The following is a 72089-nucleotide window of genomic DNA, read 5'->3' as shown; positions in this document are numbered from 1 at the left end:
TAACCTAGCTCTTTCAATTTTTTTTCTGCCAAGACTAGATTGGAGGATTATTCCATCAGCCATCAGCTTGTGTCCAAGATACTCAGCTCTCTGCTTCATCGAGGTGCCCATTCTAGGGCATGCTTCAAGAAGTAAGGGCCACCACTGGGGCCCATCTATACAACATGGCATAAAACACAGACCACATGCCCAAGCAACTCATAATCTGGTGTGGACAGAAGAAGGAAACATAACATCTGTTAGTTATGAATTCTTATACCAGTACTTTAGGAAACTCAAGGTGAACTTTCTTTACTCACAACTTCTAAGATGTCCTCATTTTGTTACCTGTAAATAGAGCAACCTTGTTTTTGGTGCTGTATAGTATTCTATTGCAAATATCACAATCTATTCATCCATTCTCTGGTTATATGAGCATTAAGCTGCGATGAAGATTTTTGTACATGACCCCCAGTATACCACATGTAAGTTTTTCTAATTCTAGTGTATGCATGCAACTTTTTGTGGTCACTATTTCCAGAAGATTACAGGAAGAGAGTAGTAGCAGGACACAGTTTGCAGTACCTCATTAATAATATTTCTGGGTTATTAGAGTCAGCCCCTGACTTTCCCTTGGAATAAACTTACCTTTTCAAGAGTGAATTCTGACTGTCTACTCTTATTGGAGCTTCCTTTATTTTCTGACAGTAACCAAATAACCACATTCATCCTGTGGATAATTTCCCAAATAATGTCATCTTATGGGACTAATTATCATGGTATTCCTTAATAGAAATACTTGTTTCTGCATGACTCCTCCAATTCGAATTGCTTGAGGGAAAGGAATGAGTCTTGTTCAACTTGCTCTTTAATATACTTTGTAGAATGCAGTGACAATGAATGCAACTCCCTCAGTTATTCACATATAGATTATCTTCCTAGAGGTAACTATCTTGAGAAATCATGGCTTGCTTCTACTTTTTTGTGATATTAGCACAATTTATTTTAAGTGATACCATTCTCCATTATGCAGAGCAGTGAGAAGAAGGAAAGCAGTGATTTTACCTTGCTTTATAGAGTGCAAAAAATGCTCTCTTCAGGAAAAACCAGGTTCTTTGGGTTGGTGCTTTGTAAGAGTCTGAGAAAACCCCCAGTTGAGAGTAGCAGAACCAGAGACCAAGTTAAGCAAAATGGACAGGCTCTCACTGTCTCTGAAATGGCATCTTTGAGGTACAACTTCGGTGTTTTACTTGATGCGCAGAACCTTAACAGAATCATGGCCAAAAACCCACTCAAGCCTAATAAAATGAGATTTGGGTAAATTGACATTTAAGGTTTTCTACTCCACCTCTACTCATTTTGCTAATTGAAAACAAATTACTGATGATGAGTAGATACTAATATAATTTGATATGTTCTAAATAGGATCAATGTATGATTCAGTAGTAATGAGAATTTTGAACTTCGTAATTCTTAAGCTCATAATGGAAAACATAGACAAGAGCTACTCAACCAAATATCTGCAAAAGTCCTTCTCTTAGTTTGGTCTGTTTTGTTTTCTCAATCTTTTAATAAAAACCAAATATGAGTTTGAGTTCAGTTCTAAGTAGTGAAGTCTGGTTCATTTTAACAGAGCTCTGGTAAACCTGAGTATCTCTACAGTGCATCTGAACGTTCAATTGCTTAGACTTTGTCAATGAGGACATCTTTTGCAAAGTCTTCATGTGGGAAATCCATATTTTGTGACAGGCAAAGAATGCCACAAAGATTTTAAAAAATTATTGGGAAATTCCCCCTACACAGTTTAAGATATGCAGAAGAAATTGCTGCTACTTGATATTCTCTAATTTATCTCATCTTTCCCTTGAGTACCCACCCACTTAATAATGAGAAAATGAAGAAACAAATCTATGTAAATAGTTATTTTGGGGTATCTCAATCTTCTGGTAAAAGCTTAACATCTGGATTTCCTCTCCCTTGCCTTGTTCTTCTCCAATATGGTACATGGCAGTATGAAACACTGAGATTTTAGGGAGAAGAGATCTCAGAACCAGATTTTGTCCTCTGTGTCCTTGCTGAGGTCTTTGCTCTGAAGGGCATGATTCTTGGATTGATAACTGCTAGAATAACCGTCCATCCCGGTTTGCCCAGAACTGTTCCAGTTTTAGCATGGAAACTTCAGCTTCTCCATTCTATCCTGAGAAAACAGAATGGTTAGTCACCCAAAATTAACCTTTTAGGGCAACTGATCCTATGTAACTTTTTGGGACAATGAACTAGACCACGGGAGTCTGATTTCCTCACCAATTGCTTCTGACCATGATGTCCCTGTGTACTTAAGCCTCTTGGTCCTGACCTTAGGACTCTTCCAGTTCACTGACCCTCTTGGCACCTCCATTGAAATGTGATATGGAAATTCCTGCATTCCCCGCATAACGTTCCTGTTTTATAGGTCTCTAGAAGCATTGCTTGAAGCTTGAATGTTTAGCTGCCTCCCTCTACCACTGCTCTATGAATGTCTTTATCATCAGGTAGATAAGAGGCCTTCCGACAAGGTAGAAGGTGTCTGCCCTAGACTGTTAACATTTTTCACTCAGCCTTGTTTTTATGATTCACCCTTGCCACTCTGTGTATATAGCATATATGGTATGCCACTCTATTTCATTCTTTTAGGTATTATTCTGAACCTTTGCATAAATATTTAACCATATTTTTTCGAATAATGCCTACTGTTTTTCAGTATTTATATTCTCGTCTTGAACATGACAAGGATCTCAGTACTTTATTCATTGAGTACTGTTATGCCATCCTGTGATAATTTTTTTGGAGATTATTACAAGTAACCATTAAATAAATTCAGCAACATAACTGTGTATGTGTGTGTGCTTAGCTCTTTCTTCTGGATTTATCTTTCTTCTTGATTAATTTCATCTTTGTGTACTGTTCAGAGAAGGGTAGTCATTTAAACTTTATATGTCTTTACATACCTTTATTTGACCTTACTAATAAATAAAAATACCTGGGTATAAAATTCTAGTATGATAGTTATTTACCCTTAGGCTTTTTAAAGATATTACATTGCCTTCTGGAATCTATTGTTGCTAATGAAATTCTCCTGCTAGTTAAATTATTGTTCCTTGGTAACTAATCTCTCTTTTCCTTGTATTACATTTTAAGATTTTTTTATTTTCCCTCGTATTTCCCAAAGATGTGACTAGTTTTGGACTTAATTTATTTTGTTATGTACTCACAGTACACTTTCACCCTAAAAACACATGTCTCTCTTCAGTTACGAAAAATAATCAAATATTTCTTCATGAAGATTTGCTCCGTTTCTTCTATAAGAACATACTAGACAGATGTTGGAAACTCTCAACCTATTTGGCATATTTGTTTACTCTTTTAGTTTTAAAAATATCTTTACTTCCCTTTGCTTGTTTTTTGATGAATTCCTCAGTACTATCTTCTACTTCATTAAGTTTTACTTTAATTCTGTCTGATCTGGAGAATATTATGTCCCTTTTTATTTCAGTGAATATATTTTTCTATTTTTGAAAAATTTTTAATGGTCTTGATTGTTCATCTGTTTTTTGTTTCACTTCTTTCAGTTTTTGCTCAAAATATTTTAAAAATGCATGATATCCCAAAAATTGTTTCTTTAGGAAATAAAATTCTTATTTTAAAGTCTTTCTCTGACTGATAAGTGAATGGAAAATACTAAGAAAAAATGCTGGTTGATTTTATCTGGAGTGAATGAATGCTCAAATTCTCAATTTGTTTGACTATATTCTTTAGCCTTAGCTAACTTTATGTGTTTTAGAATTTTGGTAGGCTGCCTTATTTTTAAATATTCATATGCCATAAAATTCTCTCTTTTAAAATGTACAATAAGTAAATTTTAGTATTTTTACAGAGTTGTGTAACCATTATGCCTATATAATTCCAGAATGTTTTCATCACTCCAAAAAGAAACCCCATGCCCATTAGCAGTCACTTCCAATTTCCACCTGATCCCAGCCCCTGGCAACCACTAATCTACTTTCTGTCTTTATAGATTTGCCTATTCTGGACGTTTCATAGAAATGGAATCCTACAATATGTGGCTTTTGTATCTGGCTTCTTTCACTTAGCATAAGGTTTTCAAGGTTCAGCCACATTGTAGCATATATCAGTACTTCATTTCTTTTTGTATCTAAATAGTATTACATTGCATGGACATAGCACTATTGTTTATCGATCCATCACTTGATGAACATGTGGTTGTTTCCACTTTTTTGGAAGTAGGAATAATGCTCCTATGAACATTAGGAATAATGCTGATATGAACATTTGTGTCCAAGTTTTTGTGTGGACATATGTTTTCAATTCTCTTGGCTATACACCTAGGAGAGGAATTTCTAAGTCATAGAATAACACTGTGGCTAACTTTTTAAGGAGCTTACAAAATGTTTTCCAAAGTGGCTGCACCATTTTAAATTCCCACCAGCAATAAGTGTGGGGTCAACTTTCGCCACATCTTACAAAATGTTTTCCAAAGTGGCTGCACCATTTTAAATTCCCACCAGCAATAAGTGTGGGGTCAACTTTCGCCACATCTTCATCAACACTTGTTATTGTCTTTTTGATGATAGACATTCGACTGGTTGTGAAATGATATCTCATTATGGCTTTGCTTTGCATTTCCTTAATCATTAATTATACTGAGCATTTTTTTCTGTGTTCATTAGCCATTTGTATATCTTTGTCTATTCAGGTCCTTTGCCTATTTATTTATTGGGTTATTTGTATTGTTGAGTTGTTAGAGTTCTTTAGTTATTCTGGATACTTCAGATACAAGATTTGCAAATATTTTCTTCCATTCTATGGATTATCTTTTCACTTTCTTGATGATATCCTTTGAAATGCAAAAGTTTTTTTCTTTTTTTAAATTTTTATGAAGTCCATCCAATTTATCTATTTTTTTCTTTGGTTGCTTGTGTTTTCGGTCTCATGTCTAAGAAACTATTACCTGATCCAAAGTCACAAATATTTATGTCTATGTTATTATTATTATTTTAAATGAAATTCTTTTATCTTTAAAGATGTTTTAGATTACACAAATGTAACTTAAAAAATACAAGGGATTGCCATATGTCCCCTTCCTCCCCCTCCCACATTTTCTCACATCAACAATATCCTTCATTAGTGTGGTACATTCATTACAATTTTTTTTAAAAGATATTCAGATTACATAAATGTTACATAAAAAATGTAGGGGATTCCCATATGCCCCACTCCCTACCCCTTCTACTGTTATTTTTCTAAGAATTTATATTTTTATCTCTTATAGTTAGAGCTACAATGCATTTGTGAATAGAGTATGGCAGTGGTTCAAGTTCATTTTTTTGCTTGTAGATATCCAGTTGTCCCAGCACCATTTGTTCAAAGACTACTCTTTCCTTATTGAATAATCTTAGCAAACATTGAAAATTGATTGGCCATAAATGTAAGGTTTTATTTCTGTATTCTTAATTCTACCCCATCATCTATGTTTTTGTCAATGACATACTGTTTTGATTATTGCAGATTTACAGCAAGTTTTAAAATTGCAAGATGTGAATCAACAAACTTCATTCTTCCTTTTAAATAATGGTTTGTCTATTCTGGGTTATCTTGAAATTCTATATGGGTTTTAGGGTCAGTTTGTCAATTTATGCAAAAAAAAGCAGCTAGAATTTTTTTTTTAAAGATTTATTTATTTCTCTCCCCTCCCACCCCCCCGCCCACTGTCTGCTCTCTGTGTCCATTTGCTGTGTGTTCTTCTGTGTCCGCTTGCATTCTTGTCAGTGGCACTGGGAATCTATGTCTCTTTATGTTACATCATCTTGCTACATCAGTTCTCCAGGTGTGAGGCACCACTCTTGGGCAGGCAGCAATTTTTTCGAGCTGGGTGGCTCTTCTTACGGGGCACACTCCTTGTGCATGGGGCTCCCCTATGTGGGGGACACCCCTGTGTGGCATGGCACTCCTTGCATGCAACAGCACAGTGCATGGGCCAGCTTATCACATGGGTCTGGAGGCCCTGGGTTTGAACCCTGGACCTCCCATGTGGTAGGCGGACACTCTATCTTTTGAGCCAAATCTGCTTTCCTAGTAGCTAGAAATTATAATGATTTTATTGACTGTATACATCAATTTAGAGAGTGTTGTCATTTTAACAACATTTAATCTGCTCCATGACCATGGGATGTCCTTCCATTTATCTACATATTTTAAAATTTCATTCAATAATGGTTCATATGTCTTTTACCCCCTTAATTAACTCTATTCCTAAGGATTTCATTCCTTCAGATGCTATTGCAATTGGAATTTTGTTCTTAATGTCATTTGAAAATTGATCATTGCTGGAAATAAAAATAAACTGATTTTTTATATTGATCATTTTTCTTGCAACCATGCCGAACTCTCATTTTTATTAGCTCCAGTCATTTTTTTTTGTGTGTGGATTCCTTAGGATTTCTATACTCAAGAACATGTCATTGGAAAATAGAGAATTTTACTCCTTCTTTTCCAAACTGTATGCCTTTTAATTTGTTTTTGTTTTCTTGCCTAACTTCTCTGGCTTGAAACTCTGGTATAACGTTTAATAGAAGTTGGGAGAAAGGACATCCTTTTCATGATCCTGATATTAGAAGTAAGGCTTTCAGTCTCTCACGCTTAGGTATGATGTCAAATGCCCTTCCTCAGGTTGAGGACGATTCCCTCTATTCCTAGTTTTTACAAGATTTTATCATGTAAAAAAGGTTGGATTTTGTCAGATGCTTTTTCTATATTTATTAAAATGATCATGTGGTTTTTGTTCTTTATTTTACTAATATGTTATGACATATTGATTAAATTTTACATGTTGAATTAATCTTGAATTCCTGTGAAAAGCCCCAGTTGATCATAGAGTATTGACGGATTTTTGCCTTTATATTCATAAGGAATGTTGGCCCATAATTTTCTTTCCTTGTGATGTCTTAGCCTTGTTTTGGTGTTATTGAATGAGTTTGGTCTCATTGAACGAGTTTGTAAGTGTCTTTTCCTTTTCTATTTTTGTAAGAGATTGTAAATGGTTGATATTTGGTTTTTGCTTTGTGTGTGTGTTTTCTTTTCTTTTTCTCTTTTCTTACTCTCCTTCTTCTCTTTTCTTCTTTCTTTCTATGTAGCTTTTTATGGATGTATCCACCTGTCTTCCTAGCCAATTCACAGCTAGATCTTATAAAAACTTCAGGGTTTGTACCCTAGAGAGACAGTGGATAGATTGTGTATCCTTTCATTGAGCAAATAGTTCTATAGGTTGAGTTTCTGTTCGCAAAACTGGTTTCTGTCCCTATCTCTCCAGGCCACATCCTTCTCAAAATGACACTCAGTCACTTTTTTTCTTCTCCTTTCATGAATGGGAAAGCCTCACCCGAGGTCCTGGATTCAAGCACCAAAACTGGATGTAGTTCTCCATCTCCACTGCCTCCCAAGACCTGACCTAGCCATCATGCTGTTTGCTATTGAACCTGTAGTCCAACAGGCCCAATGCCCATCTCATTTCACCTCCCTGTATTTCTGGTCCAATGCTGGTCCTTGAATGTGTTCAAGCTGTCTTTTTTTTTTCTTTCTTTCTTTTTACATATTTGTTATCTGTTTGGAATAGAATAGATATGTCTAAGAGTGGCTTACCATCTTGATTTAAAAGCAACCCACTCCTCTCCTTCATTGCCCATTGCCTTAAAGGAAAATTTTCACTTCTGCCTCTCCCCACCAAGTTGTATTTCTTCCTTCTAAACGTGCCTTAGTGACATCACTTGAAGTCTCATTATATGGCACTACCATTGGAAATTTCTATACATAGTCTTTCCTCCTCAGGGATAATATAAATTCCTTGAGAAAAGTAACCCTAGATTTTTTTCTTAGTAACTGATCAGTAATTATTTGACCAGCAAAGAAAGGTGCTTTTTACATAGTAGTCTGTTTTTGGTGTCCTTTGCTCACAGTTCTCTAAGAAAGTTCCCTTTCCCTCTTATTTCTGATCCAACTTAGAATTCTCTTACAAAATTTTCATGTTTACTCTGACTCTGAATGTGTTGTTTTTGTTTCCATTCACACTGACATTCTTAAAGATATTTCCTTTTTTTTTTAATTTATTTTTTATTTCTCTCCCCTTCCCCCGCCCCCAGTTGTCTGCTCTCTGTGTCCATTTGCTGTGTGTTCTTCTGTGACCACTTCTATCCTTATCAGCGGCACTGGGTATCTGTGTTTCTTTTTGTTGCATCATCTTGTTATGTCAGCTCTCCATGTGTGCGGCACCATTCTTGTGCAGGCTGCACTTTCTTTCACGCTGGGCAGTTCTCCTTAAGGGATGCACTCCTTGCGCGTGGGACTCCCTTATGCGGGGGACACCCCTACATGGCACAGCACTCCTTGCGCGCATCAGCACTGCATATGGGCCAGCTCCACATGGGCCAAGAAGGCCTGGGGTTTGAACCATGCACCTCCCATGTGGTAGACGGATGCCTTATCCATTGGGCCAAGTCCTCTTCCCTTCAAGATATTTCTATCCACATCTAGAATACTGGAGCCATGAAGGATTTGCTTGAATTATTATTTTATTCATTAGATAATGTGTATGTGTTCCTTACTGGTTGTGAACAACCTCAGAGATAAGCATTTTCTATATGCAGGGAGCAATGCAGTTTTTGACAAAGGAAATTACACATATTTCTCTTCAAGAAGCTAAGAGAATTACTAATTCAAGAAATTGTTTTTAGTATGTAACTGTCCTAAACTCATAGGTCTTATTTTTTTAAAAAAAACACAAAATACTATTTGCAAGATTGTATAAGAGCTAAGCTTTTGCAGAAGCAACCTCAGTCATATTTGGGTTTGCTTATCTTTTCTTTTTAATCATTTAAACTAGTGTTAGAACTTTTTCTATCAATATCCAAGCCCTCGAGTGCATGGTTTCTTGGTGAGATCATGTAGAATAGTAACAGGATTGCCTGAGCTTTTATCCACCCATTAGGCATCAGAACATCCTTTTTCCCATTAGTCAGTGTAGCAGCTTGATATTATTGATGAACTCCAAAAAGAAATATTGGATCATGTTTGTGATCTGATCTCTACCTGGGCATGATTGAGTTATGATTAGGGCGTTGAGTTCTCACCCCTTGGTGGGTGAGGATTCACAGATAAAAGTCATGGCAAAGACCGGAGTTGGGGTTTTCTGATGTTGGAGCTTTTATGTTGGAGTTTGCTGCTGAAGACTTAAGCTGGAGCCCCGGGAAGTCAGCACACAGAGGAAAGAGAAGCCAGCCCCAGGAAGAAAGGAACCTTGAACCCAGGGGAAAGCAAGCCCCAAGAATACAGGAACCCAGGAAGCCTGAACCCTTGCAGACTTTGGCAGCCATCTTGCTCCAAATAGACTTTGGTGAGGGAAGTAACTTATGCTTTATGGCCTGGTATCTGTAAGCTCCTACCCTAAATAAATAAGCTTTATAAAAACCAACCAATTTCTGGTATCTTGCCTCAGCACCCCTTTGGCTGACTAATACAGTCAATGAAGCCTCCACTGCCATTCTGAAGACTGCAAACACTTGACTAATGTTCCCTTGTTCTGCGTTTGGCAAAACACAGGCCATATTCTTTGGCTAGTTTCCATCTACAAAGATGCCCCCTAATTGTGTCCAAGGTTCTCCTCCTGTCTTCATGTCCTGTGATGTTGCACAAGTGACCAAATGCCAAACAGAAAATGTTTTTTACAGTTTAATTTTCCATTTGTTCTAGTCATGCCATTCCTTGTTCACATGAAAATACCCAGCACTGCTCTCTCTTTAAAGAAATTGCCGCCCATGATTGTATTCCAAGGTAGTTGAAAGACAGATCATGAATGCAGCATTTAATGGGTGACTTTCTCCATCATTTCATGAGTCACATCATTTGCTCTGGAATGCAACCCACAAAACAATTTAGTGTCAAATCTGGCAAGAAACCTTTTCCCCCAGAAAGCTTTGATGCTACATTGCCCAATTGGTAGTGATGCCCATTAGCTCCTCAGTCCACTGAGAAGTGGGAAAAACAACTAACCCAAAAGGTCATAGCACCTCATTTGCACTCCCTTCTTCAAAGGTTGCTTCTCATACTGCTGTCTGCAATTTCTTTGTAAGCTGGAACTTCAAGTATATGGATCTTGTGTTCATGCCAGTCTTGTGTTCCCTCATGACTTTATTCTTTATTGCTTATGCAGTAGTCATGGTAGATAAATGACCTCAGTATTTACAAGGAGTACCATTAGAAAGCCCTCTCCACTTTGCTTTCAGGCCCAAACAATAACATTTGAAACCAGAGAAGACTTCTCACAATGCACAAGCATTCCAGATACTGTAAACACTTTCAAAATGCTCCATGCATCTAAAGGATATGACGCATCAAATGACCTGCATTGCAGTGGCACTCAAATATCTATTTCTAAAAAGAAACATTGCAAATATATAGCATATCCACTTGAGAAGTTTGAAGTGTCTTTTTCCATTTGTTGGTCTGCTGAACCTTTTCCAATCTTTCCCATGCCTGCAGATATTTTCTCCTTTTTAAAAAATAACATCTTCAGCATTATGTGTCATTTCTGGTTCTTTTAAGATGTTCTGGCATATCAACACTTCGCTTCTTTCCCAGGACTTTTATGCATCAGTCCCCACACATTACGCCTGCTTTAGTGTGGGTATATCAGCAATCAAATGCTTATACTGCTTGAGATATGGTAACTCATCTGAGTTGGCAGATACTACAATTCAGCATTAACTAACCACAAGGATTTTTGAAGTTTAATGTTTACTCTTGACAAATTTGAATAATCCCTTAAGAGGGAAAAAATACTATACCCGCATAATATTAGGAAGTAATGCCATCATGGTTTGCTGGAAATGGATGTGAATTTCCACCCCCATCTTCTCATCCCCCCAAAGCAGATCACTTCAAATTACATAGTAGATTCAAAATATTTAGAAATATGTGAAGAATATGAATGGCTTCAAGCTGCAGTAAAGTTTACCAATTACAACTGAACTCTTCCTTGGAGACTAAAGGTGTGAATCCACACATGGTCACACTCAGAGGAAAGCATCAGGAGCCAGACTGGTTCACAAGTGGCATAGCACCTTGCCCTCACATTGATATTCTCAAGACATTTCTAGCCACCCTGGGAAAGCAAGGAAGTGCTATCAAAAACTCCCTCACTGGGGTCCCCATGGTGCTTCTAGAACTCTGTGGTTTTCTCAGTCTCCTTTCATAGCAGTCTCCACATTTCACCCTGCCCTGGCATCTCCTATAATAGACTTCATCTCCCAACTATTATAGCTAAGGGGGTGGGGGAGGACTCCAAAAAACCACGCTCTTCTGCATTCACTTCAAATGAAAGCAAGGCCAAAGATAGAATGGAGGTAGGGAGCGTGCCGTACCCTTTGCCTCAAATGGGCAGTTGGTGTCTTTGGATCCTTCAGATTGAATCATGTCCAATTCAAAAGGTTATGCTCCCCTAGAATCACCAGCCCCTGCTATGAGCATTTGTTCTTCTGAAGACAAATTGCACACACAGAGTCATCTCAACAAACTCAGGGAAGTAGTGAGCTTTCCTTGGGCAGGCAGCACACTTGCTTTACTAGTGAGGAGTTCTAGGTTGAAAAAATCCATCACCAATGTCATGTAAACAATACGCATTTCAATGGGAAATAGGTGGGTGATTTTGCCCTTCCTGGACTGTTCACACAATGGCTCCAGGTTGACTTTTGATAAGGAACACAGCACTGTTCAATGTGCTTGTTAGATAGAAGAGACATGGCTCAGCTCCTGGAAATGTTTCTACCCCAATCTGCCCCAGCCTGTTTATTTTCAAGGCAGGTTTCCAGGTGGATCATTTGGAGACTCCCTTCCCTTCTACCAATGGCCAAGAAAAGGTTGACCAAACCAAAGGAATTGTGTTTTAAACATCAACTGCACCTTTTCTGGGGATTTCACAGAACAAAGAAACCTTATGGAGATGCCACAGCCATGCTTTCACAAGTTCTCTCTCCTTAGAGGCCTACCATTTTAAAGAATTTACCTAATTATGATCTATTTGAATTATTCCCCCATATATATATCATGTTGATTGCATTTTCAAGTATTTTATTTTTGTACCTAGAAAAATGTTCGATGTAAAGGGATTATTGGTTGCCCAAAATAGAGACTGTCACTGAGCTCCTCAGCTCACTCAACAAAAATGGGCCCCATCCCAATGTAGCTTCCTAACAAGAGGGAGATGTTCTTCATTGCTTTTTCCACTCTTCCCACCAACTAATGCATTGTCTGCTAGGGTGCTAGACTCCCACTAAATAGCTTTTAAACATCAATTTATTTGCTGCTTTTAGGAACGGTAATTGTCTCTGGAGACCTGAACAGCAAGATAAGCGTTCATGCTTACCTGCGGCCAATTTGTACTGGGAAGAATGTGTTTACATTTCTATCCTAAGGGGAGCTGTATTAAATTAAATGGAACACTCTTTTCCAAATTCATTTGCATACAAAACTTAATAATGTTAAATGGGACTTTGTGGGATAAATACAGGGAAATACTACTTATATGTATCAATATCCTAGTATGGCTCCTACTGGTATGCCATCATTAGTCTGTACTTGTTCTCCTCATTCTTTCAGGTAGGGAACACGATCAAGATGAGCTAGAAGCAGTTTCAAATCATCAAGGTAGGATTTATTTATTTATTTATTTATTTTTTTTAAAGATTTATTTATTTATTTAATTCCCCCCCTCCCCTGGTTGTCTGTTCTTGGTGTCTATTTGCTGCGTCTTGTTTCTTTGTCCGCTTCTGTTGTCGTCAGCGGCACAGGAAGTGTGGGCGGCGCCATTCCTGGGCAGGCTGCACTTTCTTTTCACGCTGGGCGGCTTTCCTCACGGGCACACTCCTTGCGCGTGGGGCTCCCCCACGCGGGGGACACCCTTGCGTGGCACGGCACTCCTTGCGCGCATCAGCGCTGCGCATGGCCAGCTCCACACGGGTCAAGGAGGCCCGGGGTTTGAACCGCGGACCTCCCATATGGTAGACGGACGCCCTAACCACTGGGCCAAAGTCCGTTTCCCATCAAGGTAGGATTTAAAAACAAGAGGGGTCAAACACAGTGGTGTGCCATGCCATTCTATGTTCTGATCCTCTGAAAAAATAGCAAATGCAGGTTTTGACTGAGGATTTCCATGGGCAGACTTGCTCATCCAATCTGATCAGGACCATCATCAGGAGGGATATCCTGGACTTGTTGAAAGCAACTGGTTTTCCTTCACTTTAGCCCTTGATGGGATGTCTCTCAGCCCACTGAACGTCAAATTGAACAAGTAGTATTATGATTTTTTCAGGAAGTCTTTCATAATCTACATATTATTTCTTGTTGTCTTGGAGATATCAAAATGTCTTATTACTACTCTCTTAAGAAGGACTTCACTCTTCATTTCCTATGAATGAATCATTCATAAATTGAAACAGATTTGTTTTGCCACGTTTGAATAAACACGGGCCCTGCCTATCTAGTTCTTTGTTGGGAAGGACTTTCTGGGTAGAAAGAGAGTCTCATTTAGGCCATAGAGACAGCATGCTAATGGAAACAGAAAGGAACTTGCTAAAATTTAAACTTAACTTTAGACATCTTATTACATCCTAAAAACAGAAGTTAGTACACTCAGTCCAGGGGTGAGGTCAATGTTGACTGACTAAGAGTTGGTTCTAAGATTCGAACTCTGAAAAGAGTTCAGGAAGGCATCGTCCTATGCTATACAAATGTAATAGCACTTTTCCATGCCCCCATGGAAAAGGCAGTATTAACCGGCCTAGTCTCCACCCCTAACAGAAGGGTTGTCTGTTCACGCCTCCACGCAAGCTAGAATCACAGGTGGCTTCGTACTTGGGCTCACAAATTTTCTCAACTAGTTTGTGTTTGAATGGTGCGCCCCTGGACTTTTAAGGAGGACTCTAGTTGAATGCACCCTGTATGACATCACTCAGTATTTCCCGAAGGAGGCTCTCCCAGCGGCATTTCCTTGAGATCTTAGTATAAGAAAAATAGGTTTGCTTCCCCTTGATGAACTATTGTGTTTCTTCTCATTTAACAATAAGAACTATGTAATTTACCATATCTCCCTTTTTTGGCTTTGCTGCCAGGGGTCTTAGAGCCAAATTTAATTATGTATGTATCTATGCAGGCCCAATGGGACTTTGTTTTTGCATAGTTTAACCCTCCCCCTTCTTTTTTCCCCTTTCTCATAAATTAATTTATTTTATTCTTTCTCCAGTCAATTACTTTAAGAAAAGAGGCAGAGTGTAAATAATAAAAAATAAAATGTTGGAAAATTTCGAAATAAAGATTGGTTCAGTTTAGCATGACCATTGGCCAATTTCTAATAAGAACTTTCTGAATCCATATTAATTGATTTGCATATGGTGTTTCTTGTAAAGTTTTATATCTTTACATTAAAACAAATTAAAAAATACCTCTGCACTTTGGTGGATTTATTATTATTTTTTTAAGATTTTTAAAATTTATTTCTCCCCCTCCCCCCAGTTGTCTGCTCTGTGTCCATTTGCTGTGTGTTCTTCTGTGACTGCTTCTATCCTTATCAGTGGCACCAGGAATCTGTTTCTTTTTGTTGTGTCATCTTGTTGTGTCAGCTCTCCATGTGTGCAGCGCCATTCTTGGGCAGACTGCTCTTTCTTTTGCGCTGGGCGGCTCTCCTTGAGGGGTGCACTCCTTGCATGTGGGGCTCCCCTATGTGGGGGAAACCCTTGCGTGGCATGGTACCCCTTGCATGCATCAGCACTGTGCATGGGCTAACTCCACACGGGTCAAGGAGGCCCGGGGTTTGAACCATGGACCTCCCATGTGGTAGGCAGATACCCTATCCATTGGGCCAAGTCCGCTTCCCTTTTGGTGGATTTAAGCATCAAGAATTTGTCAACTCTATTGCTGCAAAAGAAATCAGACCTGTTTGGAAAAATGGATATGGAATCAGACAATTAGCTAACCAATCAGACAAGTAAACAGTGATTGAATTCTTCATTTTAAGGTGGAAAATGAAAATGTAAGTTTTTCCATTATTTTCACCTCACTAATATGCAGAAACTATGACTGAAAGAAGACTGTTGGTTGAAACGCCAAAAAATTATAAAAGTTCGCTCATGATAATGGCCTCATTTCAAATACCACAGGACAAGGCTTTTTCCTTTGTCACTCCTTTCTTTTGTACCTCACTGTCCCCTTAATCTGGAATAGAGTTCCTATCTGCATCTACTATCAAGGTTATATGTGATAAGAAGTGGGCAATATTAGCAAAACAAAAGTTTATTTATCTTGTACATTTTAACTTTGAAGAGCCTAAAGCTAACTTGAAGGACAAACTAGACCCTGTAGATTCCACAGAGCTCCTGTAAGGGGTGAAACTAAATGGGACGATTTGTTTGGAGCCAAAACTCTGGGAGGAGGGAAGAATGACATGAAGACCTTGAAGGGCAACGGTGAGAGAGAGCACTCTTGAGGGGAATTCTACACTGATTTGTCCTTTATCCAAAAAGAGATTCTTGAGAATCCATGCAAAGTCATATTTCTTCCCTTCTTCCATCCTTTTGGAAAATTTAATGCCTACTGACACCTGACGCTGGATGGGACCAAGCACATTCTTCTCTAAGCTCAATGTCCTTAACTCACAGCTTGGGAGCTCCTCATATGTTCCCTTGTCTTGCCCAAACATGGTGAACGCTGACGCATCTTCTGCTCTTTCTCCCCTTACCACAGTCTTAAGCTTCCCAATACCTGCTTCTGCTGCACAGGCCAGAGTGCAAGTTCACGCCCATGGAAAAGATGCTGCCAGGTTCCCAGAGGCAGGGATGTTATCCTTGTCATAGCTGGAAAAGAGCAAGTTGAGATTGGATCATGAAGTGTTATTATAAGTTACCAAGTTCATGTGTAAGTAACGAGAGACTCACAGAATCTCCATTTAATGACTAAGACAAGCACTAAACCCCTCAACACTGAGCACATTTCGTAGGAAACTGATAACCAGATCCTCCCACACCCAAGCAATTAAAACAAAATAGCCTCCTCCCTGCTTCCCAATCTTACACACCCCATCCTCAATCAAATGCTAGTTAGAGATGTACTTGTATAAATCCTGGCTGGGTAACTTTGAATGCTCTTTCCAAAATTATGGAAATTTCTAGAAAAAAAACCCAGCGATTTCTCATACAGAAATGCGTGCAATAACCACAAGACCCCACACCTACTATTTCTTTCCTAATATAGAGCCTGGTGTGGGCACAGTAAATCACGATCAATTGATTAAGACACCCCTGTGGGTTAATTCGGTGTGTGGCTCTAGGGCTGGGGAATTGAGAAGCTGACCCAGTGTGGAATCCACGCATCCTTAGTGTCCAGCTTCTGATGTGACCACCTAGAGGTGCTGATGTTCTGAAGCCGGAGGAGACATCAAATAACAGAACAAGGTTCTCCAGAGCCTATGGGGAAGAAGCACTGCTGATCACAGAACAAAAAGGTGGGCTGGCTGAGAGTATAGAAAGGAGGCAAGGCCTGATGTTTAGTAAGCCAAAATGGAGTAGTCAAAAGCTGGGAGAGCTGAGGTGTTCTCTGAAGCAAACCTGCAGGCAAGGAGATGTATCTATGGAAGGCTGGGGAACTGCCCACCTGGCAGACCCTCTATAAGATATGGACCAACTCTTATTCCCTGTGCTACTGGAGTCGACAGACCTGAGAGAGTTCAAAAGCCCCTCCTGTGAGCCCTTGTGGTGTGAGGGACCCGAGGGCTCCCAGCTTCTGGCCATGTGGCTCCTGAGAAACCCCTTTTCCCACAGTCCCTCATTGATGCTTTCATAACAGCTGCTGCTCTAGCCAGGGAAAGGAGACCAGCTCAGGGCACTGTGGGTACCAGGCCAAGAAAGAGCGGTGAATGACAAAGGTAGTTTGCCTTGATCCTGGCTGTTAACTCTGTAAACTCGATGGTGGCCGGTTGTTTCAGAACCTTTCTTGGCAAAATTCTAAGTGTGAAAAATCGCTTATCAAGTCCCATCATGTCTCATGGTTTAACTTGACCTTCCAAACCCTTTCAGGAGCCATTATGTTGTGCCCTGCTTAAGATGACACTGAAGAAAGAAAAAATACTTCAAGTTTACGTTTACTCCACCTTAGATTCCTATCCCGAGTGATACATTTCAAGTGGAAGAAGGAATTTGATGGCCAGTTTCAGACCCGCATCTGTTGGATCAGTCATTGCATCGAAAAGCTTTTGTTTTATTTTCTACATCCTCCGTGGTTACCCTGTGCTAACATTTGTTTCTAATGTTTTTATTAATAAATTACAGAAAAGGCTTAAAGTATTTCTTAGTAGGCTCTGTCTCGTAATTTAATCTTTAAAGCATATTATGTGGTTCCTCTTGGCTTATTCTCCCAGGGCAGCAAACATTCTCAAGGCATTTTCTCTCCAGTGCCAGCAGAGAGAGGGGCTGCTCCGTTCAGATGGAAGCAAACATTTACGAAGCAATGGTCTTTGCAGGTAGGAATAACCCAATTTACTCCTTTCTGGGCAGCACTAAAATAGTGTTGGTAACACAGTTAAAGTCCATCATGAAGGGGTTTGTCCCTCCTTTTTTTTTTTTGAAAGAAAACAAAATATTCGTTTTCATAATGCATCCACTGTAACACCAGCAACTAATGCTTCCCTGGGTTGTCTCAGTTCTTTTTTTTTTTTTTTAATTTTACTTAAATATTTCTAAATTTGCAAGCACTCAAGATACGGCAAGCAGCAACTCCCATGTCCTGCCTCCTTCCATCTCCTGGTAACCTCTAATCTACTTTCTGTCTCTACAAATTTGCTATGTCTAGATATTTCATATATATAAGGTCATACAGTATTTGTCCTCTTGTGTCTCACTTATTTCACTCAGCATAAGTTTTCCAAGGTTCATCCAGGCTGTAGCACGTCTCAAAACTTCATTCCTACTTCTGGCTGCATACTATTCCTTTGTGTGTATGTGCCATATTTTGTTTATCCATTCATTTGTTGAGGCCATTTGGGCTGTTTCCATCTTTTGGCTCTTTAACAATGCTGCAAAGAACATTAATATATAAGGATCTATTGAAGTCCCTGTTTTCAATTTCTTTGTGTATAAACCTAGGTAATTTTCCTAAGAGTTTTACGGCTTAATACTTAGCTTGGGCAGGGGAGGCGGGGAATCCATGTCTTCTGTATAAGCAGTAAGTAAGCCTTCTTTTTGTCCCAGAGAAAAGGTCACCTAATCCTTCAAAGTTGCTTATTTCTAGCACAACCCTGGGAAACGGCCAGGATAAAGAGCAGTAAAGATGCTGCATTCTTGGCATACCCAGCAAGATGTGCAGGAGTGCAAGGGACTCATGGAAGACTGTCTCCCAAGTGAGCATCCTTGCCTATTCCTTTTTTTAATATCTTAGAGTAAATTCAAAGGGATAAAATGACTGGACCAAAGAGTTTGTCCTGCTGTAGGTTCTCTGTATTACCAAATTACGCTCTTCAGCAAACTCCTTCCAGCAAGTTCCCTGCCTCCATTGCATGCTGTAAAACGCCTGTTGCTAGGCCGTGTACTAGTGCAGGCATGGGTTCTCTCCTCTGAATGCTTAGGCCCCTGTTGATGTTCTCCTCTTTTCCAGGGGTAAGTCTCATGGTATTGACAGGGAGGGCCTTAGAGCTGAGCCATTTCCTGGTTGGTGTCAGTCTGAAAATCCACCCGGGCGCACCCTCAGTTTGGTAGAAACTGGGGGTGTGAAGATAAGCAACAATAGCACCCCTCCCTCTCTGCAGCAGAGCAAGTCTCTTCCTATTCATGCAGGTTAGGCCCCTGTTTCCGCATTTGATCCAGCACTTGGGCAGGTGGCATGTTGTATGTGTGTGCAGGGGCCCCAGTAGTTGAATTGTAATGACAGTTTGAGGCCTTCCGAAAAAAGTAAAAAGGTAATTTTTGGATTGATTTGTCAACCAGATTGAACCATCAGAGAGCTAATTAGGAAAGGTCTGTCCTTGAGCCAAGGCATCCCTTTGGATAGGACCCTGCGGCCTGTGTCCTAGCAGTGGCTGGGTCAGTGTGTGTCGGGATGGGAAACTCTCCTTTCATCACCAACTTTTCCTATGATTTTGGCACATTCACTTCTTTTTGGTTTACTCTTCCATTAAGTGAGAATGCAAATATCTAACCCAGACTTCAGTTAGAGCAGGGGTTCTTAACCATTTTTGTCCCATGGACCCCTCTGCCAGTCAGGTGAAAATCACAGATCCCTTACTAAGTCCACACTATCTTGCATATTATTTAATAAACAGATCGTACCCGCACCAACACGTCCCCACAAGAATAATGGTTTTTTGAATATCAATTCAAACTCCCTTGTTAAGAACCCCTGAATTTGAGAATCACTACTAATAGAGCTTATTTGTATTTATGTGGGTGAGACCCAAGGATAGATCCCCAGTCAGGGTTTTGTATTCCACTTACAGCCTCCTCTTATCTGGTACTCTGGGAATGGCACTCCATGGGCTTACCCATGCATTTCCTGGCACTGGAAGCAGATTAGTTGAAATGGTTTACATGCTAGTCAAATATGGTATCTATTTTAAATGAATGAGCCAGTTTCCTGCAGAGGGAGACTCTGGCTACCGTCTCCTCAAGGTGGTATTTTTTCCCCTATATTAGGGAAGCCCAAGTTTTTCTGTTAGGATATCTGAAGGGAAAGTCCATTGGCCTAAAGCTCCACCTCCAAAGAAAAGTTCCACTGTTTTTCTTCCTGGTCTATGGCACTATTCATACAGTGTGCTCTTTGGGTAAAATCCACCTTACTGCCCGACAAGGCAGAGTCATTCATGTACACATTCTGTATAGTTGGGGAAGAAATGTGTCCAAGGTGGCATTTCATTGTATGTGGTCCCAAACCGATCCTCTCAGATCTCTTCTTGGGGAAACACAAATACTAGGTGAACAAAGGAAAGTAGGTTATTCGAGCTTGAGTTTTTGTCCTTGGTTATAGTGACTATTTTTCCATTTTTCTGTGAAATATATGCAGATCCAACTATCCAGATACTCATCAAACATCATAGGAAGTACTTGCTGAATTGTCTGCCTTGAAATCTATACTGAAGCTCTGTGAGAGCCAAAAGGTATTATTTAACAATGCCTCCATGCATCTGGCACATTAAGTGGTCAATAAACATTTGTCACATGATGACTGACGACTAATTGAATGAATGAATGAAAAACAGAAGCTGAACTGATTGTAGTGCCTGGTCAGTTTTCTAAGTCATCCACAATTCTTCAAACCTTGCAGCAACATTTCACCACTCAAGAAAACCTGTAGCTGTCCTTGAAATAACCTAAAGAGGCCTTACCAGGTCACCTTTGTTAAGTCACAGTCTATAAAGGAGGGAAGACTTGAAAATGGATGTCTCAACAACAACCCTCCTCCCATATAAAACGTCTTCCTCTGGACCTCTCTGTGTGGGATGACTTCCTCAGGCTCCGTGTCACAGTTGAGGCATTAAAATAGTTTATGTCAGTTTCACGATTTTTAAAAAGAGTATAGATTGTATTTTTCTAAGCATAAGAAACCTCCTCTTCTGGCTGCAAACATCAGCTTATCCAACTCACAGAGATTTAAACAAGTAGTTGTATTTTCTTTTATGTGCATGCTAAAAAGTCCAGAGGTAGGCTGTCCAGAACTAGTGCTCTAATTCAATGATCCTTCAGCTCTGTAGACTTTTTTTATGTTTTCCAGATGGCCGCTGCCCCTCCAGGCATAACATCTGTTTTCTTGTCAGCAAGAAATAGGAAGACAAGTCTTTGTCTTTTTATGATGAAACCCGTATTCTAGCCCAACCAGTTCTCCTGTATCTCCTTGGCCAGAACTGCATAGCCACTCCTAGGTACAAGAGGAGGAGGAAGGAAGGAAGAACTTGGTTTAAAATGAATGCCAAATGAACCAACCTACAGTATTTTCCTCACTACTTTAAGGGAAAGAGGAAGTTTTTGAGGAACCCCAAACAAGACTTGGGGAGGTGAAAATAAGGGTAACGTCTAAGATCTCAGCAGCAAGAGAATATGGACATTCCTTTCACAACACTGCTTCAAGTTAACTAAGCTCCAAGGAAGCCCAAGACTGCATCTTTTCCTTCCAAATATGATCAGGTGTCCATTCTCACTTGGCTGAGAGCCATCCCATGTACTGATGGCCATGCTCAGAGAATGTCGATCATTGTGAGCCAGGGAACCTCGAGGCCATCTTCTTACCCTTCGGGGGAAAGGTGGGAATGGCAGGCTGGATCAGCTCCACTGTCCTCAACAGTTTCTTCTGAAAGTGGTTTGTAAGGACCTTGGAGGAGAGAGTGCTGGCTTTCACGTGCAAAGACTTGAGCATTCCCAGACCTCCATTGCCTTCTCTTGAAGTAGAACAGAAACAATGGTGGATAAAGTGAACTCATAGAATAAGCCCTCCAACTAATGATCCCGATGCCTATGTAAATGGAAGCTGTTGTCGTATTTTTATCTTAGGATAGTGCCAAGGGCTGTCTTAGTCTGTGATATTTCATGTCACTAAATTTGATCTCATGAGCAAAGGCCATCGGGATATATAAGAGCAATCTTCCTTCCTACAATCCACACTCTCATTTCTCTGGACCCTCTGTCAGCTCTCACCATCCATATTCTCCTTCCTGAGTGGTTGGGGAGACAGAGTATGTGTCTTTTGGAGTCATCAGCTATGTCTCATGATTCCATTTGTGATGGATGTGAATAGAGAAGACAAAACCTGATTTTCATCTTCTCACTGGAGGCCACACAGACCCCAAAGGGTTGAAGCAACATTCAAATGAGCTGCACACTAAAGTCTTAACAGGCTGTCCAGTGAGATAGTCACTTCCCCACACTACTTTCAATGAGGTAATGGTCCCACATGCATCCTCTTCTCTCTGGTAGAAGGTACATAAAATATAAATAAATGATCAGGTTACAGAGTGAACTCTGAATGAACAATTTTGTTTCAAGTGAAGGCTTTCCCTTACCCCATGGTTCTCTAACGATAAATCTTTCAGCAACAGGCTGATCCTTCTTAGAAAACAGACTGTCTACCAATGTTTAAAACTTCTGCACTTGTCAAGATGGAGTGAGTGTGAGCTGGAGAGCTTAACACTCATGAAACCACAGACATGGGTTTCCTCAACAACTTCAGACTTTGGTCAATACTCTGGCTGCTGCTGGGAGGGAGAGAAAAAGACACAGGTTGCAATGTCAATAATGATAGCAAATGCAATGAACTGTCCCTAAAGGGAGCTGCTGATCCAATTTCCAGAATAGTGCTTCCTACAGGGTTAAGGGGATGGGATGTAGCTCCTATCACTCTAAAGAGTAGCAAGGTCATTTTCAAGTCCTTCATTCTCTTAGTTTTCCTTTAGGGTAGATTATTTAGAGTCTCTTATAAGGCTGTGAATTCATCAAGCAACTTGTATATACTATATCATTTTACCCAGGCCTGTCTGTATTCCATGGAAAAAAGAATATGAAGTAATTAGGAATTCAACATTTGTCAAGGTATTTTTTGCTGATAGTTTATGGGGATTATGGGGGAAGGAAGCTTAGGAAGGGGCTGCTCTGACCAGAAACTAGAACCACTCCCTCGCATGGGGATGTTATTTTTGATAAACAACTTCTAGAGCTAGGCAGAGGCTAAAGAAGTAGGACAAAGTTATCTTCTCCTTAGTCTTGTTGCCATGATTCCCATCCCACTCTGCCCTACCACAAATTAACTAGGGTCAAACTGCATTAACATGATCAGTAAATCCCCACAAATCCTGCTCTTGCCTGGGCTCCTGAGGGCTGCCTGAGGTCCTTCTGTGGTCCAAAGGCTGCCCCTGGGCCAGATGAGCTCTCCCTTTGCCCCCCAAACCTTGGCCACGCAGGAACTGAGACTCAAGTTCTTTCTGATTACCACTGGCTTGCTGGTCTACAACTCCCAAGAGTTATTGGCAGGACCCTGGGAGCCCCCACTGTGTCTTTGTGTGAAACACGAAAGGCCCCCTGCTCTTGGCAGACCAATTAGGAAAAGCATCCCTTCTGTGGGCTGAGGCAGCTCTGTGCCGGGGCACATGGCCAGCACGTGGAGAGCAAGCTGACTTCAGCCCCCAGTCGCATCCCCTTTACCCAACTCACACACTGGTTGGGGGCAACTCCTTTTATTATTCTTTGTCTGTGTCACAGAAAGACAAGCTTTCAAGGGAGTGCTCATTCTCCTGGGATCTTTAGATTCCTGTGCTAGGCAACTGCAGTGTCATGGCAAAGACAGCTCAGCTCTTGCCATGGGGACTTCAACTCATTCATTCATTCAGCCTATAGCTATTGAACATCCTCCACTTACCAGATGGGGGTGAGGTTCTGGGGCCACCATGACCTGCCACCACAACAGACATAAATCCCCTGCTCGTATATATCAAGCTCTACGTGGGCAACAGTCAAAGCACATCAACAGACAAAGTAACTTCATGAATGTTAAAGTTATGACCAGGGTGTTCAGAAAGAAAATGACAGCACAGCAAGAATGAGTCTTGGAATGGTGTGATGAGAGTACGGGAGGGGCATCTATGGTGAGCCAAGAAAGGTGAGACTAAATTGGCCAGTCAAGGAAGGATGAATGGTTCAGTCTGAAATAAACAGCACATACAAAGGCTGTGCAGCAAAACAAGGACTAAACATGCTCCAGGAACAAGAGAAGACCAGTGTGGAGGGGGTGCCGTGAGAGGAGCTGGGGGTGGGGGGGGTTGGAGATGAGGTTGTTGAAATGTGCCTGGGATAGATCATTGTAGGGAGATTGAGACTTTTCAACTGCATTCTTAATGCAAAGGGAATCATGGAAAAGCTGAAAGGGGAATGTTGTGGTTTGTTTTTGGATTTATGAGGATCCCTTTGGCTGCAGCGCTAGTTGCTGTAAGTTGTACTATCTGTTTTGCTCAGCGCCACAATGAGCCTCCCTGATGGGGGAAGAGGGACAGGTGTCAAGAACACACATCACAAACAGATTCATGGTCCCTGTCCCCCATGCCTTTCCCATGATATCTCTTTGCTTGTACCCCCACAAAATACTGGACCCCACATTTGTAAGAACTCCTTTTTGACTTGGTTTCTCCCTTAGCATTTTTCTCTTCCCAAACTCTAGAACATCCACAAACAAACATCCTGGGGACCTTTGTCATATGAAAGCACTGTGGTTCCTGTCTCTCTACTCTATAACCACACACTTAACTCTTTACCAAGATGCAAACCTGGCACAGAAATACCTGTGGACCCGACATAGTGTATGTGTGAATCAAAAGACCAAAAATGCTCTTTCAAAATGTTTTACCATGATGTAGGTAAATAAATAGGACTTTGTGCTTTTCTCCAAGCACTCTAGCTCTTATCAGTCTGCAAGAAAGTCAGGGTCACGGTGTTCGGGACCTGTTGATGAGCTGACTGTGAGTGTGTGTCACCGATGAGTCCTTGCTGCAGAGGAGCAATCCCCCTGGAGACAGAGCTGTGTCCGGTGAAACTTCATTTCCACCCAGGTGTTGGTGACACGGCCAAGCCCTGTAGAAATGAGTGAATCAATTGCTCCTTCCCTTTGTGGCCTGTCTACACAGCTTCATGAGTGGAGAGGTGGGGAAATTTCTATGCCACCACTCAGAGACATTGTAAGAGGAAAGAATAAATCCACGCACCTGCAACCTTCAGTCAAGTTGCACTTTCCCCCGCCCATTGGTATAAGGGAAATGTTGGAGGCTGGACACAGAATCTTGCTCTTTGGGAATCTTTTGGGAAAATAAAGGACCATGGAAAGTGTCGTGTAGTTGGTAAAGGGAAACATCCTCAAATCAGACTCCTGGGATTCAAATCCCAACCCTACCGCTTACTTGGTATGCGATGCCCAAGATTCTCATCTTCTCTGTATCTGTAAAATGGGGATAAAAATAGAACCAACCTCATGGAATTGCTTTGAAGGGTAAATTTTTAATCCATATAAAAGCTCTGTGAGGTGTCAGGCCCACAGTATGGGCTCAATTTGTGATAATCATTATTCTTACTGGCTTGTATCTTTCACCTGATATAACAAGTCTACCATAAAATTAGAATTTTTCTAAAAGAATTCAAGTCACCCCTGATTATTTATGATGCTGTGTTTCAGGCATCCTAATCTCAAGCATATTATCCCAAGAAAATATGACTGAACATCATCATGCCTGTTGAAATGATAAAACCTTATTGGATTCTCCCACAATATAGTAAGTATTAGAAGTACCTTGAAACTTGTGGAAAATGCAGATTCTTGGACTCCACCCCCAAAATGGTACAGCAACCCCTCTTGGATGAGTGCCCCCGGGAAGCTGTGGTGTACATTAAAGGTTGAGAACACGGGTCTTGATGGAACTCAGCGCAGGCTCTTGATTCATTATTTCCTTCCCTGTATTTTATTAAACACGCACGAAACTACCGTGTTTTAATGTTATTGCCCTTTTGAGTTTCTGTTAGTATTTTATCTTTCTTGTGTTCCTTAAGTTGTATATCCGATTCCTTTAGGGTAGGGCTCAGGGCGCTCTTCGGCTGTGGTGGATGTTTGTGGTCCAAGGCCTCTTCACCCCAGGCTTGATTACTGCTACCAAACACATCATCCCCTTGCTACTCGCAACTGTAACAGGCAGTCCTGCGGACTCCCTCCTGATTTATCCTGTATTGTATTACCTTCTTTCCCCCACTGCCACCCCCCCTTCCTGGTGATTTAAGGAGCTGTTTTTATTGTTTTTAGAGCCAAGACATCTGTCATATATTTCCCTCCAACTTAAAAACATTGGAAAATCACTGGTTACTGAGCACAAATTCATGCCTGCACTAGATGACAATTTCTTTTGTAATTGGCTCTAGCTTAGTCAGAGACTGGATCTTCTAGCATGCGCTCCCATGCTTCCCTTAAGGTCAGGTCCTTAAATTCAGAGTCGACAGAGATGCCTCTCAGGCTAGGCTTATGGACACAATTGCTTCATCTTGTGAATGAAAGTAAACTTTGTGGCTTATCTAGAATTTATCATTTTGGTGGGTCTACTCTGCCTCTGTGAACACTTAAAATTGAGCCATGGTCATCATTGAGGAATGCTATAGGACAATATGTGTTAGCAATGAAGGAACAGTGGGTAGCTTGGAAAGGATCGGTCTTTACTGGAATGATATCAGGAAGCTCCCAGAAGAATCAGACTCAGAAGACACGTAGAAACCAAAGGAGTTTGTAAAGACACTGGGTGGTACCTCTACAGCCGCCGTGCTTCCAGAGTGAAGCCCCAAGCAGAAGAACTGATTGGCCAACACCAGGCCAGGGGATCACTCTCCCGCTGACTGGGGGCCCCCTTTTGACTTCCACAAAGATGAGTCTTTCTCTTTCAGGGTTCCTTTCAAATATAAGAAGATTTGCGTAGTTCCAAATGACAAAATTTCACCCCAATATGATTCTCACTTCCCTGATTTCCACTGTAATCATCATGTCCATCGTTTACTGAGAACTCATCATTTTTTTAGGCACTGGGTGTGTACAATTGCTTCCCTCCTCATGTAGTCTCTTCTCCTCACCACAACCCTCTAAAGAAGATAGAATTGCCCCTGGTATTTACAAATGAAGAAACTAAGCCTTGAAGAGGTGAAGTGACATGCCTCTAGCCAGCAGGTAATAAAAAGTGATGAACCCTGGTTATCTGACCCCAGAACTAAAGGCCTGTCCACACTATCAGGCTGCCTTCTGTATGTGTTCTTGTCTCCTCACTTTTGCCCCTGTATTCCAAAGAGATTAGGCACATAGGACTTAATTTATCACTACTGTTTCCACATCTGTATAATAAAGCATATTGACAAAGTATCTCTGAAGCTTCTTCTTTCTGTCATTTCATGTTTCTATAAGGAATCTTATAAATGTTGTTTTAAAATGTCATTGAGTTGTAATAGTAGAGAAGATTTGGGTGAGGTTGATGGAAGCATTATCCTTATCAAGGGTGATGCTGTTTTCTTTGGTCTGGTGCTTCTCTGTAAGATCAGACTTTTCTCACCAAGTCAGAGCCCTGAAATCCCTTTGGAAACTTGTTACAGGCCTGCACCCCTTGGTAGTGATTGCTAAACATTCAACTGCCTCCTGTCTGGTTGGCAATATGCTAATGGCCCTTTGTTCTTCTAAAAGAATCCATCTCAGCAGAGACACAAGGGAACATTTCTTAGATAAGAAAAATGTGTGCTTTCACCACTTTTGTGTGGACAAAGTGAGAGGCTGCTCTTCAAGTAGTCCCTCCTGACGTGTTCTTGTACACGTATGTGATTTTAGCTAGGAGCTGAAAAGCTGCTTGAACACTTTTGTAGAATGGTATTCCTGACCTCACTTTGGAGCTCCTGTCTGAAACTGCACCTTCCATCAGGGCATTCAAAGGCCTAAGCTCTGGGCCCGTTCCTTCCTCGTGAGGAATGGTTTGAGATTCATTTCTTCAATTGCGCTGTACATGGATATTTATGGAGCACCTGCTTGTCACTGTTCAGCTTTCAGTTATGAAAAAGACAGTGTCCTTAGCCTGGTGGGGAGAGAGATATTAACACAAATCATCAATATGCAGGGGAGATGGAAATGGCATGTTCTGGATTCCTGGACAATGCGCTAGAAGAACACAGAGAAGGGAACCACAAGAGGCATGGGGGCATTTTTGGGAAAACAAAAGCACAAAACACATTTCTGAAGAAGTTATATTTGAATGGAGTCTGAAGGATGAAGACAATTTTACCAGGAAGATAAGGGATGGGGGAGGAGCATTTGGGTCATTTGGACATTTAAAGTCTGAAAGAGAAAATCCTGCAAGTTTTGGAAATCTGTGGTTCAGGGTGAGTGTGAATTACATGGGGGGAGAGTAAGAAAAGGATAAAAGGAGGATAAAAAAGGGAGATTGAAATAAGCCATAATATGAATAGCCATATTAAGCAAAGATGTTTAAATTATGTTCGTGGGGATGTGACTGGATTTGTAGTTTAGAAAGATCCCTGCTTTGTTAGTTGGAAGGATGGATTAGAGCAAAGAAGGAAAAGGGGCCCTTACTGGCGGTCGAATTATGGATAAACTTTTACCATTCTAGCAAGAATTTACGGAAAAGTAAGAAACCCATCTTTTCTCATATATTTAAAAATATAAAAGACATCAGGGCCTTGGATATGAAAACAAGTGAAATTTTCATTAAGAATTAAATACAGTACATACTTTCTTTTACTGGCCTCAAACCTTAAAAAAAAAAAGTAACGCAGTATAGTTTACTGTAACTTCTCTTAACATAAATTTTAAAAAGTCCGAATCAAGTTTTGTCCTCTAATCCACAAAATGTTTGCCAACAGAAGCCTAGGACATGGCGAGTCAATATGATACTACAGTATTGTACCTATTTTAAAGCTTCTGTGTTAGTCTTCTAAGTCCTGAAACTCCTTATTTACCTTTCAGTGGCATATTCAAGAACCACTTTCAACCATCTATCATGTATAATTGAGCCAGATCAGAAGATCTGAACACGGACTGCTTTAAGACCTGTCAAAATGAATAAAGCGTTGTAGTATGCTGCTCTATTTCTAATATAAGCCAGTGAAAAAACAATGAGCAAGTCTCCAGGGTTAAGATGGGAAAATACGAGAACGCTCCCAGCTTCCTCCACTCATCACCATGGTTTCATCGTCTATTACACACTAAAACAAACAGAGACACTGACTATACCCTTAATGAGCGTTTGTGACTTCAATATATTTATCTGGTTTATTTGTTTGAGGCCAACTGGAATGAAAAGAAAACAGTGCCGTATTGGGTCATTAGTCTCTTCTGACGTGTGCTGTAATTCTAAGGAAAACATTAGTAACCTATTTTTAGCAAGTACCTTCATCCACTAAAGCGATAATGGCCAAAGAGTAATCCCTAGGATGGAAAACAGAAATTCCCAGTGTTAAACTTTCTTGCTCATCTCTTCTATGGCCATAGGAAATCTATCAGCCCCGTCATTTCTCATTAACACCGAGAAACGTTTTACATCAGACCTTATGCAATTCTTTGCCGTTGACTGCCTTTCTCCTTCATCTCAGCTGAGCCAAGGCCCTTCCAGCCGAAAGAAATGCCACCTGTCACTTCCTCCAAGAAGACCCCCTACGTCAACTCCTTGGCCCTCAAAAATTAGCCCTCGTACTTTATATTACTTGCGCTTCCTTAATCTTTATAATTCTTTCCTTTATTCAAAAATGCTACTAAAATTCATATGAAAATCTTAAAGGCAAGACATTGCTCTAGGCTGTTCAGTAATGGCATATGGGAGAGGTGACAAATAAATGAATAAGGTGCACTTTCTTCCCTAGAGGGGTATATAACCCAGTAGGAGAAAAAATAAGGTATATGAATGGGATAAAAAAGTGATCTTCAATATCGTTTCAGCTCAGCATCTGAGAGGGAGGCAGACCCTTCCCACCAAACCCAAGGACTCGCCATTGATTTATAAAAGCGTGTGGTGAGGTGGCCAGGAACCAGGGAGGTGGGGTGGAAGAAGATGGTGTGGGAGGCAATTTGAAAATGATGTCCAAGAGGCAATATCTTTGGAACAAAATAGTTAAAGGTCAGAACTGGGGGCTGTCCATTATCTGTATGACTTCAGACACGTATCTTTCTGAACCTCATAGGAGTAGTAGTAACACTAAAAAATACTGCAAAAAGACTTGTTATTGTGGTTTTGATTTACATTTCCCTGATGGCTAATAATGTTGAGCATCTTTTCATGTACTTTCTGGACATTCAAAAATCTTCTTTGGAGAGATGTCTGTTCAAGGCTTTTGCCCATTTTTAAATTGGGTTGTTCATCTTTTTGATATCATTTCACATATGTTAGAATGACTGTTATTAAAAAATGGAAAATAACAAGTGTTGAAGAGGATGCAATAAAAATAAGAACACTCATTCATTGCTGGTGGCAATGTAAAATGGTACAGCCGTTGTGGAAGACAGAGTGGTGGCTCCTCAGAAATCAAGTATAGAACTACCAAATGTCCCAGAAATCCCATTACTAGGTATATACCCAAAAGTATTGAAAGCAGGGACTCAAAAGGTGATTTGCATACCAGTGTTCATAGTAGCATTATTCACAATTGCCAAAAGATGGAAGCAACCCAAGTGACCTTCAACCAATGCATGAATAAACAAAATGTGGTATATACATACAATGGAATATTATTCAGCCATAAAAAGGAATGAAGTCTGGATACATGTGACAACATGGGTGAACCTTGAAGACATCATGTGGAGGGAAATAAACCAGACACAAAAGGACAAATATGTATGATCTTACTGATTTGAAACAATTAGAATAAGCAAACTTATAGAAACACAATCTAGAATATCTTTTATCAGGGGATGGGGTAGGGATAGGGAATGGGAAGTTAAGGCTTAAAATGTATAGGGTTCCTCTTCACAGTGATGGAACTGTTTTGGTAATGGACAGTGGTGAGGGTAAAACAATATTGTGGATGCAATTAATGATGCTGAAAAATACATCTGAATATGACTGAAAGGGTAAATGTTAGATTGTATATATGCTAATAGAACAAAAATTTAGAAAAAGGGGAGCAGATGTTGCTCAAGCAGTTGGATGCCCACCTCCCACATGGGAGGTTTAGTTCTTGGTGCCTCCTAAAGAAAACAAGCAAGACAGCATGCTGACGTGAAGGGTTGCCACAGTGAGCTGACATAATGAGATGTCGCAACAAGAGATGTCTCAATGAGGTGATGCAACAAGGAGTCACAATGAGGAGACACAATGAGAGACACAATAATCAGGGAACAGATGTGACTCAAGCAATTGGGTGCTTCCTGCCCACATGGGAGGTCCTGGGTTTGGTTTCTGGTGCCTCCTAAAAAAAAGAAGACGAGGAGACATAGAGAGCACACAAGAAACAGACACAAAAAGCAGATAGGGAGCATAAACAATGGGACAGGGTGGGGGGAGATATAAATAAATAAATAAATCTTCAAAAAAAATTTAAGAAAAAATCCATGGAACTACACCACACAAATAGGGAACCCTAAGGTAAACCATGGACTTTAATTAATAGTACAATTATAAAAATGAGCTATCATCAATTATAACAAATGTTCCACACCAATGCAAGGTACTGGTGGTGGGGTGGTAGATGAGAATCCTGTATTTTATGCTTGATTGTTCTTTAAACCCACAGCTTCTTTAATGAAGGGGAAAAAGACTTATTATATGGCATCAACAGTAATAGCTGATGTTTGTTGGGTTGTGTATTTGTTTTCAAAGTCCCAGGGCTGGGGACTGAACTTGGGATATTGTAGGTGGGAAGCCAGTGCTCAACCACTGAGCCACAATGACAATCCTGAGTTGTTTTTTTTTGTTTGTTTGCTTATAGTTTGTTTTGTTTGTAGTTTTCTGTTGTTTAGGAGGCACCAAGAACTGCACCTAGAACCTCCCAGGTTGGAAGCAGGCACTCAGCTGCTTGAGCTACATCAGCTCTCATTTTAATTTTTTAATTTTATGTTTCTCAGGGAGTGCACTCCCCTCTTTCTCCAGTAGAGAACGATTTTGTGAAATTGTGAAATGCCCTGCATGAGAGCATCTGGATATGTCGAGAGTTCAGGAAAAAAGGGAGTCTGACTTTGGGGAAGGAGATCAGAGAAGCCTTCGTGGAAGAGATACATTGGAAGTGTTTTTTGAGGGTTAATTGTGGTTTGAAGATATGGTGTCGAGCCAAGTAATAAATGCAGAGCATTCTTTCTTGATGCTCCAACATGAATTCCAAGCATTTGCTGGGTATTCCCACCAGAAACGATAAGCTTCTTATAGCTTGAACCATGATTTTGCATTTTATGTATTACTCCCAGAGAGAAGCTGGTAGAAATAAAATAAATACTGTTGCTGATGATCTGGGGCTCATGGAGAAGTTCTTCTTGTAACTAAGTGGTTGACTGATATATTGTGAAAGCCATCTTTTTCTGAAGTAGGGAAGGGGAGGCTTGAAGAAACAAGGTGGAGCCAGGGATTAGTTGGTTTTATTTGTGTGAGCATCCATCCATACACCCAGGTAGTATAGACTGGTATGTGTTGAATAACAGACTTTGCATTGTAATTTGGGGTTATCGTTTGTAATCCCTCACTGAAAAGTCTTTTTATTTATTTATTTTCTTAATTTTCCAACATGTCATTCAGTTATGCAAATGGGGAGCTATTGCCTATAAAGATATTTAAAGATGTTGAATGTATGCATAAACGTTCAAGGCAAAGCTGGTTTCATCAGCTCTGTCCTTGTAAAAATTTTACCTCTAGTGCCATGAGGCTTTGGTGTTCATTTTACTTCAAGAAATTGTGCTGTCCTTGAAGGGATCTTTTGCAAGATGGTGTAAATTACTGAGATAGCAATGTCCCGCGGAAGTGTTTCTACAATTCTGTAGCGTAACGTCATGGAGATCCTCAAATGTGGACACCCGTGTGAAGGTGCAATGATGCTACAAAGGGAAAAATGAAGCTGTGCTTAAAGCATATTTTAAATATGCATTCCATAGGAATTTATTGTAGGAACAAAAAAAGAAAAAAAGAGAAAATATTAAGAATAAAATAAAAATCTCCCTTAAGTCTATGATTCTTAGCATAAATAGTCAGATACACATCTTTTAAGCAGTCATAGAACACTGAAAATCCCATTTTGCAACTTGTACATTCTTCATTTAATATATGAGGTGGTCAATAAATATGCTCTTGCATGTTCTTAATTTTTGTGCAGGTGTTTTGGTTTGCCTCTTCAATATACATTCCCCTCGCTTTACCTTTTGTATCCTGACTTACTGGAGTAGGGAAGACATTTGCCACGTGGTTGGGTGGAAAGACCCCACACTCTCTGCTCCAGGAGAGCCCCCAGGTGTTTTACCTCTATCAGCCTCTCCCTGCTCAGTCTCAGTGATTGGTGCGAGACGGGGCCTGAGACAGCATAGACCAGTGAGAGGTGGCAGGTCCCAGGTCAAGTAGCTATCAGAAGAGCCTTTCCCTCCTCCTCAGGATAACAGTCAAGATGTAAGGCTTGGGCATCGAGGCCTGAAGTTTCCCCGGACATTGTGTGACCGGAGGGGAGAGCCCTGACTGGCCAGAGGAACGCCCTTTGCTGTGGATCTGCAGGATAGGAAAGGACTTCTCCCTGTTTGGAAGTGGCTTCCCCTGGAAAGAGCAGACCTTAGAAGCCCTGCATGGGGTGGTGCTGCTTCTAATGTGAAGAGATTTAGCTTTGGAAGGAGCTGAACCTGGCTTCAAAATCCCAGCCCAGCCACCTCCCTCAGTGGTTTTGCCCCAGGTGAGCTACTCACTCTCTTTGAAACTCAATTTCATTACTTGTAAAGTGGGGACAAGGAAAACTAACTATAAGCTTGAGAATTCAAAGAATATACTCAATTGCAAGAGTCTTGTGAGGTTTGGGTTTTGTGAGAGACAGACACAAAGGAGGGGAGAGACAAAGACAGGGAAATAGGGTGGTTTTAGGATTCCGGGGAAGAATTAGAGGGGATCAGTGCATGCACATGGCCTTAGGGGAAATCGGTGCTGGCACAACATTCCTCACATTTGGATGTGCATACGTGTCATCTGGGGATTTTGTTAAAATGCAGATTCTGATTTTGGAGGTCATGGATGATGCCTGAGTTTCTGCATTTTTAAGTCGCCCTCACATGAGGTTGATCTAGAATGTGATCCCAGTGATGTGGTCCACTTGGTAGCAAGACTGGATCACACGTGAAAATGGATCTCTTCACCCATCATTTCATTCCTGAGAAGCTCTTCCTACCACCCCATTGAATGGCAGGCTCTTTCAAGACAGTTCAGTGTTCTGCACGATGTGTTTACTCACGACATGTCAGGAAAGACATTAATTATGAGAGGCAAAAGGATACTCACAGTCACCTTTTCCATCCTGTGTAGTATAAATGGAGTGTCCATTAAAGTGGAGCTGAGCCCCTAAGCCAGAAGTCATGGCAAGAATCATGGCCAAGGTCTTGGGTGGAGCTTCTTGGAAGGGAAGATGAGAAATGAAAAGCCCTTGTGTCACCAATTCTTACTATTGTTGGGTATTCACATCTCTCAGCACAGGAAACAGCTTCATCTGCAGTTTCCTCAATGAGTCCTGGGAGAGCAAATTACTCCTTGGGTAGGAGGTGGGTAAAGGGGTAACTTGTTTCCCATCGGCAAGCAGTTTAAACGTGGCAGGAATCCAATCTCTGAGTTCTGCACACTTGCAGTGTAATTGGAGTGCACTAGATTTGGAGTCAGAAGAGCTGGATGCCACTCACAGCTTGGCATTACCTGTTCAGCTCCTTTGACAAGGTACCCAATCTCCCTGAGACTCAGACAGTTCATTTGTAAAATGACGATTACCTACTGGCACATGCTTTCTAACCATACCATTAGAAGGAATTGAAGCAAGAAAATATGTGAATTTTGAAAAACAAAAAAAGACAATATACAATTGTAAAGGATTGTGGGAATGAGTTCTCAGCAGCTTAGCCACCCAATTGTCCAACTGTAAAATTATGTCTAGGATCCTAGAACCTGAGGAAGGGGTAATAGAGAGAGAAGGGTGCACACATACCCCCTGGAAGTCTATCATGCCCTCAGGGTACTGGGCGGTCTCAAGTATTGTGGTGACCCCTGTTACCACAGTCATGATCTGGTTACAATGGGGCCAGCCAGAGCAGGACCCCCATTGTGGACTTATGGCTCCTGGAGGTGTACAGTGTGCATTTAGCTTGAAGATGAAGAAGTCTCCTTGCTTTAAAAAAGCAATTGTGGACAAAAGGATGGAGTGCAGCTTCTTCCATATTGTCAATACTCAAATGAAAATAACCTCTAACATCCAAAGTTAGGAGGAAAATAATAGAGAAAATATCCCATCCTCCCATCCACTGTAGTCACATACAACCTAGAAATCTGGCACCCTCCTAATATTTTTTTTTTTCCAGCTCCCTGGCTGAATTAACCAGCTCCATGTCCTTGTTTTGAAGAGATGAGCACATGCTATGAATAGGCTTCTTGAGGTTTTCGAGGAAGCGGGAATAACCCAGAACTCATCTGGCATATGGGGCAGGGAGGCCTGGGACCTGGCCAGAGGGAAGTACTGGGCTGGAGGAAGGCAGGCACTGGTCATCAAATTCTTCTGGTGCCTTAGTGCACATGGTCCAATAATCAGGAGATGTCCTTATACTTCATGTAGAGTACCGTTCTGATAGGTAATGAAGCTGAGGATATTGAAAGTGAAAGGATACCAGCAAATGTCCCAGGACTGGGAATGAAGAAGAGGTCAAAGACTCCAAAGAGTTGAGTGGCTCTTCCATTTTAACCATGGCTTTCCACCTAACTGTCCTCTTCTAGGTTCATCTGTCCTACCCATTAAACAAATTAACAACCAGCCACAAGACACATAAAACTTTACAGTCCTCTTACCTCCTCTTCTACCTCAGTAATTGGTATTCTATTACTTGTTTTTTTTCCCCTGTTTTCTCTCTTCCATCACTATAATGTAAGTTCCATGAAAGTTCTGATTTTGTTGTTCAAAATTGTATCTCCAGCACCTAGAAGGGCTTGCAACATAATAGATGCCCAATAAATATGTCTTAATGAATGATTTTCTGATATTAATATCTCTGAACCTACCTTACAGCATTAGATTCTTCTTGTACTTTCTTCTACTTTTCTCACCTCCTTCAATGTTTTCCTCAATGTATTTTTCTGTCATCAACATCATCATCATCATTATCATCATCACCACTATAAACAGCACAAAAAATTGTTTGCATTTCTATACATGGAGAATTTGAAAACCAAGAGCCTTCCTGGCATTATACCTACTGGGCAGAGGAGGGGCTAGCAACTGCACTTCAAGTCAAACATTTCTCAGCCTTGTGCAGTTGTCTCCTTCCTGAAATCCACTGGTCAGGGTGCACTTTTCTCCAGGGCATTAATGAAATGGGATGGAGTTAGTTGGAGGAAAGGAAAGTCATAAAATCACTTTCCCGGTGATATCATACATTGGGACCAAATGGCATGCCAATGCCCCAAACCCGGAAATGCATAGTGATTTCTAACTGGCAGGAAACATGTTTTTCCAGTGTGAGCAATTTTTTTTTTTAACCCAGAGGAGGAAATATCTTTGAAAATTGTCTAACATATAATAGGCACTCCAGTCGTTTTTTAATCAATGCATGGTTGAAACCTGCCTGCCTACACCCCTTTCCCTCCTATGTTGGTGGCTTGAATCCTGGGGATTCGTGGTAGAGTTTACCATGCATCCATACATTTTCCCCCCCTGAAGCACAGCTGTCACTGTGCAGCCTCTGTCTTCCTGTACATAAAACATTCCCTGTGCATCTGGAGACTCAAAGAAAGGACCCGGCCAGTCTGCACATGAAATTTGCAGCACTTGCCTGCTGCACCTGTGGGCTGAACGATCTGGAATATATTTGTGTTTCCTGGTCACAGTTGGAGCAGTGAGATTTGACCTCTAGAAGGCAGTGGTTTGTTGAGGGTCTGTTGTTAGTTCTTTTTTAAATCATGTACACATTGTGAGAGTCGGACACCTCTGTGAACTGAAGGCTGAAGGAATGTGCCTTGAAGCCAAGTCTAGACAGAATTCCAAGGCAGGGGAGTCAGAGGGGACAGGAAAAAGCACCACAGGGTCCATGCCAACTTTCTGTCTGACAATTTCACCATTTTTGTGTTTTTGGATTTGAGCCAACATGAGAGGCCTTTTGTGCCAAGAACGGCCATAACAAGTGGGATGGGGGTTCTAATGGAGGTTAATTTTAACGTTCCACCTTCCTTCAGATCCTCATTCAGAGTGCATTAAGTTTCCTGAGGCAGCCCCAAGATTTTCCAAGCCTCTGGTTTCCTGAAGGGAGGAAGAGTGGGAAGCCAAGCTCATCTCTGTCATTTCTCAGTTTAGAGCCACCTGTAGTCAATCACCAGATGAATGGGGATTTAGGAAAACAATTGAATTAGGAAAGTACTAATCCCAACTGTCAGTGTGAGGAGTAGAATACAGAAGGAAAGTGAAGGAGACAGGCAAGATCTTTCCACCCCGCTTCTGCAGACGCCCAGTTCAGCTTAACAACTCAAGGCTGAGCCAGCCTGAGTTACACAACTGGCACCCCATTAAGAGGAGTCCACCAAACCCTTGTGTGGCTCGTGACCTTGATCTTAACCTGCCTGTCCCCACTCATTTCAAACTCTGTGTCCCAAGGGAAGCTTTTTGTCTCAATATAGGAAGCTTTCTAATTCAGAATCTATTCTCCGCCTCCCTCCTCCTGCTTATCCAATCAGACATGTAGTCCCACTGATATTACTTCCAGCCCATCCACACTTGTCTGTACTGCAGTTCCTCCAACTCAGGCCTCACTGTCTCTTACTTGGATCTTTACGGTAGTCTTTTGCTTTCCCTCCTACAATCATCTTCTCCACCCCAGCCCCACTCTCTAACCCCATTCTTCGTATAATAGCCAGCACGATGGAGCTACTATATAAAGCTGACCTCACCCAGCCTGCCTCACACTTTACGTTTTGATCATATCAGAAAGTTTAGGGTTCACCTGTCCTCACCATCAACACACACCCTCCACTCAGGCTTTACACCTTGTCCTCCCTTTGCCCACTTTCTGGAATGGCATGCCCAACTTGCCTCACTTGGATAGCACTCACTTCCCAAGACTTGGATAAGCTCGACTCCTTGTAGGATGTATTCCTTGACCTTAGGTGGAATTCATAACTCCCCAAATTATATGGAAATGATCTCTTTGATGACATCTCCTATCCAAATTCCCAGCACCTAGAGAGCAAGATTATAGCTACAATGTCTGCTCCAACACCTGGAAGACAGTGGATATCCAAGAAATCTTTGTTGGAGCAGGAGTGATCAGCCTCTTTCACTGGACCCTTGACTCACTTTATTTCCTTCCTTGACAAGGTTTAGATAATCCTTCTAGTAATGCTGCTCCTGGTGTCTTGGTGAACAACCTTTTCATCACTGAACAGCTTTGTCTAGGCATGTAGCTTTCAGCCCTGGAGTCTTTCAGTGGCCTTTCTGAAGTTATTAAGGCTCACTGTTGTGTTGTATAGTCCTGTGCTTTTCAATTTTTTTTCCTAACAACACATGTACAAGCTGAATTTCCCCTTTTAAAAATATTCAGATACGTAATTCAGTACTGTTAATTACATTCAAAGTATGCTATCATCAGCATCCATTATCAAAACATTTCTGTCAATTCTAATGGAAACTTTGTACAATTTCAGGATTAATGCTCCATTCCCTACCCCCATTTCAGTTCCTGGTAATCTGTATTCCAGTTTCTGAAGCTATGCATAAACTTATTACAATTATTTCATATCAGTGAAATCATATGATATTTGTACTTTTGTGTCTGGCTTATTTCACTTAACATGATGTCTTCAAGGTTGTATTAGTCAGCCAAAGGGGTGCTGATGCAAAATACCAGAAATTGGTTGGTTTTTATAAAGGGTACTTATTTGGGGTAGGAGCTTACAGATACCAGGCCATAAGGCGTAAGTTACTTCCCTTACCAAAATCTATTTTCATGAGTTGGCACAAGATGGCTGCCAATGGCTGTGAGGGTTCAGGCTTCCTGGGTTCCTCCCTTCCAGGGTCTTATTTCTCTCTGGGCTCAGGGTTCCTCTCTTCCTGGGACTTCCTTCTCTTTCCTCTGTGCTTACTTCTCAGGGCTCCAGTTTAAGGCTTTGGCATCAAACTCCAACATCAAAACTCCAACATTAAGAACCCTCAACTCTGTCCTTTGCCATGCCTTTTGTCTGTGAGTCCCCAACCACCAAGGGGTGGGGTCTCAACACCCTAATGACGTGGCCCAATCAAAGCCCTAATCATAACTTAATCATGCCCAGGTATAGACCAGATTACAAACATAATCCAATATCTATTTTTGGAATCCATAACTATATCAAACTGCTACAAAGGTTCAGCCATGTTGTCGCATGTATCAGAACTTCATTGGTGTTAATGGCTAAATTGTGTGTATAGCACATTTTGTTTATCCATTCATCGACTAATGGACACTTGGGTTGCTTCAACCTTGACAAAATGAATAATGCGGTAAGTGTGAAAGTATCTGTTTGAGTTCCTGGTTTTCATTTCTTTTGGATATTATAACTAGTTGTGGGATTTCCATGTCACATGGAAATTCTGTACTTAACTTTCTGAGGAACAACAAAACACTCTTCAATGTGGCTGCACCATTTTACATTTCTACCATGAATGAATGAGTGTTCCTATTTTTTCAAGTTTGCAAAACTTATAATTTCACATTTTTTTAGTAGTAGCCATTCTGGTGAGTATGAAATACTATCTTGTAGTGGTTTTTATTTGCATTTCCCCAGTAGCTAATGGTGTTGAGCATCTTTTCATGTGCTTTTTGGCCATTCATGTATCTTCTATGGAGAAATGTCTATTCAAGTCATTTGCCCATTTTTTAAAAACTGGAGGTTTGTTTATTTGTTGTGGAGTTGAAGAATATCTTTATATATTATGGATAATAAACCCTCATCAGATATGTGGCTTCCAAATATTTTCCAATTATGCAGGTTGTCTTTTTTCTTTCATCATAAAACCCTTTGGTGTGGAAGAGCTTTAAATTTTCATGAGGTCCCATTTATCTATTTTTTCTTTTGTTTTTCATACTTTGAGTATGAAGTTTAAGAAAATGTTACCTAACAAAAGGTCCTGAAGATGGTCCCCTATATTTTCTTCTAGGAATTTTATTGTTCTGGTTCTTATATTTAGGAGCTTGATCCATTTTGAGTTGATTTTTTTATATGACAAGAGGGTTCACCTACATTCTTTTGTACATACATATCCAATTTTCCCAGTGACATTTGTTGAAGAGACTATTCTTTCTCTATTTAGTGGACTTGGAACCCTTGCCAAAAATCAATTGGTCATAATTGTGAAAGTTGAATTTCTGAACTCTCAATTCTATTTCATTTTTCTATATGTCTGTCCTTACGCCAGTACCATGCACTTTTGATTAATGTGGCTTTGCAATACATTTTAAGACTGAGATGTGTGAGTTTCCAACTTCTTTCTTGTTTTCAAGATGGCTTTGACTATTCAGGGTCCCTTACCCCTTCACATAAATTTGGAGATTAGCTTTTCCATTTCTTTGAAGAAGGCTGATGAAAAAAATTTTTCCCTTCTTTCTTTATTTTTAATGTTACATTCAAAAAATATAAGAGGTCCCCATATACCCCCACCACCCTCACTCCACTTCTCCCACAACAAACTCGTTCATCATTGCGGCACATTCATTGCATTTGGTGAATACATTTTGGAACACTGCTGTACCACATAGATAATAGTTTACATAAATTTGATTGGGATTGTGTTGAATCTGTAAATCCTTTTGGATAGAATTGATATCTTAACAATATTTAGTCTTCCGATCCCTTAACATGGAATGCCCTTCCATTTATTTAGCTTTTTCATTTCTTTTAACAATGTTTTATAGTTTTCCCTGTGCAAGTTGTTTATATCCTTGGTTAGATATATTCTTAGATATCTGATTCTTTAAGTTACTATTGTAAATGGAAAAATTTTCTTTATTTCTTCTTCTGATTTTCATTTTTAGTGTGTAGAAATGGTTCTGGGTTTTGGGCATTGGTATTGTATCTTGCCGCTTTGCTGAATTTGTTTATTGCAGTTTTGTTGCAGATCTTCTAGGACTTTCTGTATATAGCTATATGTCATCTGCATATAGAGAAAGTTTCGTTTTTTCATTTCCAATTTGGATGCTTTTTATTTCTTTTTCTTGACTAATTGCTCTGGCTAGAACCTCCAGTACAGTGTTGAATAACAGTGTTGACAGTGGGAATTCTTGTATTATTCCTGCTCTTAGAGGGAAAGCTTTCAGTCTTATACCATTGAATATAATGTTAGCTGTAGGTTTTTAATATATCCCCTTTATCATATTGAGAAAGCTTCCTTCTATTCCTAGTTTTTAAAGTGTTTTTAGAAAGGGTGCTGTATTTTGTCAATTGCCTTTTATGTGTCAATTGAGATGATCAAGTGGGTTTTTCCCCTTCATTCTATTAATGTGGTATATTATATTTATTGATTTTCTTATATTGAACTACCCTTGCAAACCTGGGATAAATCCCACTTGCTCATAGTGTATAATTCTTTTAATTTGCTGTTGGATTCTGGATTTTGTTGAAGATTATTGCATCTCTATTCATAATAGATAATGGTCTATAATTTTCTTTATTTGTGGTATGCTTATCTGGCTTTAGGGTATTAGGGTAATGTTGGCTTCATAAAATGAATTAGGGAGTGCTCCTTCCTCTTTCATTTTTTGGGAGAGTTTGAAGAGTTTGAAGAGTCTTAGAACATTTGGTAAAATTTGCCTGTGTGAAACTATCTGGTCCTGGGCTTTTCTTTGTTGGGAAGTTTTTGGTTATTGATTCCATATATTTACTTGTTTGTTATTTGTCTGTTGAGGTCTATTTCTTCTTGAGGTAGTGTAGGTAGTTTGTGTGTTTCTAGGAATTTGTCTAAATTATCTAATTTACTGGAATACAGCTGTTCATAATATTCTTTTTTATTTCTGTGGGGTCAGTAGTTTAATTAGGGTAATGTTGGCTTCATAAAATGAATTAGGGAGTGCTCCTTCCTCTTCCATTTTTTGGGAGAGTTTGAAGAGTTTGAAGAGTCTTAGAACATTTGGTAAAATTTGCCTGTGAAACTATCTGGTCCTGGGCTTTTCTTTGTTGGGAAGTTTTTGGTTATTGATTCAATATATTTACTTGTTTGTTATTTGTCTGTTGAGGTCTATTTCTTCTTGAGGTAGTGTAGGTAGTTTGTGTGTTTCTAGGAATTTGTCTAAATTATCTAATTTACTGGAATACAGCTGTTCATAATATTCTTTTTTATTTCTGTGGGGTCAGTAGTTTAAAGGCCCACTATTCACTTCTAATATCTATATCGAATATCTGTTTTAGATATTTGTGTCCTCTCTCTTTTTTTCTTTGTCAGTCTAGCTAAAATTTCTGACTTTATTGATCTTTTCATGGAAGCAACTTATGGTTTTGTTGATTAGTTTTATTGTATTTTTATTCTCTATTTCATTTGTCTCCACTCTAATTTTTGCCATTTCCTTCATTCTGTCTGCTCTGGGTTTGATTTCTTCTTCTAGAACCTCCAGTTTTGAGGTTAGGCCTCTGATTTGAGATCTTTCTTCATTTTTAATACAAGAATTTGAGCTATGAATCTCCCGTTCAGCACTACTTTTGTTGCATCCCATAAGTTTTGGTATGTTGTGTTTTCATTTTTATTTGCCTTAAAATATTTCCTAATTTCTCTTGTGATTTCTTTTTTGACCCATTGGTTGATGAAGAGTATGTTATTTTAGTTCCATATATTTGTGAATTTTCCATTGCTCCCTCTCTTATTGATTTCTAGCTTCATTCCAATGTGATCAGAGAAGATACATTGTATGCTTTCATTATTTTTTAATTTTTTGAAACTTGTTTGTGACCTAACATATGCTCTCCCTGGAAAATGATCCATGTGCACTAGAGAAGAATGTGTATTCTGCTGTTGTTTGTAGAGAAAATCAAGTTGTAATTCACTTCCTCAGCTTTAGCAATCTATCCCTCATTTTGGAAAGAAAGACTTGCCAGATATAAAATTCTTGGTTGGCAATTGTCTTGTTTTTTTTTTTTCCCTAGCACTTTCAATATTTCTTACCATTGCCTTTTTGCTCCCATGGTTTCTCATGAGAAATTAGCACAATCTTAATAGGATTCTCTTTGTACCTCACTCATTGGTTTTCTCTTGCAGCTTTCAGAAGACTCTCCTTGTTCTTGACATTATACAATTTGAATACTATGTGTCTGGGTATGGTTCCTTTTGCGTTTATCCTACTTGGGGTTCACTGGGCTTCTTGAATGTACATATTCATGTCCTTTGTTAATTTGGGAGGTTTCTTGTCATTATTTACTTTTTAAATATTCTTTCTGCTCTTTTCTTTCTTTCTTCTCCTTTTGGGACACACATGATATGTGTACTTGTATACTTGATGATATCCCCAGGTCTCAGGCTCTATTCATTCTTTTTTATTCTTTTTTCTTTCTGCTTCTCAGCATTTGAATCATTTCAATTGTCTTATCTTTGAGATCACTGATTATTCTGGCACCTCCAATCTGTTGTTGAAACTGTCTAAGGAATTTTTCATTTAAATTATTTTGTTCTTCAACTTTATTTCTGTTTGGTTCCAACTGAGAATCTCAAATAGATTCCCATATTTTTGTCTTCTTTAGGAGGCACTGGAAACTGAACCTGGGACCTCCCATGTGGGAGCTGGGCACTCAAATGCTTGAGTCACACCTGTTTCCAAGATTCCCATATTTTTTATTTATTGATTACTCCATTTAGTTTTTTTTCTCCATGTATTCCTTTATCTCCTTGAGCAATATGAGAATTAAAAAAAAAATCTCTATCTGGTAAGTTCAAAGTCTAGTCCTCTTCTTTTATGGTTTCTGGATTTTTAAGTTGTTCTTTTGAATGGGTCACCATTTCCTGTTTCTTTGCTTGTCTTGTAATATTTTAAAGTGTTAACTCTAGGGTTTAGTCCCTAAACTGTCTGTTCCATAAGTTTGTTTCCTACTGAGATTTTGTTGAATGCCAGGAGCCAATCAAAACAAACAAACCAAAACAAAATGCACCTATCACTGTCTTTGCACATTGGCTCAGCTTTGGCTGGTAGTCTCCTTCAGGGCTTAGTCCTCTTATCAAGAAGATCAGCCCCAGGTAGATGGGAAGTACAGGGTCCTCTTTGTCTTATCTAACCTCCTCGGAGTCCCAGTTCCTGATTTTTCCTGGGCTTTTGCTTACTAGAGGCCTTGGAAATTCTCCATTTACACTTTGCAGGAGTTTGAGTGAATACATCCTCTAATCCCTTTGAAATAGACTTTCACCTCTTGCTAGGTGCTGTCTTGTGTGACTTAATATAGGAGTCCTTTGACCTAGATCAGCTTCAACTTAATTGTTTCTCACATTGTCCCAGCTATCATCAAGCAGCTTCTCTGCCCTCAGGAAAAAGTCTGGGAGGGCACTAAGACAAGTTCCAGACTCAGTTCCTCAGACTTCAACTTGATACATCGGCACTGACTTACATGTACCCTATTATGTGCACAGAGGCCACTCTACTCCTTCTGGAACAGGGCCAGGGACCCACAACTGGGGAGCAAACTGATGCCACCCTTTGTTGTGGAATGGGTAAGGGAGGAGCTTGCAAGTGCATCAGGAACTTCTTTGGCTTTTGAAGCCAAGTTTTCTCCATTCAACCCTTTCCCAGTTAATGCACATTCAACCCTTTCCCAGTTAATGCACATTCAACTCTTTCCCAGTTAATGCAGCTTTTAACTGTTCCATAGTTTTGAGGAAGGTTACTCTCTTTAAGATTCCTCTGCTACCTTTGCCTAAGGGAACCTGAAACAATAGCTATCTTCAGAGCTAACCCCTAGTAATCTGAAGTAGCTGATCAAAGATAGAAATCTGGGATCAGACCACACATACCCAGAGTTTAGAGGACTAGGACTGTATGTCTCACTCTGACACCAGTGAGCTGTGCCAGGAACCAGAGCTCCAGTCCCCACTGCTGCTGACCATAAGACTGGGGGAATGGGTTGGGAAACACTCACTGAAATTTATCACAATTTATTAGTTTAGCCTCTTCCTCCCACAACTCCCTGAATGATGCAGTGTTCTCCCAGATTACAGAATTTCAAAATAGTTGATTCAAACAGTTCCTGCCAGTTCAATAGTTATTTTGTGGAGGGACTAATTCTTAGAGCCTTCTCTCCCACCATTTTCTCACAATTATCTTCTGCTGGCTTGCTTTATAAGATTTGGGAGGAGGCAAATTTTATAGAAAAATTCTAAGTGCAGTTCAAAACAGCTCAATTTCTTCAATTTCTTATTACTATATATGTGTATACATATATAGTCCTCATTATACTTACATACACATGCACATGAACAAATTGATCTCTGATGGTAGGAGTTTCCAATCTTGTTGATATGTTCATAATTTATTCATATACCAAGCATTGTCTTACAAAAACCCAAGCATTAAAAGGTATTCTAGGGATCAGTTTATATAACTATCATTCTTTGATTATAAGCACTAGAGACAGGCTTTTGTTCTCTTACGTTAAGAAATAGAGAATTTGTCACGAAGATACTGGGAAACTCAGGATTAAGGAAAAGCAATGAAACTTTCTTAAAGATGTGATATTGTGTTTTAGAAGGTAGGGTGAGAAATTTGGATTTAATTATAGTGTGAAGGGATCTGATTTTTACTTTCAAATAATTCCTCAGCTGCTGTGTGGAGGGTAGAATGCAGAAGAGCAGGATAGAATCAGAAGTACAAGTTAGGAGACAAATTATAGTGGGAAGGTGTTTCAGTTTTCTAGGCTGCCAAAATGCAGAATACCAGAAATGGATTGGTTTTTATGATGGGGATTTATTAACTTACAAGCTTACAGTTCTGAGGTTGTGAAAATGTCCAAATCAAGGCATCATCAAGCAATACTTCCTCCCCAAAGACTGGCTGCCAGTGATCCTGGACTCCTCTGTCACTTGGCAATGCACGTGACAAGATACATAGCCACAACTGCTGGTTTCTCCTCTTCCAGGATTCCTTGCTTTCAACTTCTGGCTTCAGTGGCGTTCTCTCTGCTTCTGGGTCTTTCTCTCTATATTTATCCTGTTTATAATAGGTTAAGACCCACCCTGTGCCATGCCTTACTGAAGTAATCTAATCAAAAGGTCCTTAACTGAAGTAATCAAAGCAAAGGTCCCATCCACAGTTGGTTCATATCTGCAAGAAAGAACCAGCTTTAAGATTTTTTTGGGCTACAAAGAGTCTTTAATTACCAGGAGGTGATAAATGAAGGGAATCCTGCTAGTGGTCAATGTTCATATGGAGCAAAATGGACAGAAATAAAATTAAGGAAGAAAAAGAGAAATCAAAAGATGACTCCAATTTTTCTGGTTTCTTGGATTTTGACCTGAAAAACTGAGTAAATATTCATGCTGTTTATTGCGAAGCCAAAAAGTGGAAAAGGAATATGTTTGAAGATGATATCAAAATTACTGTTTAGGCAGTTTGAAATGCCTACTATATATCTACATGGAGATGCTGAGTCAGAAGCAGATATTTGACTTTGAATTTCATAAAGAATACAGGGCTTGGAGATATCTATTTTCAGTTTGTATATAGATGATATCTAAAGTCATGAGTCTGGACGAAATTACTAAACTAAAAAGTGCAGAGAGAGAACATGAGGAGGCTAGCGTGGAGGTCTCATGCAGGTGAGCGGAAAGTGAAAGCAGAAGAGTGTAGTGTCCCAGAAACTCAGAAAAGAAAGACAGCAGAGTAAAGATGCATTAAATCTTGCTGAGAATTAAAGTTAGGGAAGAGAGGTCGCCAATGGATTTGGTGTCATGATGGTCATCCATGACCTTGCCAGAGGCAAGCTCAAGGGTGTAACAAGAATGAGAAAAAGTCTTCCTAGAAGTTTTGCTGTATTGGAAGCAGAAGAACGGGATGATAACTTGACAGGGACAAGATGCGAAGGGTGACCTCTAGCCAGGGATATTTTAAGGTTGTTCTGGATGCTGATGGCAGTGATCCTGTAGAGAGGGAGAATCTGTTGATTTTGCCAAGACAGGAGATAACTGCTGGAGCTGAGCCTTTGAAAAGTCAATGGGGTGTGAGATCTGGTGAATAAGTGGGCAGTTGCCATTTGTTGGGAGGGTAGAGTAAAGGTAGATCAGTAAATGGGGTGGTAGAGGATTAGAAATCACCTGATTAATTGCTTGTTTTCTCAATAATGAGATAAAGTCATCAGTTGAAGGTGAGGACAGGAGAGGTGTAGAAAACCTAAGGACGGAAGGGTGAGAAATAGATGCATAGGGGAGTCTAAATGAGAACACAAAAAGGAAATATATGTAAGGCTGCCTAGTAGTATTGAATGTCCATTTGAGATTTATTTGTGGGTATGACATTTTTGAAACCAGTTAGCATGGTTGAGTCTTTGGCAACGTTTAGCTGCCCCGGGGCAGGAGCCATGGCCACTGATATTAATAATAATGCCAGTATCAACTGCTTACTATTAAAGCATTTTGTTAAAGTATTATGCAAATATTATTATTTATATCTCACAACTATTTCATGAATATGTGCCATTATAATAGGTGAGGAAACTGAGGCACAGAGTGGTTAAAAAACTTGTCCAAAGTCACACAGCAAGTAAGGGCCGAAGCCCTTTCCTGATCCTGGCAATGAGTCTCTCAGTAGCCTACATACTTTGCACCTCCTAGTGTTAGTACTAAGATTAAAGGAGCCTGCCGTATATAAAGCATCTAACACAGTGCCCTGTGATATCATGTGTAGCAGCATTAGGGAGTAATATCATTTACTCCATAGAGTTTTTGTAAAGATTATAAAAGCTCCCATGTGTGCAATTCTGAGTCTAGCACCTTCGACTTAATAAATGTTGGTGTGCTTCCACTCTATCCTTCCTTTAGCCAACTAATGGAATGTTTTGGCATCTAAATCCTCAGATATCGGATTGCGGAGAACTGTCCTACCATGTTAGGCCACTGGGTGGCGCCACCAAGGAACGAGCCTGACTCACCTTCAGCTCTTTAACTCAGAATCAGGTGTGTGAGCTGAAGTTGGACTTTGAAAACCAAAAGAATTGTCAAAGAGAAATCAATAGATGGATAGAGAGAGGGATACGGTTGCATTTTAAAACACATATTTGGGCAAGCAAATAAAACAAAGAGCATGTTTATCCAAAGAGGCACTGATACTTGACAGGCAGGCATCAGGAAAAGGGCAAAGCAAATTGTGCCCGCAAGCTGAAGAAGAGAGAAATCTTGCCTACTTTCTCAAAACCAAGCTGTACTTCAAAACTGTTAAATCTGTGGTCAGGTGAAATTTTGAACCTTGGCATGGACACCATTTCCTCTGCACACCTCCATCAGCCCAGGTGATGGAGTCGCTGAGCTGTAACTGGGTAAGCTCTTCGTCCCGCCCCAGCCTCCTGCCCAGCCCAATCTATAATTTGATAGCTATCTCTCTACCCGCCAACTCTGCTCAAAGGCAACACATGAAAACACCTAGTGTTCCAAGGAACTCTGCCTCATAAGGAGACTATGGCAGGTATCCTCCTTTGTTGAAAACCACATTCCAGGCATTTCTCTCTGAATAGCGGCAGAAATAGCATGGCATGTTTAACTTATCTTCTTTCCCTCTGAGCAGTGAGGTAATGGGATTGAAATCTGTGCCTGTTTATTGTATCATCACCGAAACCTCTGTGGTATTCTGGAAAAGGTATAGATACAATGAAAAAAATAAAATAAAATAAAAACCCGCCCAATCACATCATCATTGCCTTTGGGTACTTTTTCCAAGTTCCACCCTCTCCATCCTTGGTCATCTTTACGTCTTTCTATTTGCCTTCTGGATTGTTCCACTAAGGCCATATGTATCTGCTTGTAGCCAGTGCAAGTGGCTTCCCCAAACACAGATTCCCATGAAAACGGAACAAAAGAGGAGAGAGAGGCAGAGCATGTTAAACGTCTCATTAGGCCTTCTGTCTGATTCTCATTAGATTCGCTGACTGCTTCTCATTAGGCCCATTGCCTCAACTTCTTTCAGGCCCTGAATATGTAGGCCAGTGCTTATTGTCGTGATTGGTCGAGAAGATCCATTTCGTTTATGCATAAATTGAATGTGGCTTCTGAAAAGTCCCAGGCAATTTCTTTTGGCAAAATTAAGGCAGGCTTGTTGTTATTTGCTATTTGTCAAGCAATCTGAAATGGAGTGGGCAGAAGAAATAATTTGGAAGACCCAGCACACAAACTTCAAACAATGCTGCAGAATTGGGGCCGGGGAGACCATCGTAGTAACCTGGAGGCCAGCCCTGTCTGCAGACATCTGCAACGGGTGACATCGCGGCAGGCACATCAAGGGCAAAGTCACAAATACCCCAGGGCTCAAAATGTGAACGCTGTGGACGTAATGGGATGCCTGGCAGGCAGGGTATGGCAGAGGGTGGATGGAAGAGCGCTTTGCACATTCGTAAGCTGCAACTCCCCTCCTCCTTAACATCTGCCCCCTGTGTTGAATTAAGAGCCAGATGATAACGAGGAACTCGCTGCTCAGTTCAAGAGTCTACAAATTACGTTGTGTACTGCATGACCCTTGGATAAAGAAATCACCTATGTCTCAATATTCTCACGAAACCGAGAGCCTATGCCTTCCCCTGGGAAGAAACTCCCAGTCCACAGAAATTAGAGATGGCGTGCTTTTATGATACCAGTGGCCGTGCATTACACAGAACACCTATCTCCAATGGTAAAAAAGATATTGGTGAGCATTTTCCCAAAAAGTAGTGAATGTATGCTACTCTTCTCTCACTTTATTCTTCTTTCTGTGCTCTTGCTTTCGGTCTTTTTGTTGGACCTTTCCATTTGGTGCAGGTGACGTGGACCCAAGATGGTCTTGCGAGTCATCTGGTACCTAAAATCAGAGAGATGATTCTCACAAGAAATTACTCCCCCCCACCCTTCCTGGACAGAAACGTTTGAAGGAAAAGATTTGGTAACCTTTGAAAGGCAAATATTTTCCCCTCAACTGAACATGTGATCTGTGTTTGACATAAACATGAAGAGGAAAACCAGGCTGCCCAAGAGAAACAGTTGTGAAATTAGATGCTCACCGATGTAAGATTTGAAAACATCTCCTGCCCCACCCTTGTCCCGGGGCCCAAGGGGAGAGAAGTGTCTCCATATAAAGCCTTCTCCTTCTCGGACAGGAAGCCAACTGGGTATTCCTCGAGGGAAGGAGGAGGGCGATGACTCAGAGGAGAGCGGGTGTGGTCTCTTGCAGACAAGCTCCAGATGCTCCTAAGCTGGAAAGACAACGCCACTTCTCCTTTGTGGTTTTGCCTGAGTCTTCAAGGTTCCCTTTTGGAGGTAGCACTGGAACCGTGTGTTTGTCCTGTGCTATATGGAGAATTTCTGTCTGGGTACACGACCTCAACGAAGTTCCGTGTTCTTAAGGTTTTACTGCCATTATAGCGGGCAAATGCAATGCATTTATTGTCATTGCATCAGGTCTTCAAAGGACCTTCCATAAAAAGAAGGAAACTTGGTTCATTTCAAAGACGTGTCTATGAAGAGTCCTCCTTCCCCCGCTCCCTGCTTTCCAAGGGTGGCTTCTAAGAAAGGGTCAGCATCCTTGGTGAACTGAGTTCTCTCCTAAATGGAAGACTTAACCTCTGAGAACTCCAGGAAATATGTAACCCAGACTGCAAAGTTTAATTTCTTTTCGTCCCAATTGGCTCAGAATTTTATGCTTTATGAAGTTTTCTTAAGATGTCAGGTCTCTGTGCATTCATATCTGAAAGAGACATTCTTATTGGTGCTTGCAAGCCAGGAGTGTGAGGATGACATAAAATATTTTGGCTTCAAATCTCTTCAGCCAAAAGCCCCGTTCAGAGACAGACTAGAACAATGGGCTGAAAATGATCTTGGCTTTTCAAGTGCTTTAACCTATCCAAAGTTTCAGTGTGAGAACCTGATCTTCCAGAAAGTATTTCTTTTATTGCCAACCATAGAGAATCACTGACAAAACTAATTAAAGAATTTGAACCTTATTCCGTCTTTTGTTAGCTGACCCTCAACCAGGGGCTGGACTCAAAACAAAGACGCTCTGAACCAGCGTGATATAGAATGTGGGGCTCTCACCAAGCGGAAGCCTCCCTGAAAGGGGCTGCTTCAACGCAAAACACCTTGCCTTTTTTTTTTTTTTAAACAATGCCAAAAGCTTTGAGTTAACATCGGAAATAATGAAGTTTGAAGTTCCTGCAGGTTATTCATTTATTGGACTCGACTTTCCACCCTTCCCTTCCCTTGAATTCCAGGAGCCAGGTCAAGACAGTGAGTTCTCATGGAAAATTAAGCACTTTTGCAAAGGTGCCTAAAGAAATATGCTTGTTTCAGATTTCCGACTCTCAGGGGGATGACAGTCATTGATTTCCAGGCTTAGGACAACGATAAAGACTTCCAGATATGAATGGGCTTATACAGGATGCAGCTAGTCTACCTGAAAGGCCTCCTGCTATAAAATATTTGCTCCCTCCCTGCATATTTACTCTTCTTGTTCTTTATTTTTTTCTCCCTTCATTTTAGATTATATAGTTTGGCAGCCGTAGGAATGATCACGCACAATGGCATTTATTGATTGAATAACTTGGCTGATTCAAGAAAAACTATTTTAAGATTGAGGAATGATTTTTTAAAGTTACAGAATTATCCACTGAAGTGAAGCCATCTAATAGCATATATCTTGGTTAGTCAGTTATGCAGCTGACATAAATTTAAAGAAGAGAGGGCCTCTGGGAGTCTCCTGGAAAATTTTTTTTTCTTTTTATGGATATGGAAAAATATTAAAGCTCAGAGAGTTACCATTTATTTTTAAAATTAAGGAGCAGAAACACCAATGTTATTTTATTCCAAAATGCATTTCCTTTCCGTTTCAACTTTGGTGACAATAAAGCAAAGCTTCTGGCACGTATGAACGTGAAGGGTGTGTCTCATTTCTTCAGTTGCACCCTCACCAGGCCTGCAGGTCAGTCTGCACAATCCTGTTGGATCAATTGAGATCGCCTGATTGAACAGGCTTTTCTGAAAACAATTCACATCGAGTCAGGGCCTCCTAAATCCAGAGTAAAGCTAGGCATGAGTACAAGAGTGGTGACATATAAACAACAGTAGAGACAAGAATATGCTCAGAACCAGAGCCCACGTGCTCCTCTGAGTCTCGCTGAGAATACCCATCCTGCTGTGTGCACGCCTCAGGAGATCACCCAGGGAACTGGATGCAATGCTTTGGCAATTCATCTAATTCCTTCACTCTGGAAACCTAATCCTCAATGCCAGATAGATTCTCTTGCAAATGACCAAATACTTGACTTTGAACTTTGGGTGAAAGATGTAATGTGGAGTGATCAATGAGTGAAGCTACATTATGTAATCCCAGAAAAATGAAAAAAAAAAAAAAGAAAAAGAAAAGGGAAATTAAAATTCGTGGATTATTTGACCATGAGAGCAGGCATGAAATTTGCTTTAAATAAAGGCTTCTAACACAATGGGATCTTGAAGGAATCATCGCAACTGAGATGTAAGTAAAAATGAAATTGTGCCTTTTTTTTTTTTTGAATCACTGCTTTCAATTGTGCTATGTAGACGCCACTATTTTGTCTTCCCTTAACAAAATCTTGGGCGTATTCCATAACTTCCTGGTCACATTTGGTAATTAAAACTTAGCGTGGCTTAATTTAAACCCTTAATTGTATCCAATTTAAAGTTAGAGCTGTGACTCTGGCTGCTTAGAAAGAGGCTGGGAGCAAGAGCTGGCTGTGGATCAAGGCTATCCCCTCCCTCCTCTAGATCCAGCTACTGCAGGCAGCCTGGAGGAGGACGGAGGAAATCAGAGAGGTCCTCCTTTAGATTACCACGTGTGCCTGGAAGGAAGACCTCTGACATGGCGCTGGTTTTTCCTGGTTGCATCTACTGCTCCTGGTTTCCACATAAGTAATGGATGTCAATAAGTGCTTTTTTTTTTGAGGCGGGGATGTTGTTAACCCTTCACTGCTCTCCCTAGGGCAGCCTTGTCTGCCATCAGCCATGGGTGTGCGTCCCATTTCTTGACTTGGTGGCTACTGGGGAGCCCCATGATTCCAGTCCCTCTACCAATGTCTGGACTCAGTCAGGTGGAGCCACTGAGAGACTACGGTCCTCTTTCACACCATCTGAACACAGAAGACAATTGGGTCAGCTGGAGGTCAGCCCACCCTTCCCAGGCATTTCTGCCATAGTTCCTGCAAGTGCAGATACTGATACCTTCAGAAATCTCTACACCAAAGGTGGGCCACTGTTTACATATTCCTGTATGCCAGTACCATACCTCAAGGTTAAACATCAAGGTCCCCCAAGAACTCTGGCACCCACTCTTCTATGGAGACAGCTTGGGGTAGGGCCTGCTGGGGTAGAGCCCCTCCAGGTGGGAAAAGAGATGCCAGCTTCCCTTTGTTGCAGGTACCCCAAGTCACTGCATGTAACTCTCTGGAGACTGCTGTCTGGCTTTGGGGAGGGGAAACGCACCCTTCCCAGCCCCTTGGTTGGAAGTGAGAAGAGACTGTCACCACCTGCACTGCATTTCCCACAAGGCTCTGGCTTAAATGCTTCTCCAACCATCTTCCCTAGATGGGCAGAACCAGTAGGATGGCACTTGGGGACAATGGGACCATCCTCCTGCCTCTCAGTCATCCTGATGGTGGCATCTGGTCCCATTGCATGGAAGCTTTTTGATGGGTCTCAAATGAATATGAAGGTATCTTTGTTTCCAGTGGTATTAAAAGTCATATTATACTAACAAAAATGGGCATGACTTAAAAGTGACTTATTTGGAACAAATGTGGTTTAAAAAATGCAATTTATGTGGTAAGCAAAGGGCAACTGAATGAAAGATTACATTTCACACAGCTTATTTTAATTATTGGTTCTCAAAATAATTTTTATATTTAGGGCTGAAATAATAAGCTTTCTTCGTGAAAATTATTAATAGAAGAGAGTGACCGAACTGAGATTACATATTCAAATCATAGGCACAAGTACACGGTAGACAGATAAAGGTAGAATAATAGAGACATATGTTGTATCATATACCCACTTGTTTAGAATCATCTTGGAAATCTGGCTACTAATTTAGAACCCCCAAATCATTGGTTACACCCATCTACCCACCCATCTATCCATCAATCCATCACAGTGTCCTGATTGTTATCATTTAAAGGGTAACAATACAGGGTTTTCCTGATATGGTCAAAGGATCAATTGTACCAGGATCACCTAAGGTATACATTTTAAATAAGTGCCTTAGATGAGTCTGATGGACATTAAAGTTTGAGAAAGTCGGCACTATATAAAACTACAGAAGGTTTTTATCTTCTCATAAGCAAAATCAGTGGTCAGTTTCTTCAGTGGTACGGTAGTTCTCCAGGCATGACTGGCATCATGAGGAAACTTCCCTTGAGACATGTTCAACATGTTTCATTCACATGCAAACTTTGAAATTTCCGTCTTAATCAAGAGAGCCTACAAGTGTTTGCTTAATATGTGCAAGGTTTATTGAAGTGCATTCAGTGAGAAGGGTTTGGATAAAAGAAAGCTGATTCCCTGCCCTCTAGTTTCATATTACCCAATAGCCCCTCTTCACTATCCTAAATTATTGTGTGTTTATTTGTTTATTGTTCATTATCGGCCATCCTAACCTGAATGTAAACTCTATGCTATTAGGAACATTGTCTGCTTATTCACTGCTGATCCTCAGCACCTAGATTAGAACTTGACAGATAATAAACATGAGTCACATAAATATGCATGAGTGAAATGCAAATTTTGTCAAAACAATAGGAAGACACTGAGGTAAATTCAGGACCTCAGTGGACTGACAAGTGGATAGTTAATCTTGGAAACCTTCATGGAGGTATTGATCTTGAGCTGGAATCTGAAAGCCTTTCTGAGAGGGACAGAGGGTGGAAGGTAGGAACTTGGTTCTCCACTATGGACCTGCTCAGGCAGATGTCTTGAGGCAGAAATTGAGAAAAGTGTTTTGAAAAATAAGAAGCCCAGATGGCTGGAGCAGAGGGACCCTGGAAAGGAGAAGCTATAAATACTAGTGGCAGTAGGGAGGGACTAGGTGGAGGGGAGTTAGAAGGCAATGGTCAGAAGTTTCTATTTGATCCAGATGGTAATAGGAAGCCACTGGAGGGCCGTGTTTACACATTTTCAAAATCCAATTAGGTTACCACATATTTTTATGGTCTAATCACCCATTTTGGACCCATTAAATAAATTAGTTGAATGAGAAAAACAAAGGGAAAAAAATAGAACTATGTGTCATTTGATAGCATTAGGAAATCATGGGATAAATGTGTTAAATTGGAACGTTTGACCTGGAACCAAATTAATCCAAGTATGGTCTTGATTCAGTCATCAAGAGTCTTGAACTGAACCAGGCCCATGGCTTACATTTGAAAGTATGAGAGGTTACAAAAAATGAAATGATGGTGGTTTTGGTGAGAAAAGGAAGCATCTCTCTTTCTCTGAGTGGGTTGGCCATTCATTTGTGGAGGGTGCAAGGCTAGGCCAGCTGATTTCTCATGCTTGCATCCAAACTCTAGATTCTAAGAATTCTATAAGAACACTGGTTGATACACAGGAGGAGGAAGCAGCTGTGTCAGTGGAATTCCCTCTGGAGAGGAAGGAAGTCCAGCCATCCAGATGGATCAGGCAGAGGGAGGAGGATAGGAGAAAGAGCAAATCCTGGGAAGAGAGAGAGATGAACAAGCCTGAGATATGAGCCTACTGCATATCATTTACTCACTTTTTACCACAAGCTAGAACCTAGAGAAAATGGAGTACGAAAACAAAATGGAAGTGGGAAGGAAGATGGAGAAAAATACCATTTTCTTAGGGAGAAAATAGTGATCTTTATTCACTTGTGCTAGGATGTTTTCATTTCTTAGAACCCTACAACTCAGAATATGGTCCTCCAACCAGTGGCATCCCCGTCCCCTGGGAGCTTTGTTAGAAATGCAGAACCTTGGATTCCCACCTCAAGCTTACTAAATAAGAATCTGCATTTTAACAATATTTCCCAAGGGATTTATAAGCACATTTAAGTTAGAGAAGCACCATCTTAAAGGATTTGGAGCTACTAGATAAAAATGACATTGGAGATGAGGAAAGTTAGAGAATTGTAATCCCATGGGAGAGAAAACAATCTTCCCAATTGAACCCAGATAGGTCACAAGAATTGCTACAGAACTATTTACCTATGCCCAATCACAGAGAATCAGACTCACAGATGTACAAAAATATTCAGATAGAAGTCACTAGGAATGGACTGGTGGGGGAATTTCTGCTGTTCCAACTGCAAATCAGCTTGTTTTTTCTTCACAATGTGACTTTGGAACTACTGTCTTTTTCCTGACTTACATCCAGCTCCCTTCATCAATTATATTTTATATTCTTTCTCTGTTTCACTTCATGTGCCACTCTGATAGATTCCTCGAGTGCAACCTCAGCTTAACCAATAACCAAGGAAGTCAAATGGAGACAGATTTGTAATCATTTTCTATTCAGTTGGAAAAACAATGTCTCCCTAGCTCCTCAAATGTGGAAATTTCCTGGAACTAGCCTTTTTCCAGGACCCAGGGACCCTTTCTCATTAGTCCCCATGAACTTTTCCTTATTCTTAAGTGTTTTCTTATACTCCTCATAAAGTTCCAGATTTGATTAGACATTCTCTCTTGTATTTCTTCCCATCACCCCCAAACTCCCTACTGCCTTTCTTTATACTGCTTTAGCTTCTGTAAAGGGCAGTGTCCTCAAAAGACGATGCACAGAGGTCCTATTCTCTGGCAGAACTGAGTTTCAGTCCCTCTTCTCTATTCCAGATCAAGTTACTCAGTCTCTCAAGGGCTGCTGCTTCTTTATCTGTAAAGTAAGAATAATGATATGAGCTGCAAAGAAATTTGTCATTATCAAAAAGAGAGATCTGGTATCTCTACACATGTCTCTTCTGTCCCTTTTATTTGAATCTATAGTTGGTGTTGGAGTTGGTAGCTGTATGACCAAGAGACTTGAATCTTTGGGCTGTCAAGTGCCTGCTGGGTCCTGAGCCTCAGTGGAGTTGCAACATCTACTCTCCGGTTCATTGGACTCATCCAGGACAACTAACAAAGATGTAAGGATGGAACGACCACCACAATAAGGAACCAAGAGAGTCTATAACTGCAAGCAAGAGAACCCCATTCATCAGCCATATGGGATTGAAGCCCCCTCTCATTTAGAGGTGGAGTAGGCATCACCATCCCAGAATCCTCAAGACTGGGGAATAAAATATGGACTAGAGTGGACTCACAAGTCAGGGAGAGGGAAAAAGAAGGGTAATATGGGGGCATTTTTAGGACTTGGAATTGTCCTGAATGACATTGCAATGACAGATACTACATTATATATCCTGCCATAACCTACAGAATTGAGTGGAAGAGTGTAAATTACTATGTAAACTATAATCTATGCTTAGTGGCAATGCTCCAAAATGTGTTCATCAATTGCGATGAATGTACCACGCTAATGAAAGAAGATGTTTATGTGGGGAAAACTGGGAGGTGTGGGGGGTGGGACATATGGGATTCCCTGATATTTTTTTATGTAACATTTTATGTAATCTAAATATCTTTTAAAAATAAATTTAAAAAAATACAACTAGAAAAAGAAAGTGAAAAAAAAAAAAAAAAAAGACAGTCTTACCTAAGTGCTCAGTAAGGTACCTGGGCCCATCAAGTGCTCAAAAGTAATAAATGTCAGCTATCTCTGGGAACTTCAATTGCAAATTCATCAGATAATCTCAGTTTCTATTAAACACATTATATCCAAATGCCTCATTGATATGATGGATCCAGTTCTTTCTGGACAAGGCTGTCCTAAGACTCATGTAGGTTTTAGGTGAGGAAACTGCCACCCACATATTTAATTACACTAATATTTTACCAGAAGACACTAAAAGAAAAATCAAAATAAAGCAGCAGGATGTAAAATCAGGAAATGTATCATGATAAAGCTATGGGTATACTTTTTGACTCTCAGGACCTATGATGACAATTCTAAGTAAAAGCAAAAGATTTTGACCTTTTTAAAAGTGTTTCCACATTCAGAACTCTTGTCAAGTGCTGTGTAAGTCAACTGCACGGTGACCAGTGTAAGAATGCCAGCTGCAAGTCACCGTTGCTAATCCAAGTAACAAAGCCTCTGATAAAATATTGCTTTTGTTTTTTTTACTGAACCCAATTATTATGTGTTTGCAGAAAATATTGTCCCACGCGATCTACTGTGCTCTTTCAGAGCAATGATAAATACAAATGGCATCTCACTTCAAACTGTGGAAATAATACATGATTTCTGTTCCTTTGGCGGACCAGTCCTTTATCACAGGTCATTTACATAGCGCTGGATAGCTTGGTAAACTAATCACTAAGCACTTTCATGTGGTACTTTGTTCTCTTAGTACATTATGTGCAATTAGTTTCATGACTTCAGTTCCTTCTCTTGGGAACTATAACCCAATTCATAGATGAACCAAAAACATTTTGGCTGAATCCGCCGGCCTGGGCGCACACAGGGAGACTGCTGTGTCTTCATCTTGGATTCACTGATAGCTGGTGAGTCAGTTGTGACTTCAGAGAAGGAAGCTTTGGCTGAGGCTATGGGTAAAAAGTATAATAATGTAGCCAGTGGGGTGTCTGTGGGTATGTTTGAATGTGTGACTGTATGCATAGGTGTTTATATGTGTATCTGTATGTGTATGTATTTACATGTGCCTGTGCTGAGTGAGCCGATTTGGAAGGGCAAATACTCCCAAAAGATTTCAAGTAGCTACTTAATAAAATTTGATCATGACATGTGTTAATTTCCTTGGGAAAAAAAATCAATTTTAACTTCAGATATTTTCACTGATTTCTTTATCCCCCTAAACCCTCACAGCGATATTTCTGGCCCCCCATACACTTCTCAGACCCTGCTACTCCACCAAGAGATGGAAGCTCACTGCTCTTCTCTTGAAACTATGTGGGTCCTTGTACCAGTCTCAAGGCATAAAATATTGCCCAGGTGATACTCCCTGTCCTAGGCTAAGTCATAGAAGGTCCATAGCTTTCCTCTCTCTCTTGCCCTTTCTCTTTCTCCACATAAACCTTTAGAACCCTGGGCTGACAAGTACGAAGTCAGCGCCCTAGAGGGAGAGAGCCTGAAAATCTGCAGCCGTTGCAGCCCCTAGCCAGGTGCGACTTGCCAGCCCAGGCACTGGCGTGCGTGCATTGGACCTGCAGTGTTTTCATTGATTCCAGCCACTCACCTTCAGCTGCCCTGGTTCACCCAAGGGGAGCCAGCCTTCCAGCCACTGAGGCAGCTATTGAGTGGAGCGCAGTGGGATGTCCCCACCAAACCCAGCACAAGTGGCATATCTGTGAGTAAAATAATTGTTTTTTTGTTGTAGGTTTCAACATTCTGGTATGGTTTGTTACACAGCAACAGGTAACTAGAACGACAGCATGTGAAATTAGTTTGAGGGTATCGTTTCCTTATTTTGGAAAACCATAACCCAATTCAAAGACGAACCAAAAACAATTTGGCTGAAACTGCCAGCCTAGATTCACACAAGGGGACAATTGTGACTTGATGTTGATTCGGTGAAAGGCAGTTAGTCAATTCTGGCTTCTGAAAAGGAAGCTTTGGCTGGGGAGGTTGATGATAAGATTTTTAGAAGTATGTGTAACACATTGTACCAATGCCAATTTCCTGGTTTTGATAATGTACTATAGTTTTATAAGATGGACCCATTGGGGCACACTAGGGGATGGCTACATGGGACCTCTCTGATTATCTTTGCAACTTCAAAGTGAATCTAAATTATTTTAAAATAAAAAGTTCACTTAAAGTGGGTTTATATGATTGTATATAAGTGTATGTATGTGTGTGCATGTTGTGGTGAATGGACTGAGTTGGCATGATAAATATTTGATGGAACATCTAGTGCCTGCTTAATAAGAGTTTGATTGTGACATATTTTCATTATTTTTTAAAAAGCAAACATCAAATGTACATATTTTCATTAATTAATTCATGATACCCCCCACCCTTACCCCCACCTCTCATGCAATTTAAGCAGTGAGAAAGGACCTTTTGCTTTCTTCTGTTCAGTCAAGGAGCACAATTTTCATATTGAAAAGACCATGGTAACTAATGATGAAGGGGACTGAAAACTCTAAAAGAATTCTAGCTTCTCCCAATGTGTTCCATTTTCTTTCCAGGTACTGAGAGGACTTGGGGATGTGATTGACAGATGGGAGATACTGATTACTGAAGAGGAGGGGGAAGGGGAAGTAATCCTAGAGACCCCAGTAATAGTTTGAACTAACTTTTTAACCAGGGAAAAGAAAGCAAGAGATCATTGCAAAACAGCATAAGATTCCTAAGAAAAATATTACTAAACTTTCTGAATTCCCTTTTTTGTTGTTATTATTAGTCTTATTTGACTGATTGTCTGTGGAGTATGGCACACATAATACTTTAGGGGTCTGACACAGCATTCTACAGGTATATGAAAAGGCTGGAGAAATTGGGAATGATCGATTGAAAATGGCCAGCCACGGTACAACATGTCCTAAAATTCCACCCATTTTTTCAATTATTTATTGGAGAATTGTGTTCTTTTTAAAATAAAAAGAAAAACAATCTTTGAAAGTAGGATTTTTCTTTAATTAAAGAGAGATATAATTACAGGCAGGAGATCTGAAGATGGCTTATGGAGAAGAAAATGATCTTTTCTCCCCTTTAATCCAATGGTCATAGGAGTCAGCAGTGTAAAAGGAGACTGTGAAACAAGGGCAGACATCAAATAAGAGCTTCTCATCTCAAAAGAGAAGCCTGATTCATTAGTAGTGGAGTTAATAGAGGTCTTAGTTTTTACTTTGTGTTGGTTTACTTGTGCATGTATATGTTGTATGTATGTGTGTTGTGCGTTCATATGTTTATTTTTTAAAGCAATTTATTCAGCGAAATAAATTAGTGTAGACTGTTGCTAAGAGTAGTTTTGATCAGGGTTATTAAGCTTAACTGATCTTCACTTCCTATAAAATATGATTCTCAGGCCCTACCCCAGACCTCATGAATTAGAACCTTTGAAAGAAAAGCCTTTAATTCTATTTTTAAATGCTTCCCAGATGATTATTTAGAAGTAAATGGATATTCCCGTTTTCTAGCCTTCTATGTAGCTGGCAAGTGGTACTGGCCCCCTTTCTCTCTGACTGCACTGATGTAACAAGACTATCTATGGGAAGTGCCTGGTAAAGCCTTTCAGACGGTGGGACAAAGTAGACCCAATGTGAACCGTCTCTCCAGTGTGGAAAAACATTCAGAGTGACTTTATTTCAGATTTGTCTGTTTTAACCCAAGAACCCATTGACAAATATCCTCAAAAAATATCTTTCCTTCTTCCTCCCTTGAATGCCAGCAGTTTACCACCCCAAATGTCCCTGGACTAGGCATTGCATGGATGTGTGTGTGGGCATAAGGATGTATCAGGGAGGACAATCAATGTGGTTACTACATTTAGTTAGACTAGTACATTAAAAGTCTGATGTTTTGAGAGGTCCTTCACGGTAGAAGGATTCATTCTGAAAAGGGGAGGTGTGGTAGTTTGAAGCTGTATGTACCCCCATAAAAACATGTTCTTAAACCTAGTCTATTCCTGTAGATGTGAACCCATCATAAGTGGGACCTTTTGATGAGGTGACTTCAGTTAAGGTGTAGTCCAGCCCAATTAAGATGAGTCTTTATCCTATTACTGGAGTTCTTATAAGCAGAATGAAATTCAGATGTGGGGAAAGTCACAAGAAGCAAAAAGCTGAACGTCAAGGGAATCCAGAAGAGAGGGTAGAGAGACCAGCAGAAGCTACTGTGTGCCTTGCCTCGTGACAAGCTAAGGAGCAAGGGCCACCAACAGCTAGATCCAGAACACCACTATCTTCGGGAAGAAAGCATCGCCTTGATGACACCTTGATTTGGACTTTTTCCAGCTTTAAACCATGAGCAAAAAAGTTCCCATTGTTTACTCCAACTTATGGTATTTACTTGAGAAACCCAGAAAACTAATTGATTCTCAATATTCTGAGAGGCCCAGTTTGCTTTTGGAAATACTCTGACAGGCCAGATAAACAAAGGGGAAGGGACCCTTATACGATAACGGGGATTACTCACAATCCTGCAACTTGCATAGAGTTTCACCTTGATCATTTCAGTATTATCAGGGAAAGCTAGCTTCTGTTCTTCACAATCCCCAAACCTCAGAAGCAAAGGTGTATTTCTCATTCACATCTCAGTTTACTGTGGGCCAGGCAGGGCTCTGCTCCACAGACTCATTTGGGGACCCAAGATCCTTCCATATAGTGGCTCCATCATTTCATAGGACCTCAAACTCTTCCAGTGGATTTTTTGCATTGGACCAGCAGACAAGGGATGAGAAAATAATGTGGGGAGTCCCATGGGAAGATTTTTATACTATTCGAGCCTCAGTTTGCACATTTTATTAAAATGGGCTAACGACAATCCTTATTTTGTGGGTTTGTTAGATGGATTATCTGAGAAGGTAAGCTCATTGCCTATCATGGCAGAGATGGTCCCTGTGTAACTGTCCCTCTTCCAGGAGGAGACCTGGCACTAGCATGCACCCTCCTAAGCCTATGTTTCTGATCAAGGTGGGGGATAAGATCATGAAGTACACAAGGCAATATGTCCTCATCTCTCTGAGTATAAGTTACCTGGGCATAGCTCTCATTTACAAGCAGCCTTGACCTTGCAAACACCTTGATCCATTCACATCTACAGGCTCTGCTACCAGCTGCCCTCCACCGTTGGAGCCCCTGCCTTCTACCCAGTCACCTTCCACATCTGCCATCAACCATTGGGGAAGCACTAGACATTGTGACATGGAGGAAGGTTCTGTGAAAGTCAGAGGGGAAACTCAGCAGACTGGAATCTGGGACCAGCCACATCTCTATATCTAGTGCTCTTTCTGTGAGATGAAAGGTTCCCACTTTCCAAACATCCAACTTTCTATGAAAGTTGAAAATATGATGAGGCCAAGCTGTATGTTGGGAAAGGGGGTTCCCTATTCAGAGACCTCATAAGGGATCCTTTCCATTGTTGAAGTCACTGCAGTTTAAATTGTGCTCCTTAGCTTTCTTAACTCTTCAGGGAAATAATATTTAAAGTTTATTATTATTTACTTTTATTACTATGGTTTGGTAAGTACATTCAGGATGGATGTATAATGTCTAGTCTCACAGAAATAGATGTACATATACAACAAAATAAAATGTATTATTTTATATTGAAAATGTAACAACCAACAGGAAAATACATTACATCTAGGATGAACTTGTGAAGGTAGGGTCCATCATGGGCATTTGCATCCCTGACTCACTTGCTTCTGGTTCATACTTCTTTTCTTTTGTTGTTCCTGTGAAGTCAAATTCACCTTTTTTTCTAATTACAAAAGCATTATAGGAAATCTAAAAATCATATATGAGTAAAAAAAGTGAGGAAAATATTGATTGTTTCTAATCTTACCACCAGTAATAACCAACAGCTAACACCTTCCAAACATTTTAATATGTATGCTTATGAATATAAGCTGAATGTCAACTGTGTCTCTCTGTTCCTTATGATCTAGATGAGATACCTTGGTCTTTCATTTCATTGCCCTTCTCAAGAGTCTGGCAAATTCCCAGGATCTTACATTCCAACAATCACCTGTAACTTGGACTTCCTGCTTCCTCAGAATTCCATTCTCCATTCCTCAGCCTATAGCTTTCCCTTTATTTTTGCTTTGGTGATGACCTAAATGTGGAAATCGGGTTCTTTCTTTGATTCAATAGTAATAACAATCATCCATACAAAGGTTTTGTGTTTGTTTGTTTGGTGTGTAACAGATTTAATTAAATGTTTCCAGAATGGAAAGAAAATTACATTAGAATGTAGGACATCCTTTTCCTGATAATTTTTTAACCTTTAAACCATGTTTCTCAGCCATTCACATTTTCCCCTCTCACAGGCAGAAACCATATTCTTCACTAGAATTTTAATTGGCAAATCAATTCAGATGTCTAACCACCTTGCTTACAAAGTTAATTTTAGGGATCCCCTTTCCATATACAAAGTTAAACTTTGAAACTTTTTGAGTGGGCCTGAGTTGTTGGTTAAGGATGATTCACTTCTGCATATGTGGCATGAAATTTCCACTAAGGTCTCAAGATGTAACACATGGTGAAGCAAAATGAGTTGGGGGAAAAACACACATGGTAGGAATTTCAAAGGAAATAGTAAAATTTGGTTTCACAGTTCTTTTTTTTTTTAAAGATTTATTTTTTATTTATTTCTCTCCCCTTCCCCATCCCCCCTACCCAGTGGTTGTCTGCTCTCTGTGTCCATTCAATGTGTGTTCATCTTTGTCCGCTTGTATTCTTGTCAGCAGCACCAGGAATCTGTGTCTCTTTTTGTTGCATCATCTTCCTGTGTCAGCTCCCTGTGTGTGCTGTGCCACTCCTGGGCAGGCTGCACTTCTTTTGCGCTGGGCAGCTCTCCTTGCGGGGCACACTCCTTGCATGTGGGGCTCCCCTACGCGGGGACACCCCTGCGTGGCACTCCTTGTGTGCATCAGCACTGCGCGTGGGCCAGCTCATCACATGGGTCAGGAGGCCCTGGGTTTAAACCTTGGACCTCCCATGTGGTAGGTGGATACTCTATCCATTGAGCCAAATCTGCTTCCTGGTTTCACAGTTCTTAAGCCCCTCCTTCACAACATGGCTATAAACAGGATAACAATGAAAATTAAGAAAGGATTTTAGAAAGACTATTTCACTGGGAAGAGCAATTACTGGACTGAAAGAATTCCTTCCCCAAACTGAAGAGTGATAGAAGGGTGGTGGGTTGTTTTCCGTTTCATATCAGTCAAAAGAGAGAAACTTCAAGGGTCACTTGGCAAGTTGATATATGCTCCTTCAACTGGGGAGACACAGTTCATTGGTGTCCAAATTCTCCTTGGAAAACCTCAAAGCAGAGATGGGCTAATGGGTTAGACACCTGCCTCAGGGCAAAGGGAAGGTACATGCTTCCTATGAACCAAATGTGGCCTCGCAACCAGGGAAGAAGTCGGAAGCATTTTCAACCTAGCCCCGGAAGATTTACTGGAGGGGTCTTGGTCTTGGTTACAGTCTAGGGGGCCACTGAGGGAGAGTAACTAATTGGAGAGAAAACAACACAAAGTCACAGGAAATGAAATCCAGTGAGTCCAATGGGGGCCCCAGAAAAGCCATCAAAGGGCTTACCAGAGAAAGAGAGCTTTAAACACTCACCAGGACGGGAGAACATGGCGCCCTCTCCTGACAATCTCAGTCAAAAAACTTTCCTGCTCCCTAACCTTTCTTGCTCCCCCCAACAGGAACCCTTAAAGGGCCAGAAGCCATAGATAATAAATGGTGAAAAAAGGAGGAAACAAAGTGGGGAATGAGGAAAAGAGAATCACACCAGCCCTTCCAGAGCTTTCACCTGCAGATGGTCCAAGTGAAAGAAGGCAGAGGTTTCATCTTCAGGCCAAATTCCATGATTTGAGAATTACATGATATTGGACCCTTTAAAGTACTGTGTTCAGATTATGTTTGCCTTACACAGATGGTAGCATTTTATTACCTAAGAATGATAAATAAAACAAACATGGGACTCCTAAATTTTCATCAACACACATCTATTCCCCTTACTTAATAAAGTCTGAAGAAATAGTGGGAGGTAAAAATAAAGATGGTAAAAGAAGAAAAGCAAATGGAAAGGCATACCATGTTCTTGAATAGGGAAAAAGCATAAGATGTTATATACAGTTAAAAAAAAACTGCAATGTATGACAACTTACTTCCCCAATGTAACAGATTTAGACTCATTTATAATTTCCCTAAACAAGATTCTTATACCCCTTTTATTTGAGCCTATAATTAGCACTATATCCTTTAAATATATGTCCCAGAGACTTAAATCTTAGATCTGTTCATAAGCAGGTTGCGCTCTGGATTTCAGCAGAGTTGTGGCCAACACCTACTCTCCAGATCATTGGACTTGCCCAGGACAACAAACAAAATGATGATGAAAGTCAACTCCCAACTCCCAAAACAAGAGTATCTACAACTGCAGGCAAATGTTTTCTTCTATCTGCCCCATAATATCTAAGACCCTCTCAATCTGAGGCAGAGGGGCATCATCATCCCCAAATCCTCAAGGTTGAGGAATGAACAAACATAAGGGGGGGGATACAACCATGGACAAAGTAAACTTAGTAATATTGCAGTAATGGAAGAACAAGTAACACTGATATAAAGATAGTGGTTACCAGAGGCTCTGAGGGGAGAGAAAGGGAATCATAGGTGGAACATGGGGCATTTTTTGGGCATTGGAATTAAATGTAAACCACAATGTAAACTATAGACCTTAGTTAGTAGTAATGCTTCAGTATTTATTCATCAAATGTAATAATTATAAGATGTTATTAATAGAAGAAGATGTAGGAAGTGGAGGGGGTGGGGTATTTGGGAATCCCTTATACTTCCCATGTAGTTTTCTGTAATCTAAAACCTCTTTAAAATTGTTTTTGAAAAACTGCATTTTACTTAATGTTACAGAATTGTACACATAAATATGATTAAAATGATTTTTATGTTATGCCACGATAAAAACATTAAAATATTTTACCACAATAAAAAACATTAAAAAAATAAAGATGCTAGCTGATGAATTCCCCTGCAGTGAATCAACTATTCTGTAGCACTGTTTTGCAATTAATTCTTTAGCCAATATCAATGACTTCTTTTCTTTTCTTTTTCCCTATAAGCAACATTGAGATGATTATTCTCATATATTCTTAAGTATTTCTTAACATAAATTGTGTGATGACTCTACCTAATGCCATTTTTTTTTTTAGGACAGCTGTGCTGGATCAGTGTGTAGATTCGTTATTAAAATTTTAGCTATGTATTGTCAAACTGCCCTTAGAAATGTCATATGACTTTACATGTCATCCATGTGTGTGCTTGCTGTGCCTCTTTAAAATGACTTTGCTTCTCCTGATTGATTGGTTGATTGATTTTAGGGTTCAATCCATGTACCTCATACATGCAAAGCAGGTATTCAACCACTGAGCTACTCCCACTCCCTCCTGATTGATTTATAATATAACTCTCAAAGGACAAAATTATTGCTGGTTTTTGAGATGGTACTTATTCTCATTCTTGTTACTATACTTATGATTTTTTTTTTCTAAAATACAACCTGTTCATATATCACCAGCTGCCTTTATTTCTTTTTTAATAGTCTTTATTATTATTATTACAAGATGGAATAGAAAATGCATACCTTGGATTGATTATTTGTACTTGGGTTGGGAAAATATAGTCAGTGGATGAAATTTTCAAACCCCATGTTTTTCCTTCTGAGAATGATGCAACTCCATCTCTTGACCTCACAAACTTGGCTGTTATTAAGGTCGAATCAGTAAATGCTTGGTGGGGTGTCATCTATAATCGATGTGTCTTGAAGGATAGGACTAAGATGGGCTTGTTTGGTGCTCTGACTACAGGAAAACAAACATATTTTTTAAATCTTAAGAAAGATTTCAAAAGGATTCCAAAGAGCAGCAATGCCTTCTATCTATGCTTGACTACTAGGTACCATCCCAGGAAATGTAACTCCTAGCTGGATGTCACTTGCCATTTTTCCCTCTGTTCAATATAGGTCCTATTTTGTCAACTCTCATAACTTAATTTTCGTTTTCATTCATTTTTATCATTTCTGTTAAAGTGAGAAAAACACTCGATTGTCAAGAGGATTGAATGCCCTGTAAATAGTGAATGCTATCTTAGTCCCTGAACTCACCTCATGCACTTATGAATTTACCAGGTCCACAAAATATCAAACATATGAGCCTGAAAAGGCAAAGTCTCCATAGTAGTATATGAAAAAATTCCTAAATTCCAGAAGGGCAAATGGACTTATGGATACTTTTGGGACATGTGCACGTCATTTTTGTTTTATATTTCCTTGGCTCTATGAGTAAAAACATTTTCTGGAAAATATAGCTTAGGTGAGGTATACTATGAAACTAAATCTGGAAACAAGAAATGAGAAGTAAATGCTTTAGTAAAAATGTAGCTCCATATGTTAACTTTGCAAAGTTTCATTATTGAAACCACAGCTTTGAAATAACATGGCCACAAACTAAGATACAAAAGATAAACAGGGACTGATAAAGGAGAGTATTTTCCTTCCTTAGACATGTAGATGCCATTATAACTTACTCATCTATACATTTGCAGATTTTCTTTATTAGGGAAATTCAATGTTTTAATAAATTTCTATTAAAGCGGTTATAGATTGGGGGTTTTTATTTTCCTGAGTGATGATTTCATACAAAAATATAAATAAACCTTTGGGTGGTTCTGGCAATATGGAGGACTGAACTATTGCAGGCCCTCTTCTTACTACAAACATTGTGTAATTCTGGATAAACTGTAAAAGCAAAATTGTTACTAAAGCTTATCCAAGGGAACACAAATAAAGGGAATCCCCATGTGCCAGAAATAAAGGAATATATTTTGAAAATAAAGGGATAAAAAAAAGAGATGCAGCCCAGAATTAATCAAAAGAAATCTAGCATATCAATATTACTGTCACATAAAATAATCTTTAAGACAACAAAGAGTTATTAAGAATTTTAAAAAATCACCATCTAAGAGTAAAAGGAACAATTTTTGCCAGGAAAATAACTGCCCTGAATTTTTATACATCTCACATCATAACCTCAAACTAGATGAAGGTAAAATGGACAGAATTACAAAGAGAGACAAACTAAATCCCAAAGATGATAAGACAATTCCTACAATCCCATTCCCCTTTGTCAGGCATTGGTATATAGCTATCTGTATGACCAATTCCTTACGAATTGCATGTAAGGAGTGATTCACAGGAGGGCTTCTGGGAAAGGAATTTTTTTTCCTGATAAAAGACAAGAGATGCACAGTTCAAGCTCCACCCACCTTCTGTCTGTCTTTGAGTGGGGTTTTATGAGGAAGCAGTGGTTGATGTAGCATAGCCATTTTCTTTCAGTCTTCTTATTAAATGCTATTTTATAAAACCCAACTTTTTATGCCAGTGTGAGTTACAGCCCAAAGTATCCTAATAGATACAAAGGTGAACTTGCCCTGTTAGGTATCAAGAATCACTATCAAGTTATGGCACTTAAAACAGCATGGTACTAGTACAGGAAAATAATTTCAATTATTCATTTAGGAATACATATAGGTGAACTTGATATTTGGCAGAAGTGGCATTACAAGGAAGTGAACAGAAATAAATAAATGGCCCTGGGGAAACTTCATTTGGGAAAAAAAAAGTTAGACTCTTACCTCACACCATACCGAAAATAACATTTTAGGAGGTTTAAAGACAAATATAGAGAGCAAAACTTCAAAATATTTGAAGAACCTATTGGAGAATATCTTTATGGGCTTGGAGTGGAGGATTCCCTAAACAAAATACATGAACTGTAAGCCATAAAATAAAAGAATGAGAAATTTAACTACATTAACTTTAATTTTTTTAAAAAAGATTTATTTTATTTATTTCTCTCTCCTTCCCCCCCCATTGTCTGCTGTCTATATTTATTCACTGTGTTCTTCTGTGTCCGCTTGTATTTCAGGTAGCACCAGGAAACTGCATCTCTTTTTTGTTGCGTCATCTTGCTCCGTCAGCTCTCTGTGTGTATGGTGCCACTCCTGGGAGGGCTGCGCTTTTTTTGCACTGGGCAGCTCTCCTTGTGGGGTGTACTTCTTGCATGTAGGGTACCCCTGTGAGGGGGCACCACTGCGTGGCACAGCACTCCTTGTGCACGGCAGCACTGCACATGAACCAGCTCTCCACACTGGTCAGGAGACCCTAGAGATCAAACCCTAGACCCTCCATATGGTAGGTGGACACTCTATCAGTTGAGCCATGTCCACTTCTCTACATTAACTTTAATATCCTCTGTAAAGCAAAAGACAATCTCTGCAAAGGTGAAAAGGCAAGCCACAGATCAGAAGAAATTTACTGTTTACAAAAAGTCCCTATACAGAAAGTATAAATAACTCCCTGATGCAATAAAAGAAAGACAATCTAATTTAAAGAATGAGTTGGCAAAGGATACAAATAAGTGCTTAGCAGAGGAGAAAACCCTGATGGCCAATAAACTCACAAAAGACAATCTCATTAGTGACCAAGGAAATGCAAATTAAATCAGCAAGGAAATATCACTTCACACTTGCCAGTTTGGCAGATAAAAGAAATGTCTCATAATCCTATGGAGATTGGGAGTGCGTGGATATTGAAAGTGGGTGTATAAGGTGTATAGTGCCCGAATGGATACTGCCCAACTGTTCCCAACTTGAAGATGTTCGGCCTCTAGTATCCAGGTACATCCCTTGAGAAACTTACCCATATGCACAAGGACCCATATACAAGTATCTCCATGCACACTGTTTGCAGTAACAAAATATCAGAAATGTAGACGCATGAATGAGGCATGGGTAAATTATCCTACATGTATATAGTGTGAATTAAACATCAGTTAAAATGAATATCCCAGCTCAACGTGGATACATTAGCAAAGTGTTGGAGTGGGGAGGGGGTGAGGAGGATAAAAAAGCAAGTTGTAAATGTATTAGATAATTTTGGTAATAAAAGAAAAATATTTTATCTGTTTACTTCAGTGGTAATATAAAACCTTTAATGGGAAAGGTACAAAACAGCAAAATTGCAATTACTTCTAGCATGAAGCCAAAGAAATGTATGGATGTTTCAAATATATATGCAATAAGTTCTTTAAAAAAAAAACCTGAAAGTAAGATGTCAAAATGCTAACATTTATTTCATCTAAGATCAGATTTACCGTTGCCTGTTATATTATTTTCAGTATGTTTGAAATGCGATTAATTATTTTGCATGTTTAAAATGCAAGCATCATATACATATTTTAAAATGAGATATTAAAATGAATAAAGGTGAAAAATCTAAATATCATGGTTGTCAGGAAGACATCAATTCTGTTGAGGAATGGAGAGAAGAGAAAGGGAGGCTTCTTAGGTCTCTCTCTTGAAGCCAGCTATGCGCCCACAGCTTTCTGGAAAGCTGCTTGCCGGGGTGAAGCTGCTCTCAGGTGCTCTGAAAATGTTGGCGTTTGTAAGTCGGGTTCCTCTCTGGGAGGAGGAGTGACTCTAGGTGGGCCAGCGGAGGGGTGGCGCTGCTTCTCACTGCGACCTCTGGAGACAAGCTCACCTCGGAGGACGTCCTTGCAGGGGTCACGCCCTGAGGGTTCCAGCCTCGTCCTGTGAGGCAGCTCCAGTCTGTGTGCCACGGCATTGCACCTGCTGCTGCCTGTAGCTCTGGACCCACCTTCCCTCATGGTCAGGGCCAAGTCATGGGCCTTGGACTTGTGTAGGTTTTAATGTTCAGCAGCACCATCTTGACCAACACTTGTATTTGTCCTGGGCCCCTCAAATTAAGTTGCCGATAGTGGCAATAGCAGTTGCAATAGCAACCTTTCCCTGCTGAATGGACCGTGGTCATCCTCATCAGGTTACCCCAGCGCCCCAACGCTTCCTACCCTCTTGTGTTGGGTCATCCATTTACGGTGCTCACTAGGCCCCTTCAGGCATCCGAGTTTGTCATCTCTACTTAACAGGCTTGATCTGACTGATCCATGGTGTGTAGTACTAAACGGTCTCTGGAAAAAACCCTCCAGGCACTGGGCTCTGTGACATTTGGGAGTCTGGGGCTGAAGGCTACCATCATTTTGACTTTGATATCTTGGTCCTAATTCTACTTATATTCATAGTGAAATGAAGAATCACAACTTAAAGTAAAAGTGCAAAGAGGAATGTAGTTATTGTCTCTTAGAAGTGATTATTTACATTGAAGAAGCTGTCTGGATTTTCGCAGCACCTGTGTGGAAAGCCTTGTACCGTTTTTAGCCATAGAATAGGCCTAACTCAGACTTTCATAGATGTTGACTATTCGAACTTTAACTTTTACACTTAAAAAAAAAAGTTAATAAAAGATACTGTATGTGTATTATTT

This window comes from Dasypus novemcinctus, chromosome 5 (genome assembly GCF_030445035.2).
Source record: "Dasypus novemcinctus isolate mDasNov1 chromosome 5, mDasNov1.1.hap2, whole genome shotgun sequence".
Taxonomy (NCBI): domain Eukaryota; kingdom Metazoa; phylum Chordata; class Mammalia; order Cingulata; family Dasypodidae; genus Dasypus; species Dasypus novemcinctus.
This window is presented reverse-complemented; position numbering follows the sequence as displayed.